This window comes from Telopea speciosissima, chromosome 7, assembly GCF_018873765.1.
Source record: "Telopea speciosissima isolate NSW1024214 ecotype Mountain lineage chromosome 7, Tspe_v1, whole genome shotgun sequence".
In the NCBI taxonomy this organism is placed as follows: Eukaryota; Viridiplantae; Streptophyta; class Magnoliopsida; order Proteales; family Proteaceae; genus Telopea; species Telopea speciosissima.
The window spans coordinates 8169746-8240713 of record NC_057922.1 but is presented as its reverse complement, the minus strand read 5'-3'; the positions used below and the strand labels follow the sequence as shown (position 1 = coordinate 8240713).

The following is a 70968-nucleotide window of genomic DNA, read 5'->3' as shown; positions in this document are numbered from 1 at the left end:
TATTATAAGTGTGGTAATCTAATAGATTCCTCAATTTTTTTTTATAAATCTATTCAAGTGACCATGAGTGCTTTTAACAAAGCAGTCTTTCAAGTTTCCTATGTAAACAAAAATCAAAGAATAAAGGGTAAATTACGTGTATACCCCCTGTACGTTGTCTTAAATACAAATCGATCCAAGGTTGATGATACCTTGGGTCGATTTGTTATTACCTCGGATTTGTATTATAGGGGGTGTATGCGTAATTTATTCTTGTTTTATTTTCTTTTTACATGGGAGGAGTATTAACCAATTTTGGGAATTAAGTAATTCATACAATCATGTTGAAAATTTTTTATTTTTATTTTTTAATTTAAAAATTCTCAATCTTTTTTCCTTTAATTCCCCTTACAAAAAGAAAGGAGCCAAGGTTTTGAAAGATGATCAAGACATGCTTTCGCAATGATTGGGCTTGGGCTTGGGCTGGACGAATGAAAACCTGAGGCAATAAGAGTGAACCCATTTATTCAATGGGTCTGAACCATAGGCTCAATACGTGGCCAAATCAAACATTACAAACCTGATCTTGCGGTGGTTGGGGAGCGTAGAGCCTACGTTAATGCTCCCTTGTATCTATCTCTCTCTCCTCCTCTCCCCTAAAATGACCTCTTTGTATGATTCTTTTCCGAAGGCACTTATTGGGTGTTTCTGCTGGCGTAGGTTACTCTCAGACAGGAAACATTCGTCCATAATTAATTCCGAAAGTATCTGTCATTGCGTCATAATTTAACCGAAATTGAATTGTTTTACTATCTAGGTCAAATGGTTGTATTGAAAAACCAGACTCATTCACATGGTTCTCTCTATTTTCTCAAAGGGATTTGGATTCAACAAGGAACTGACCTAAAAACCATGACTGATCGATCAATGAATGGCCCAAGTGGTTTGATGTCTGGTCTGGATTTTTATCCCATAAACATTGGGTCAAGTGCTACTCCTAAATTCTAAATACTTTCTTGAAGCCCATGGTTAACCTTAAGTCACGCCCTTTAACTCCTTTTTTCGGATCCAGGAATAAGCTTCAACTGGAGTGAGGCCCAGCCCATATTCAGGAATTCAGCACTCCGCAATTCAATTTGGCAATTTTTAATAAGGGAAAAAGAACGCTGCCTGGCTGCCTAAACTGATCGCCCCACCCCTTACAAAATGAAAAATTCCCTCTAGTGGATGCACATGTGCATCTCCTCATTGGTACCCATGGTGTTGTAGGGGCCATGCAACCAAGCAAGAGATCGTTGTCAGGCTGCATGACCCCTTGATCGGTGCAAGGGGCAATGGGAGCGCATGCAAAGGCATCAACATAGATGGGATGTTTTACTTCATGAGGGAAGAGTGGTAATTCCATACACTCTTGTGTTTGGGCACAAGGTCCACGTAACTTGGTAGGGATCATTTTCCCATATTAAAAAAAAAAAAAAAAAAAGGAAATGGACAAGCATGTTGTTATTTGTTGTACACACATTCTCACAATTAAAGATGTAAATAAATTGGATATCATCAAATATTCCCTGACCATATATAAATATCCCTAAATGGATACAGATGCAAATCAAATTCACATTTTTGGCTATCCGTTTACATCCATGATTTGAGTAAACCAGACCTTCCTGCCCCTATGAGATATGATTCGCTCTCAATCCATGTCTCTCAATTGTCTTAGCTCTTTTTCTCATTCTCTAGAACTTGTCAAAATTAGTTATTTAATTTTTTTTTAATATTTGTTGTTATCTATTTGAATCGGATAGATTATTCCAGATTATCTAAATTCGGAAATGGATACCCTTTGATCAAATGCAAATCAAATTCGAATTTTCGACTATCCATTTACATCCTTACAATCACTAACACTCTATTCTCTCTTTTCTTAATAACCATGTGAGCCTTATATGACAAACAACATCCATCAAAATGAACACTCTCCCACCTCATTGGCTTGACATAGAAAATACTAATATACTCTGGGTGCAAGCCGATCCCTTTCAAAATAATAGGGGAGAAGAAGAGGTAAAAGTTTACTTTTTGGGGAGAATCAGATGCTGAACTTCTGAAAGAGGAGTTTGAGTAAATAGAATGCAAGTTCAGGGGAGTGATAGAAATTTAACATAAGGATATAACATGTATGCCTCCAAAGAAGTAGATTAATTAAATAAAGTCTATCCAAGTTTTTTTTTATGAGATAGAGTCTATCCAATTAACAATATCAAATAACATATATATGTGCATAGAAATAATTATTGTCATCGTGCTAGTTCGTCAAATAATCTTACTTAGAGAACTTGATACAACAATTCGACACCAAAAGATTATTCCAAATATTTAGGAATAATTAGTATTCCATAGTACTATTTTTTAATCCTCCAGTATACATTTTTACTAATGATGCTATAAGTGTATCAAAATTTCATCCAATCATTAAACGACATTATTTGTCTTGATATTCACCCTATAAAAGAAGTGGTTTTCTTTCATTCAACGTCTATTTTATTCATAGATAAATACTATGAATCCAACGTACCGATATATAGTTTCAAAGATATTAACCGCTGGTATACTAAAACCTATAATGTCCAAATGCAATAATGATCTCTTAGGTCTATAGACATTTTACAATCTACTATGAAAATCTTATTCTTTATACAACTAAGAATAATTCATTTAAGATTCTCATGTGATCCAATTCAATACACACACATATCTAGTCACACTTGCCCGTCTAGATTCTTCATTCCTTAAAACCCATAGTATAATAACTAGATAAATATGAACGTAATGCCCAATTCTATCACTAATTGTAAACAAATTTTAGATTAGAAGCTAAGGACAATAATAACCCATTATAATCAATTATATGGGAAATTTTCCAACCCTTCCCCTCACCTTTAAATTTCCCTTACAATCAAACAGAGCCACAAGAAAACATTCATGGACTACCTACTTCAGTGCCCACAAATGGCCATAGAGCAAGCTTTTCATGCTGTTCTCAGATAGATGTTATTGCCACATCACCCTGAAGTGTAGGGAAAAAAGACAGCACCAAAACTAACACTGATTGGGTCCATCCAATCTCTCTCTCTTTTCATCCTTTTGAGTCCAAAAAGTAAATGTAACCATCATTTGTTTCCGACCGGAATTCACTTCCACTTTGTCTTTTAATGGACTTTACAGCATCAAAGGCTGGGCCCATTCCCCATATATTATATACTTCATGGGGGTTCCCTATTCCCATCTAGAAAGCAAAGCCCACACAATCAAAACACTTTACTTGTTCTAGTAACAATGAATGTGTGGTTTAGACTGTTCGGTGGTTGTTGAGAGTCTTGAGACCGAAACATATGAAAGCCGTCTCCTCCTCTTTGCGGCGGCCGTGAAGCCACATGTACTGCGCTGGGCTTATTCCGTTAAAGAGTTGGTGGCTCTCTCTCTCTCTTTCTTTCTTTGACCATTCACCATTCCCTTTTGTCGTGCTTGGTAATTGTAGTAAATAATTAAGGGGAGGGTTTTATTTAACCCCAGATCTCCATTACCCGCCTGGCCCGGCCCAGCACGGCAGTACCTAAAACAAATACTTTTATTATCAGTATCGGTCATACCAATATTAATAAGATCGGTAAAAAAGGTGGTATTTTCTGAAATTTGAATGTTTCAAACCGCTACAGTTCTCTACGTATTGGCATCATATTGATGTTGGTCGTGTATTGAATAAGGCCGATACAATCAATCCATAACGATATTGATATCGTTAGTGATTGATTTGTTAATTGATACAGTGTTTTATAACCTTTGATGCAGCTGAAGGAATGTGAAAGACCCAAATCTCAAGCCTAAGGTTCGTAAGGATTAAAATTTTCTACGGTGCAAGCATCTGGCGGTGAACTGCAATGCTGCCCTGAGAATTCGACTCGTGGAAGAAGTTTCATCCAATGGTATGAGCTCAATGCAAGGTAGGTTTTTTTTTCTTTTTTTTAATTTCTTCTCGAGTTCGACATTGTTGGATATCGCATCTTCCACGTGTCGAGCTCTTAGACTCATATAGTAATGCACTGCCAGATTAGAGCATTGTAGAGAATCTTTTTCCAAGTTCATAATCTAGGGTTTGATCAAGGTCGATACCAATCCAAATTGAAATATTAAAAATAATCAAAAATATTAAAAAATTAATAAAAACAGAAAAAAGTTGTGACAAAACCACTCATCAGTCAAAAAAACCCAAAAAATCACGCGTATCAGATCGAGTCAGGTGATCCAATCGAGTAGACCGATCTATGGAGTGATCCACTTATATTTGGATGGATTTAGTCATTAATCGGAATCGGTCTGGACCAATACCGATCCGATACGTTCAACATTGCTCCAACCCAATTTTCACATTTTCAAATTTTCAGAAAGCGATTTAAGTGTCAAATTTGAAAACGGAGGTGGCTTGTTATCAGTCAACCCAAATCATTAACATCCTTTAATTATGTACTTATGTACTATTAATTATTAGTTATTTTAGGCATTATTAATTTAATAACTCGCTCCGTCAGATGCGTCTTTTTCGGAACGGACGTCTTTCAAACGTAATTTTCCTTTTTTTCTTCCTTTGGACGGACGGTGCCTTCTTTCGCGGGTGATATTTCCCCCTTTTTTCTCTCTCTCTCTCTCAATTGGTGATTAGTATCTCTCTCATAAGAGGAAGGAAAAGGAAAGGAAGAGACATTAATAAGTCTTTAAATTTTTCACTATTCCCTTAAATAAAATAAAGGATAAATTACACGTTATCTCATGATTTTCAGATAAAACTCAAATTATTCTTTTAGTTTTTAAAAATATTTAGTCGTCTCCCTTTATAGTAATGATGTTAATATTTTGTTAGTTATTGGTATAGAAAGATTATTTTTTTTCATACTAAAACATTAGAATTAAATTCACAATACTATCTTTTAAAATCTATGTTTGGATGTCTAGGATAATTTAGAGATTTAAATTTATTTAACTGACTAACATCATCACTTAACAACGTAAAATTAACAATAAGAACTAATTTGTATATTAAGATGTAATATAAGAGGTGATTTGAGTATTTTAAAAAACTAGGGAGTGATTTGAATTTGATTTGAAAATCAAGGAGTGACGTGTGATTTATCCTAAAATAGAAAACTCTAAAAATCTTTCTCCAAAACTAGGAAGTTTATAAAATGATAATCTATGGTAAAGGAGGGCTCACAGCCTCCCAAAGTTGAGATAAAAAAATCTTCTCCATTGATTTCATGTCCCCTTCTTGTCTCCTCCTGTTTATCTCTGATGTTCATCTCTCATTTTGATTTTGTTTAGCATGAACGAAACCAGATAAATATCATCTTTATAGATAAAGAAGAGAAGAAGATATCATACTTATTTGATATTCCAGAAGGTGTGCGTGGAGAGGGAGAGAGAGAGACAGAGAGAGCTACCAGAGAGAGAGAGAGAGACAGACAGAAGAGATTAGGTGGGTATAATGGAAAAAAGCTGTCACTCATCTGGTGGTGAGTCCACCAGCAGCAACAGCAGAAGCAGCAACTTCCACCAGCAGAACAACAACAACACCACTACCAACGACAGTAATAGCAGAGATCAGTATCTCAAGCACCTCAATAAGATCTCTCACAAGATATCTAAAGATTCAAGACCCCCACCCATCAGGAAATACCCTGTTGACAACCTTCGTCAAAATCCACAGCAGCAACATCAGCAACAATCACAGCAGCAGCAGCATCAGCAAAGTCAGCAGCAACCACAGCAGCAGCAGCAACAACAGCATCAGCCTCCAGTGTATAACATCAACAAAAACGATTTCAGAGACGTGGTTCAGAAGCTCACTGGTTCCCCTGCTCATGAACGAAGCTTCTCTACACCCCCACCCATCCACCCTCCTAAACCCCCAAGCTCTCGTCTCCAGCGTATTCGTCCACCACCACTTGCCCACCTCAGCCCTCGACCCCCACTTCCCCTTACCACCACAAATCTTCCTCCCACCACCACCACCACCGCTGGCGTTCTCACAAACAACGCTGCCAACATCAACTGCACCGGAAACTTTGTTGGCAACAACAATGGACGGTCGGTGTCTCCTTTATCGCCTCTTCCTCCTTTCCCATCCGTTCATGCCACTGCGGAATCACCCATCTCCGCCTACATGAGGTACCTCCAGAGCTCCATCCCGACCGTCGATTACGATTCCAAGCGATTCTCTTCCGGGTTTTCGCCGCTGGTGTCTCCACGGTGGAATAACCCTAACTCGTTTCAGCCTCTGGTGTCGCCTCGGTGGAACAACAGCATCAACAACCCTGGCCCATTACAACCGCCACCACCTCTGCCGCAGCCTCAGCAGGTTCTTCCTTCGCCCACAGCGGCTATGTCTCCATCACAGTTTCTGATTCCTTCGTCGCCTATGTCGTTTGGGAAACTTCCGTCGCCTCGGTCGCCGTACCCTCTGCTCTCGCCGACGTTTCTGTTCTCGCCTACTGCGGGTCAATTAGGGTTTCCTCAGTTCCCTCCGTCACCAAGGTTTCCCGTGCCTAGTCCAAGGTGGAGAGATCTATGAGGTTCAGTAAGTCACAAAGCAGAGAAGGTAAGCCTTCTTTGCTTGCTGGAGCTCAAGTCAGGGTTTTTTTATTCTTAATTTTTTTAACTATTACTGTACATTTTGGTTGGGAAGGAAGAAATTGTTATTCAAATCGCCAGTAGTCGGGAGCAAGGAGATCTGACACTGGTTAAAAATTTGAACTTTTTTCTGTAAATGAATCTGAGAGACGTAGAAAACCATATTTGTTCTTCTTAGTTATGGTTTTCTTTTTTGGAGAAGTCTTCTTAGTTATGGTTGGTAGGTAGAGTTATCTCTTAAATTCAAGTCAGAATGTTGCATTTGTTGTTTTATTGATAAAGGCTCTTACAATTTATAAAGTATGGGTTTATGAATTTTCAATGGGATTCTTTTGCCGGCATTGTTCATTTCTCTCGCAGGTCCAATAATGAGTTCTTAAAGAATATGTAATTGAGGTCCTTGGTACATTAATTAGCAGAGATAAGCTTGCAGTGAGCTTTTGTCCAGATTGATACTTGTCTCCTGCAAGTAATCTAAGTACCATTTCTGCCATGGCCAAAACTGATATACTTCTGCAATTTTTTAATTTTTTTTGTTTGGAGATCACTGTAACTTTGTAGTGAATTCAGTCATTCCTAATCAAAAGTTAGGGAAGCATTTCAATTTGGTAATTGGATACCAAAATATTCCAGTGGGTTCAGATGAAATTTGTCTACATTTGTAGTGAATTCAGTCATTCCTAATCGAAAGCGTCGTGTCTCTCTTTAGGCTTGATATCAGAAATGATATCGCTGCTTGGCTTTGCTAGCTATTCATCATGCGTAGGCTTTTGATATGAAGTGCTCTTGACTGATCCCCCCCCTCTGGTCCAATTAACATTAGAATTATAGTCAAGTGAAAATGGGGCTATTACAGCAGAAAGACTAAACCTTGGATGAGCATGGTCCAGAAACACCCTATTAAATTACTACACCAGTAATATTGAATACTCATCTGGTCGATCCCTTATTATCCCCCTTGTCCATGTTGCCTGTCGCATTATTTGCAGAGTGTAGGGCTCCCTGGAACAAGATGTTCAATTAGGAAGCAGATGCCCATCCAGGGTTTAAAAACCCAGAATTGGGATCCAGATTGGTCCTGGCCGATTCTGATCTGATCTGGATTGGAATTGGCTGTAATTGACATGGAAAACCCTAGAATCGGCCTCAAGACGATCTACCCTACTGATTCAGTTGGGATTGGTCCGATCTAAGTCGGACATAATCGGTCCGATCCAGATTGACCGGAATCATGATAGGCCTCGTCGGCTAATCCAATCTTACTTTTAATTCCCTGCGCCCATCCCATTCTATAGAAGTGAAAATTAACAACGTGAGTAGGCGGGTTCAGATCAAATAGGAGAACAATCTGTCCAGTAATCATTCCTCTACAATGCCCCTTCTGCAGGCTTCAGGGTTGGACATAGCCCATGGATAATTATGATTATGGTTATCTAATAGACGAGGAGGACAAGGTGTTGTCTTTCCCCTTGGTATGCATCATGTGAAGGATGATGGGGAATTGGTTGATCACATTTTTCTCTAGTGTTTTTTTTTTTTAATTTTTGCAAAGCAGGTATGGTTTCATTTCGCAACAAATTTTAGATTCGAGTGGTCTTTCCCCCAATGTAGTGGGGCTTATGTGGTATTGGCAAATCACTCCATTTGGGGCAAGGGGTAGGTTCCTGGGGAGGGCTACATTATTAGCTGCACTATGGTCGGAGGAGGAGGGGCATGCTGTTTTTTCTGGGGCGGATTTGCATCCGAGTTGAAGGTGATTGAGAAAATTAGGGTGTGATTGGCACATTGGTCTATGGTTGATTCAATCTTTGGAGATGTTCCAATGTTTGTATTCACAGATTGGCCAATTGTGATTTATTCAAACGTCCTTATGAGCTGAATAGCTGAGCTATGGTTGTCTTCCCATTTGGATGGGATGTTAGATTGAATTTTGATAGTTCCTTTACGGAAAATTTAGGCTTTTCCGGGGTTGGTGGAGTCATCACATTGAGGGCAGGAGATGTACTGAGGGTGTATTCAGGTCCAATTGACGAAGGAAGTTCTATAAGAGTGGAGGTGGTTTTCTTTATTAGAATTGGAGTTAGATTTAAGTGAAGCATTTGGTATAGGGTGATTCAGTGACAACATTGCTTGGATGTCTTCTTATGAGTCAACTTCTTGGAGATTTTACTCGTCCTTTTTCCTTTTCTAGAGAGCTTTGAGTTTGAGCTTTGGATAATCCTTGTACCATGATTAATTGTATATTTGCCATTGTCAACGCAAAGTCCTCCATAAGTTGATTCTAAACAGAGTTAGATTTAAGTGAGGGATTTGGTATAGGGTGATTCAGTGACAACATTGCTTGGATGTCTTCTTACGAGTAAACTTCTTGGAGATTTTACTTGTCCTTCTTCCTTTTCTAGAGAGCTTTGAGTTTGAGCTTTGGATAATACCTATACCATGACTAATTGTATATTTGCCATTGTCAAAGCAAAGTCCTCCATAAGTTGATTCTAAACACCAGTACAACATATTATCCAGCTAATTATAGATTTTATTTCAGAAAACTGTTTGAAGTTTATTATAGTGAGTGTTTATTACTGTGAGATCTTTGGAAAGGAAAGGAAAGGAAAGGAAAACCAGCTTATGCTCAGTGCTGTTGGCACTAAATGATATAATTCAAATGAGACAGTTCAAGCCCCCAACCACAAAAAATGTTGGGGCTTCTCCCTGTGTTGGAGCATATGCCTGTTCATGGGTATGCACAGCCATTCATGAATAAACAACCAATGGTGTTAAGCAGATCTGTGAAACGAGCTTCTTTAACAAACCACTAGATGACCAAATTTAAATGTATTTGATGCTCCTATTAATAAGATGCTTTAAACTTATTTTATTTATGAGGATGATTTCCAAGTGCTGGGAGCTGTTGTGTTGCTGGCAGTAGTATCTTTGGCAATTCAAGGGTTGAACAGTTTGTTTTGCTTCTGGTCTTTTGTTTCCTTTTGGGTTCTTGGATGTGCTTGGGTATCTTGCTTGTTCTTGTTTTCACCTACAGGCAAACTGCTCATTCTAGTGAAAACTGAGGACGGAGAATGACATGGCAGCTTTTTGCTTATGCACGGAGTTGGAGACAGTGTGTACTTCTGGGAATTCATTTCCTTTGCCGTAGCAGTTCTATCATATTTGTTTATATTTATATATATATGTATGTCGATGTGGTTAGAGAGTTAAGCTTTGGGTGGCTGTGGTAGACCTTGCTTTGGTTATTAGACATATTTTCAGTCCTTTATCAAGTTAAGTTTTGGGTTGAGAGTAATTTTCTAGTTATTTTAGGATCATTTTCTTAGAGCCAAAATCAAGATCTGTATGGAGTTAATGAGCCTTAGGATATTGGTCTTGGAGTAGAGTAAAAATCGTGAGTGATTCGCCTCGCTTATTGCTGTATTCTCAAGGTCAGTCTGGTCACTTGCCATTCTTATTGCAATGCCAGTTTTGTTTTCATACTATTTTTCACCCCTTGCTATTCCATATCAGTATTCTGTTGCTTCTGTTTTTCTCTCCATTAATTACATTGTATGTAAGAACTGTTGGATTCCTTGCCTGCATCAGCTTTGCTAGCAACTTTGCTGGAATGATTAAGACCTGTTAGATGAATTCAAGCCATACCCATATCTTGTCTTTGGTTTTCTTGCGGTGTGTCTTTTGTGAGTTACATATCTTTCTCTGATTTGAAAATTCTTTGCAAAACAATGAAAGAACCTAACTTAAATTGTTGAAGATAAATTATTGACGATAAACCTAGCGAAATTACAGACAGTGAGTGTACTAAAAAGAGAAAATTTCATGTTTCTTAGTTTTGAAATATTTCACTCTGGATGATGTGATTTGATGTTACCATAACATGTAAGAGAGAGTTGATTACTTTGGTTCTTTTTACCAATAATATGAGTTTAAATCATTGAAGATAAACTTAAGAATTTCAAAGAGCTTCTTTAATTAATGGGAAAAGGTTTCCTGGTCTCTGGAGAAGATTTGTTGTATGTAGAGAAGTCAAAATGGTGACCTTCAGTGCAGGATCTGTTGTTGTTGGATACCTCTTCTTTCTTTGACTATTCATTGATGCACCAGACAGCTTGTGCTATTTTATTCTTCCCAATTGTGACTTTGTGTATCCTTGTGACTTTTCAAGGGATATTCCCTTCAAAGTCACAATGGTGAAGATTATGGTGGAATAGTCTTCTGTGGTCCATCCTTTGACCTTTTCAGCTATGAATAAGATTTTAGCTTTGAAATCAAGAACAAGATGATTATTTCTTTTTTGAGTAAAATAAAGAGTTTATTTCTTGATAATAAAGGGTGCATTAAAAAGTTACTAACTAGCTAAGAACATATGAACTGATCACAGTATTACTTAACCCCAGTGATAAGTCCCGATGAATCGCTGCAAAAATGTGTTTCTCCATAGATCTCTTTTATTTCCCAGGGACCAGGTGCAAGGTTTAAAAACCCAGAATTGGAAATGGGATCAGTCTCCATTGATTCTGATTCCCATCGGAGAAGAATTGGTTGGAATTTGAGTGGACCCTTTCTTAGAAATTTAAATCAGGAATAAGAAGCCAAGATTTTCATGGACTTTGGATTTTTTTTTTTTTGATTTATTGATTCGAAAGACTTGTAGATCTTGTTATTAGAAGTTCTACGATTTTCCTACCAAAAAAAAAAAGTTCTACGATTTCTCTGTTATTTTATTGATTAAAAGAAGGAAAAATACCAAAAGAAATAAGGTCACAAGTAGGGTTGCAACAGGGTCGGGCTTTTTAAAACCCTAGCCCAACCCTGAGTCCCCTTAGCTCGGCCCAAACCCGCCCTGACCCTGACTCAAGGCTTAAAAACCCTGACCCTGACCCTGACGGGCCAGGCCCAGCCCAAGCCCGCCCTAATTCGCCCTGACCCTGGCCTTGACCTTGATCCTAGCCTTGGCCCTGACCCTGACCTTGACCTGATAGACTATATGCTTTCATTATATAGAGTGCAAACAAACTATCTCTATAAACCATGACCACACATGCTTTCACACAAGCAGATAGCACTTTCTCATTTTATGATATAAAATAAAAAAAATTTCATTATCAAATAACAACGTGCATTACCTGTTAACTGGTATAGAAAAACAAATTTAATGAAAGTAAGCCAAACTCCAACTGCTAATACTTTTATAATTATAACTATAACAATCAAATAATAAAAATTTCCAACAAAAAATGTTGTTGCTGTCAAATGAATGATCAACGTAATAGCAAATACTAACAATGACACTCAGTCCAACTGCAAATTTTAGCCCATTACTCACGACAAAGCTAATTAATATCAAACCTACTTATCAACACTTAATAAGTATCTAATTTTCACATTAAAAAAGTTTCATCAATGTAATATCTCCAATAATAAACAAACATTTCAAGACAGATCGAATACAAAAGATGCCAAATTTTGACTCAACAATTCTTCAAATGGGAAAAACTAAAAAGTACTCCCTTGAATGTGGAGATTTGTTTCTCTTTTATTTAGCTTTTTTTTTTTTGGCACAAAATATTTTACATCATGTTGGAATAATTTTTTCCATCTAAGAATTAATTAATTTGGTTTTTGCTTTGCATTGTGATGTTGCTTTGCATTGTACTTAAGAGGTCAAATTTTTTCTTGTGTCCCCCTTAGACCTCTAATACCTCTCAGTCACTCATTCTCTCAACCTTTTATTTGTTCAATGAATTTACACATTAATCCTTCCCAATCCTGATTATAGATTATATAATATATATATATATATATATATATATATATAATGTACTTAAAAATCTAATTTATGAACCATTGTTAATTGTTTTTTGTTACATTAATAATTTTTTATATAATATAATATTATATTATACATAATCAGGTTCAAAATCAGGGTCTAGATCAGGGTCAAGATCAAGGTCATCATCAAGGTCAAGATCAGGATCAAAATCAGGGTCAAGATCAGGGCCAAGTTCAGGGCCAAGTTTAGGGTTACAATCAGGATAAAAAATCAGGGCCAAAATCAGGGTCGAACTGAACCGGAGGTCTCAACCCAGACCCGACCCGACCCTGACTCAAGGTTAGGCATTTCTGACCCTAACTCGCCCTCAGGGTTAGAAATCTTTAACCCAGGCCCTGTTCGGGCTCAGGACAGGTTCAGGCCAACAGATCCAAACTTGCACGACCGATTCCAAATTAAGTTGCAGGAATCAGCTTTAATCGTGGCAAGCATATGTTCTTAACCAATTAGGGATCTTTTTCTCATTAATATATTATCACGTGGCAGTGACTAAAAAACTAGGTAACCTACGAGGTTTGCCTCCCTTGCTGAAGTCTGGGTATCTTGGTTCGGTAGTAATATGATGAAAAGACATTATAAAACATTCAAAACAGCACATCTAGTCCTTGATCTCAAGCAGTAAGTTAGTGAATAATCACAAAATTTGTTCGGAAGATTAGCAGTCCAGTACAAGGGTTTAAAATATCGGAATCCGTAGCTGGATCGGTCCAACCGATCAGATTGCAATAGGCCAGAATTGGTTTAAAACTGCCCTTACCCTAGTTTTTGTATAGGATCGGCTGAGCTAGATGGACCAGAATTAGGATCAGGTCCCTCTTTTTATCTGCATCACTCAATTGACTTTGTGTAATCATCTTAGAAGAAAGACTAATAAAAAAAAGATAAATGAGAGTGAGCTTAATTGTCATCATTTCTTTGCTTACATGACACTATCGTTAAGATACTCATTTTAAAAGACAAATAGATGAGCTTAGCATACTAAGAAATTCTTGTCTGAATTAATAGAATCTTAATCGATGTTGTTAGCTTCGTCACACTAACAATCTGATTAGGTTATCTTGGTCAATTATGGTGACATATTTCACTGTGAGTTCAGCATATCTAGAGAGCAAAGTGAACGTGGATTGATGAAATATTTGACTATTGCATTGATACATCAACGGCATTTGATCATCCTGAAAAGAATTGACTTGCCACCCTCATCTTCTGGGATCCGGATCGTCTATTGCGCAGCTGCCGACGTGATGTCAGCATCATCCACCATTCATAAAATCCAACACACAAACTATAACCAATTAAGAGGATAAGATAACAACCAAAAACCAATCTAAAACCTCACATTATTGAGACAACTCATTAGTTGAAATCACACTTCAGTAGCAGCTATGAATCCACCTCATCTATAGGAGCACCACCCCCAAAAAAAAAAATAAAAAAGATTTAATTCCCACCTAACTACTCCTTTCATCTACTGAGGAAAGGGACTCTTAACTGTGACAATTCATTACAGAGGAATCCCCAAGTTCCTTTCTTTTGCCGAGCTATACTTACCTTCTGTTCCAACTTTGAAATGATTACCGAGTCTGTTTCTTATTTGCATTTCATTAATCTTTGAAGTAGAAAATTATTATCAGGTATATCAGAAATGCAATCGCAATTTGGTCTGCTTGATGAAGAACTCAAGGAAGCAAAGGAACAATTGATAGCAGTGGAGGCAGAGAAAGAATGCTTGCTCGATGAACTCAGAGAGATGAAGGCTGCCAAGGAAGCAAACGTGAAGCCGAATGAGGCCTTGTTGGCTCACACAGGACCACAGCAGTGTTCAGAGATTGACAAGTCTCTTGTTGATGAATTGGAGTGGGCAAGCATTGAGGTGGCCAAGAAAAGGGATCGGGCATGGCACCTTGAGCTCGAAGCAGTTAAGAAGCAACACGCAGTGGATGTGGATGCTTTCTCTTCTGCTCTCCAAGAGCTCGACCAGGTCCATTAAGAACTCACAGTAGCATTGGAAGGGAAGGATGCTGATGTCAAGATGGCTGAGGCTGTGAGGAATGTGGTTGAGACCAATGCTAGAATGGTCCAAGAAATCTCTGCAGAGGTTGAATCCGTGACCAGAATCTTTAGCTAATTCAAGGGAACAATTGGAAATCAAACATACAGATGTAGAAGCCCTGAGGGTTGACCTCAAAAAGGCAAAATACCTTGCCGTAGTATTGGAGGAGAAAGAAGCATCATTAAAGAAACTGAAACAGGATCTGACCAATACAAAAAAGTCAAAGTCTCAAGCAATGGATGAATTATCTGAAGCTAAATATGATAAGAGTATGAAATGGAGAAAGCAAAGGAATCAGAATCTAAAATGTTAAGCTTACTGACATTACAAACAAAACAGCTTGAACAAACCAAGATTTTGATTGAAGAGTGTAGGCTTGAGGTTACTTGTCTCAATGAGAAGGTTGAATACTTAGAAAGGTCAGATGAGCAGAATAGTACAGAAAATGCCCCATCTCATAGCTGCTATGCATATTCCATGGAAGAAACTGTTGCTACTCTTAAGTCTGAGCTTCAATTTGTAAAAGAATGCTTGAACCACTCCCAAGAAGGGGAAGCACTAGCTCAATCAAAGGCCAAATCTTTAGCACATGAGTTGAACCTTCTTAGAACTGAACTGAAGTTAGCTACAGATGCAGAAGAGACGAATAGGAAGGCCATGGTGTTTTCATAATACGAGGACCCTTATAAAATAGTTTTTTAAATGAAAAATAAAAGGGAGGAAAGTAATTTCATTTTCTTGTGCAAGCAAGGTTACCTGAGTACATACATGAATTTCACTTCAGCATGGTGTTGTGTATTTTAAGTTTGCACAATTAACATGGAACAAAGGAATGGAATTAAAGCCTTTACAGAATCGAAAACACTAAAGCTGTGGAAGGTCATTTTTCTTTCAAGTTTCTTAGACACATATACCACTTTTATCTTTTCCCTAGGCACAACATTCATAAGAAAACCACTCATAAGTCATAATTCATCTATCCATTCATCACATAATGATAAGATTGAAAGTTGAACTTGTAAAATCATATTTCTCCCACAACCTTCAAAACAATGATATATAAGGCTTGAAAGTGACAAAATAACAAATAGAAGCACATCATTTATAGAAAGCTATAATACTCTAGTTTCAAGTGAAAACCATAAATGTCAAAGCTAGGCAGTATCCAAAATTTGTACTTAGATGTCTCAAACAGATTAGCATGTCTTCTAAAAATTAAACTAGGTAATGTACTTTCTAGTAGATACTGAGAAAAAATGGAGTCAATCCTTCCAACCAATACTTTCAACCTAGCCAAGTATCATTGCAAAGGAAATTAGAGCATGGGCTACTGCAACGATTTGCTTGAAATGAGGCTGTTCAAGTGTGTTATACAATGATTACGGTTAGCCTTGACAAATGGTAACTGGTTTACCTGCTTCAGTTTCAAATCAGCTACCAAACAGGAACCAAAGTCCACAAATCTGTCTACGAATAAAATTGCTCTGTCATTTCCAATGCTACCAATTGGTACACAATCCTTGTAATCAAACCATTCAAATTGACCGATGGGGAGGCGTTGTCTAATCCACCTTTTCACATAAAAGTCCATCCAGAGTCAACATATCAACATGATCACTACGAACTGCCACACAAGATACAAACCCTCCCAAAGCTATTAGGTAACGATCTGTTGACGTGGACTGTGAGATTAAAGTCCTATGAGAAGTTCCATTAGTAATGTCTATGGAGAACAAGAACATTCGATTACCTTCAGTAAAAATGGAATATACGAAACTCTTAACAGATACGGCTTGGTCGACATTCGTAGGCAACTAAAGCCCTTCGACTAGTTTCCATTCTTTAGAACCAAGAGTGAGTATCTTATAAACTAAGCGAAGTCCATTCTCATCTTCATCATAAGTCTGGCACACGATCTTGTATTCTAGTGAGAACATTCCCTATGGAAACATATCCCCGCTTTGGATAGTCTTGCACCAATAGAAGGTCATTGCAGGAAGCACATGCTGGCTTGGTCAAAGACATTCAAATCCCGAATCACCACCTCTTCACCTTTCATTTTTATAAAACCCAATCTGTATGAATCATATAGTAGAGTTTGGAGCATGATACCAGATTCCGCGTAAGAAAGGTTGGAATTAGCAAATCGAGGATCAACCATCAGGTTAAACCATTGCTTGCACAACACCCTTGAATTGTACAAAGGATCAGCTTCAACTCTCTTGAGGATGTTGGAGATAATATCCGGACCTAATATTTCAAAATTGACCTTTCTATTCCTCTTAATCTTAGGCATCTCAAATGGTTGATTGAGTAAACAGATATTCTATATAGCAAAGTAAAAGAGAGAGAAGGGGGGGAGGGGGGGGGGGGGCGGAACCAAGATTAGGAAATTCACCCAAAAATGAAACTGCAGATGTAAGGAAATCCAGATTTCCATTTTGAAATGTGATTCAGATCAATAGCGTTAGTAATGTTCCATCCACTGAGAATGTTGAAGAAAAAGAAAACTCTTACCTACAGTGATATCCTATACGGCTAATACTTTAAAGAATGGGTGGAGGTAAGAGGTCCATTTTAGACTGGGTGACTTAGTCACCGTGGCCTGAGAAGATGTTGGGAGAAGGTCGTCGGGGACCTGGCTCCTGTCCAGCCGTGGCGGGAGCACCACCTGTGAAATGACCGCCCCACCCCTGTTTTTGCTGTCGTCCACGGCTGGACAGAAATCCTTTTCCGGTCGGTCGGGGTTAAGTAGGAGTTGGGTTACAGGATAACATTGGTCATCTTTAGTTAAAATCTAAGAAATAGATTGGTTCTGACAGTAATGATGCATCAATAACAGGGGTAGGTGGATTGCTGAGCCAAACCATGTTCGGTCAATCATGGTTGGGTCTGCGTAGTCACAGGGGTGTGCCTCACTTAGAAGATGGCGTTCATCGTCGCCTGAGACGATGATTGGATAGATGGCCAATAGGTGCTTCTGTTTGAGCACAGGGGAAAATAATAGGTAATGTAGGCAGGGGGTGATTCATGTTTAATGTTAAGAACCCTAGAGGTTTAAGAAGGAAGAGAAACATAATATACCTGAAAATACTGATCCGGTTGAAGATGATGGAGCAGCTTCCTCTCTTTCGTCAGCTCCGATGATCTTGAGCAACTGCTTCTTCTTCTTCTTGGCAGTACACCACCGTTCTTAGAACAGCTGCTAGTTTGTCTACATTTCTTGAGAATCAAGAATGCTACTAAAACCATCATTCATATGACATCGCATGGCATGGCATGGCATATCCAGCAGATGGATGCGGTGGCTTTGACAGCTTAGAGAAAAGTAAAAACATTTTGTTAAAATCATCACTAAATAAGCTTCTTCTTAATTAAACCCCTTGTCCGCCTGCTTCTGACTTGTGAGTGAGGCAGAAAAGACAAGCTTTTTTTTTTTTTATTTTGTAAATGAGAGAAAAGATAGCATGTTGTTTCAGAGAATAATGGCTCGTCAATCTATTTTTCCTGCTTAAAGATAAAGATTAGTGGTGTCTATTGGTTCGGTTCTGGGGTATCGATCTGGCTTTTTAACGATTCCAACACTAAGAGGATAAGCTAATCAGTTCCACACTTGAAAACCAATTATACATTCGAGGGGTCATTCATACATTAAAATTTTATCCTTATCCAATCTACACGTGGCGGATATTTGAATTTCTAAGAATGGCTTGTTCTATAAAGATTTTTACCTCAATATTTTTGTATACTGATCCAATACTTGCCAGGTATAATTAACAACGTACCACTGTCGATACTAATACAATTGAGCCGATACAACCGATCCGATACAGATTCCTAAATACATGGTGTGGATGCATTGGGAGGGGGGGGGAGGAGATTAACGAAATATTGGAATCAATCTAATATGGATTGACACGGCAAATCTATATCGATATATATTAGCGGAGACCCATCCAGCAGACGCAATTATTGTAAACTAAAACCTTGGTGCATCCTTTCATGTAGTGTAACACCATGGTTCTAAGTATCGGTATCGTATCGCCCGTATACGTACTAGTTTTACTAGTCATCGATATTGTATAGGTAGCACGGCACGGACAAGGGATAAAATAGTCATAAAATTTATTTTTTTAAGGATATTCAGGGGTAATTTTATTCGATACAATTAATCCAAGCTGATACCGTATCAATATCATATCGGTTTTGTAAGTTATACCCGTTCCAATACCATGCACTAAAACCATGTGTAACACAGTGAAACCAAAGGAAAGTATGATTACCTTCCATTCCTTCTGCAAAAGTATGTATTCATTTTCAAGTCTAGCTAACTCTTGTTCCAAATGAGCTATGTTTGCCTATAAGTAAGAATAAAAAGTAGATTAGTACAACAAATGAAACCAGACATGTGTTATCTTAGAAAGAAGGTCATCATGCAATTAGATACATTCAAGATACTTAGAACACAATCAATTTATAAAATTGGTAGGGATTCATAGTTTTAAAAATTTGAACCAGATAAATCGAATTAGCTGATTCGAATCAAAATTCGTTGAGCCTGATAGAGAGAGAGAAAGAGAGAGGGAAAATCATAAAACTAACATATAATTTATCAGGTGTAACTTCATAGTACATCAATATAACTATATAGATAATAGATATTATGAAAACATGACAACAACTAAAGCTCACAATAAATAAAGAGAAATGTTGAGAGGTAAAAGAGCAAAGCTCACCTGTGGAGCTTCCATGGTTGCTTCCTATTCTTAGTTTTCATATCAAGATGTGAAGTCTAGCTTCGGTATTTATAATATGGAGCTAACTCTATGGGGGGTGGAGAGGGGAGTACAGCCCTAACCTCCATCTTCTTCTATCAAGACTTGAACTTTCATGTTTAAAATAGCCAATATTTTTAAAAGAGTATGGTTTTTCTGCACAATCACAATCGTATATGGTGCATTGGCCCTTAGTCTTGTAAGGGGGCAAAAATGGTATTACAAGTTATCACTTTATGCTTATTATGGGAGAAAGAATATTAAATGGGCGCGTGTGGTGCTCTGTCCCTGTGCCCATACACAAGGGTGTGCAAAATGACCACTTCAACCTTAGAATTTTCACCTTTCTATGGGGGTATGGTAGTCATTTCGTGCACCCCAGTGTCTGGGCACAAGGGCGGTGCACTGCAAGTGCCCAGGTAGCATTCTCTTTCCCATATATTATATAAAAGATATTGAAGAGGAGTTTCATGACATAAAACAAGAGAACAACAATTTGTTAAAATCAATGAAGAAGGCAGAACACACTATTAAGGTGTGTGAGGTCAATGTGAGGAGGGGTTTCGGGGGTGAAACCAGACCTTTAGATCTGAATGACAAGGAGTTACCACCTAGATTAGGATCTAAAACTCATGCTAAAAATAAAATAAGAATGGCTCCAATCGAAACTGATCTAATCCAAAAATTAGGGTTCGCGTCAGGTTATGGCCCAGGGAAAATGTTAGGCATCCAATCCAATTAGACCTTTTTCGGTGTATTGATGTTGTATCAGTATCAGGCTCCAATAATATGGATACATATTATCGTAAGGATTATTTTTATTTTTTTTTATGAAAAGGAAAACTATAAATGACTTAAAGATTGAAATGTACAGCATGATTAAAGTGAAGAGCATTGTACGGATACTTAAAAGAGTAGGAAATTATCCTCCACATGTCCACCTGAGCCAAACTTGCTACAGTGAAAAAAAAATCAATCAAACCCATGTAAGAGCAACTCAACACAATTGAATTACAATTCGATTCCTCTACTTCCACCTGCCCCTACTGCCATGTGCGTCCTACTCGCAAGTAAGGTGGAATGTACCGTCTTACCCATGCCTGAGCGCATTATCCGAGTCGGGTAAGGTGGTACTTTCCATCGAATTTTTATCACCTCTAATTCGCTGTCTGCTCCAATTCCCTCCAATTCCTCATATAGGAGCAGAAATGACCACCCTACCCCACCTTGGGCAATATGTTCGAGCAGGGGATAGGGTGATCATTTCAGCTCCTATGTAAGGAATTGGAGGGAATTAGAGCGGGCAGCGAATTGGAGGTGATAACGATTCACTTTCCACCACGCTTGTGTGTGGGGGCGCACGGCAGTACCGGCCAGGCAGAAGTAGAGGAGTCGGATCCATTGAATTAAGCCTTATTATCTCAATAAATGATGCATGTTACACTCTTATTTTGAAACCTAACTCTATTTAAAGCCATACTTGTCAAATCTAATTCATCTACATTTAATTAGACCTATCTAAAGATTGACGTCTTCAAAACTGGATCAAAACTTAAACTGGAAAGGGGTCGAGTTTTAATTAATTTTTTGGTTTCAACCATTGGTCAGGCTTGCCCACTCTGATTTGTAAAGCACTTCAAAGAGAGAATTTTCAAAGAAGGCTAAGTGGAATCTTTCAAAAACAACAAAAGCAAGAGGTCAAACCTCACTACCATGGAATCATACTCCACTTTGATATTGGATTGGGTGGATATTGTCATATTGCTAATCAAATACTTGGGTTTGGACTTTTGGAGTTTGAAGGTCGTCCGTTCAAACACCATAACAAACGTTGAACAAGTCTGTCAAACAAGTAATAACCAAAACAACTAATTTTTGTTAGTTTTTATGGATTCGTCACGTTTCCGCCAAACAACTACAACCAAACACGCAACCTCTCTCTCTCACATTCGGAGCAGAGACACTGTTTTGGTCTTGTAGCTAACAACGAATCCACCAGTCCACCACCCTTTCTCTGTTCCTAAATTTCTGGCCTTTTATCTTTTCTCTTCCTGATCAGAAAAAAAAAAAAAGAGTATAGCAGAACTGAAGAAGATAAGCTTCCATTCGATATAGTCTTCCATACTCACATGCTGGTTTGTTTCTCTCTGTATTTAGATAAATTTGATTCTCAATTTTGTTTTTGTGTAGCTTCGCTTAATGTTTTAGGCGTTTTTTGATATTTGAGTAGGGTAAGTTATTGTTTGTAACCTGTCACAGCTTCTGTATCTTCATTGATTTTTGTTATTGGAATTCTGATCAGTTTAGTAGAATTCCAGAGATGGGTCTTCTGAAATTACACTGAGTACATCTTCTAGTTGAATTTCAGAGATTGGGTCTTCTGAAATTACGCTGAGTACACATTCATTTCTCAATTCTAAGGCTACCCCTGCATAATCCCCAAGTTCCTTTATTTTGCCGAGGTATCCCTCTGTTCTAACTTTTAAATGATTACTGGTTCTGTTTCTGATTTGCATTTCATTAAAAATTTGAATATGATGGTGTTTTTCTATAATTTGAAATAGAAACTTATTATCAGAAGATCAGAAACTGCAATCGCAATTTGGTCTGCCTGAGGAAGAAGGCTAACTGGAATCTTGGAAAAACAACAAAAGCACGAGGTCAAACGTTGAATAATTCTGTCAAACAAGTAATAACCAAAACAACTAATTTTTGTTAGTTTTTATGGATTCGTCACGTTTCCGCCAAACAACTACAACCAAACACGCGAACCTTTCTCTCTCACATTCGGAGCAGAGACACTGTTTTGGTCTTGTAGCTAACAACGAATCCACCAGTCCACCACCCTTTCTCTGTTCCTAAATTTCTGGCCTTTTATCTTTTCTTTCCTGATCAGAAAAAAAAAAAAAAAAAAAAAAGAGTACAGAAGAACTGAAGAAGATAAGCTTCAATTCGATATAGTCTTCCATACTCCCATGCTGGTTTGTTTCTCTCTGTATTTAGATAAATTTGATTCCCATTTTTGGTTTTGTGTAGCTTCGCTTAATGTTTTAGGCGTTTTTTGATATTTGAGTAGGGTAAGTTGTTTGTAACCTGTCACAGCTTCTGCATCCATTGATTTTTGTTATTGGAATTCTGATCAGTTTAGATGAATTCCAGAGATGGGTCTTCTGAAATTACACTAAGTACATCTTTTAGTTGAATTTCAGAGATTGGGTCTTCTGAAATTACGCTGAGTACACATTCATTTATCAATTCTAAGGCTCCCCCTGCATAATCCCCAAGTTCCTTTAGTTTGCCGAGGTATAACACCCTCTGTTCTAACTTTTATATGATTACTGGTTCTGTTTCTGATTTGCATTTCATTAAAAATTTGAATATGATGGTGTTTTTCTAAATAGAAACTTATTATCAGAGGATCAGAAAATGCAATCGCAATTTGGTCTGCCTGAGGAAGAACTCAAGGAGGCAAAGGAGCAGTTGACAGCAGTGGAGGCGGAGAAAGAATGCCTACTCGATGAACTCAGAGAGATGAAGAAGGTCGCTAAGGAAGCAAAATTGAGGCTGAGTGAGGCCTTGTTGGCTCAGACAGGACCACAGCAGTGTTCAGAGATTGAGAAGTCTCTGGATGATGAATTGGAGTGGTCAAGCATTGAGGTGGCCAAGAAAAGGGATCAGGCATGGCACCTTGATCTCGAGGCGGTTAAGAAGCAAAAGGCAATGGATGTGGATGCTTTCTCTTCTGCTCTCCAAGAGCTCGACCAGGTCCATCAAGAGCTCACAGTAGCATTGGATGCAGTCAAGATGGCTGAGGATATGAGGAATGTGGCTGACACCAATGCTAGAAGGGTCCAAGAACTCTCTGCAGAGGTTGAATCCGTGAAAGAATCTTTAGCTAATTCAAGGGAACAGTTGGAAATCAAACATACAGAAGTAGAAGCCCTGAGGATTGAACTCGAAAAGGCAAAATACCTTGCGGTAGTATTGGAGGAGAAAGAAGCATCATTAAAGAAACTGAAACACGATCTGAACTATACAAAAGAGTCAAAATCTCAAGCAATGGATGACTTATCTGAAGCTAAGAGGAAGCTTCATATGATAGAGTATGAAATGGAGAAAGCAAAGGAATCAGAATCTAAAATGTTAAGCTTACTGACCTTACAAACAAAACAGCTTGAACAAACCAAGATTTTGCTTGAGGAGTGTAGGTTTGAGTTAACCTGTCTCAATGAGAAGGTCGAATACTTAGAAAGGTCAGATGAGCAGAATAGTACAGAAAATGCCACATCTCATAGCTGCTATTCACATTCCATGGAAGAAACTGTTGCTGCTCTTAAGTCTGAGCTTCAATTTGTAAAAAAATGCTTGAACCACTCCCAAGAAGGGGAAGCACTAGCTCAATCAAAGGCCAAAGCTTTAGCACATGAGTTGAACCTTCTTAGAACTGAACTGAAGTTAGCTACAGATGCGGAAGAGAAGAATAGGAAGGCCATGGATGACCTGGCATTAGTACTGAGAGAAGTCTCAATGGAGGCCAATGAGGCAAAGGGAAAACTCATCTCAAGCCAATCTGAAAGAGAGAATGCAATGAGAGAGGTAGAATGCCTCAAGCAGGTCATGAAAAGTACAGAGGAGATGTATGTAGAGCTCTTAAGTAAAGCAAGAAATGAAATCAAACAGATCAAAGATGAAGCTGAGAGACTGAGAATAGAGGCTGAGGAATCAAACTTGGTCTGGAATAGAAAAGAAGTTGGGTTTATTAATTGTATAAAAGGAACTGAGGAGGAGTTTCATGACATAAAACAAGAGAACAGCAAATTGTTAGAATCAATGAGGGAGGCAGAGCACATTACTAAGGTGTCAAAGGAAGAAACCAACAAATTGCGAGATATACTCAAACAAGCACTGAATGAGGCTAATGTTGCGAAGGAAGCTGCAGAGATTGCCAGGAATGAGAATTACAAACTCAAGGATAGCCTAGCAGAGAAAGATATTACTTTGCAGGATCTAACCCGAGAAAATGAACGACTGAGAATCAATGAAGCCACAGCTCTTGAGAATATCAAGAACATGAGGAGATTACTTTCAACAGCAACAACAAGAAGAACAGCTACACAACAACCAGAAGAAGCATTCAAGGGACAAATTCCAACCTGTAAAGAGAGTGATGAAGATGGTAAGACACTAGCTGAAGTTGTCAGTGTTGATACTAAGGATCTAAGAGTTTCAAATGGATACAAGGAAGCAGATAAGGAACCTAAAAAGGACAAGACGCTCAAGACTTCTTCAGTATTCACCGATGATGCAGTGACATTAAACTCTGAAGATTTTGATCATCTAGATGGGAACCAAGTAAACAATATGGATGATGATAGAAACAAAAATAAAAAGAAGAACGCATTACTAAGAAGATTTGGTCATCTTCTGAAGAACAATCTTCCATAGGAAGGTGTCATCAATTAGCTAAGAGTATAAGCCTCCACTCAGATATTTGATGTTGATTATGACAGAAACATATATAGTACTTTTGTATATGTATATAGTCTGCTTGGTAGTTGGTTTGGACAGAAACTTACAGTTTGTAAATTATGATGTTTTTTTTATGTGATGTAAATTATGGTATTTTGAAAACATAGTCATTATATTGATATTGATATAAAATGACATTTTTTTTTCTAATTTATGGCTAGGTAAAAACAATTCTATTGGAAAATTTTAGACAGAAATTTTTTTAGTGTTTGTTTGTAGGAGATAAAATATGATGTCAATATCATTATAAGAAGTGTTAAAAGTTTGTTTGACATTTATTTAACATGATAAAATTAATTAAAATAAGCTAGTTATTGGTGTCACAAGGGTTCTACGTTTCCGAAAGTCACAAGACAGATCTGAGCTGTCTATTTTTATGGCTTTTCCTATCCTATCTATCAAGTGTGCACCCAATAAGAGTTGACCACGTGGCAATATAAATCTTCAAAGAAAAGTTTTTGAGAAAACAAATAGATAGCTGGAAATACAATTGAATTTTGATATGAGATTTGACTTGTGGCCTACCAAGACCATATCCTATCTATTTAAAGGTTGGATTTTCCAAATCACTCTTCCACATCTCCACATGACATTTATTAAGTGACTACAAAGCAAAATTTGAAATTTTTGGGTTCCAATTTGAACAAAATGAAACTAAACCAGGCATTTATTTTTGGGAATAATAACAATTAATACCCAAGCAGTAATAAACATTATTTTTTGAATAAGATCAAATAAAAAAGAAAGTGGAAAAGAAGAAAAAAAAACAGCAAGGGAGATTGAGCAGCTCATGCATCGAGGTATGTATCTATCTGTCCATCCATATAATGCAACGCAAGCTTTTCCCTTGGAGGAGTAAATCAAAAGCTTTGTTTATGTCCTGGAAGCCCACCTCGTCAGTTATGAATTCGTCTAACTGAAGCTCCTGCAAATCCCATATATCACCCACCAACTTAGCTTTTCTTTTTTTCTACATTCATTATGAGAGAGAAAGAGAGAGAGAGAGTACCTTGTCAAGATACATTTTGGCGAGACGAGGAATATCAGATTTGGCTTTGATTCCCCCAAACAAGGAACCAGCAATGCTCTTCCCTCTGAGGATCATGAAGGAGTTGACACTAATAGGTGCCCCGTGCATCTCCACACCCAATATCACTGTACTTCCCCAACCCTATCCATCATCAATTAGACAATTATCAAAAATGCCAACAAATGGAAATGAATATTAAATACAAAATGACATCTTTTTGTAATTTTAGCTTCTTCATCCATTCATTTTAAGCTGAATTTGTACCAATGAGATGCTTGCTTGATCCTCGATACTGAAACGTTATACTTCATTAGCATAGTGATGGGAAAGAAAACCCTAAAAAAATAGAGTTTTTTAAGTTTTTTTCATACCATGAGAATTCTGGTATAGCCCGACTCAAATTAGAGTGAGAGGAGATGTGTTGATGCGAGGAAGAGGGATTTAAGGGGATTTAGTTCACGGTATTGGTGCTGGGATTGGTCATCACCGATACCGATATGAATAGGGTTGAAATGTATAAGGGGGTGTAGTAGTTTGTTGTAATACATACATCTCTGCAACTAGCGAAGGCGTCTGCCATCACATTAGCCAAGCCAATGCATTCGAAGCAATAGTCAGCACCTCCTTCAGTCATTTCCACAATCACCTGTGGCGCAACATTCTCCATTACTTAAAAACACTGATCGTATCGGATCGGACCTCACTGATTTAATTATTTCATCCACAAATGATAAATCCATGGAGGAAAGATAGACAGACAGAGAAAGGGAAAAACACGAACCTCACTGATGGGTCTCTCTCCACAGTCCTTTGGGTTCACAAAGTCGGTGATTCCAAATTTCTTTCCTGCAAAAAATAATGAATTTGCTTTATTTTTCATTCCTAATCCGGTATATTGGTAGATAACTCACTAGATAATGCATAATAATTTCAAAATATAAGCAAAATTGAGGGTCACATAGTGCATCAAACCTATCTCAGATTTTTCAGGATTCAGGTCAACACCGATGATTTTTGAAGCTCCACTCAATTTTGCTCCCACTGCAACCTGTATATGTGCATGGAGTGTAAGTAGTCTCAGGTAATTCTGTTGTCACTTGTTTCTATAAACTTTTATTTTTTATATTCTTTTTTTGTTTTGGGTACAAGATTATTGGGATAGAAAACGTTACCTGGTAGTGTGCAGTGCATTGTCCTAGAAACCAGACACAATACATGCAAAATGATCACTGTACCCTTAATTTTCAGCTTTCCACGGAATTTAACGGTCATTCATTCAACCCTCTGTCTAAATGCAGGGGCCATGCACCACACACGAGCGTTCTTTCTCTCATTTTTTTTTCAGAAAAATTATTAATGTGGCAAGCAAATTACTATTATGGAAAACCCTCTTCAAAATAAAATTTGGAGAAGAATTCTCTCCAAAAGCATAGAGTGCACATGAAATGAAAGCATCAAGAAGGATGAGATTTCCGTACTTTCATGGGGTGGGTTTGTGTGGATGATCATTTTGTCCCATCTTATGTTTGGGCACAAGAGTTCTACTCCTTAACAGAAATCTTTTTTCATAAAATTTATTAAGTAAAATTAAAACAATTTGATCAAAAGATTTTATTAGGAAATTGTCTATTATTTTCATGGGAAAAAGTTCTCTGTCCGGGAGTATGGTCTACACCAGCACTCCCATGAGTCTCTCTCTCCTCCTCATATGAAAAGACACTTCTATCCCTTTGTTTTAAGCAGAAGAGAGATAGACACATGGGAACGCTGACGTAGATCACACTGTACAAAAACTGCTTCCATATTTTCATTTAGTAATAAAGGATCAATCTTTTTTGTTACGAGTCACATCATCGCTAAAAGGAGAATGGTCCTAAAAGGACAGACAAGGAAAAGAGAAGATAGGTACTTCAACCTTTAGGGTTTCTACTTTTCCCCTGACCTTTTGTCCCTCACTACGCTAACGTCATCATAATGGGGGCCATATGAGTATATGATCACGGTAGGTGAAAAAACAATAAAAATCTTATGTAAGAAGACAACAGTACACTTATGTTTAGGTAACTATTTTTCCTTAATTTAAATGTCATTGGCTTTGCTCCTCATTGTAAAGTAATAAGAACTGAATCGTCAAAGAACAACTGGCTTGAGGTTAGTGTAGTTGAGCCTAGGCCCAATAGATCTATGTTGTGTTTGGTATGTATTCTTAGAATATATTTTGGGTATAGAACGTATTATAAAACAAGAAAAAAAAAATAAAAAGAATTTCAAAATGCATTCTAGACTGAAAATCTATTATGAGGATTCATGCCAAACACAGCCTTATAGTTCAAGACCTCATGTTCCTCATCTAGCTTAGGAACCCTCCTCTCTCTCTCTCTCTCTCTCTCTCTCTCTCCAAAAAAAATGTTATGAACCATCATATAAAATAAACATCCTAGAAATCTATGACGATCAGGCCTAATCCCCTATCAACATAATAACTATTATGTGTAAAAAAATTTAAGAATCTAATTAAATAAATGACTTTTATAGAAAACATGATTTTACAGGTTAAATGTCAAATTAGCAAAAAATACATCATTTTTTTTTCAAAATTTGTTACCTACACGGCTACACAAAACAAATAGGACCTTAATAGATAGATGACGGGATATTAAGACCACATCATTTGACCTTGATATTTTTTATTAAATTTTTTTTTTTTGGATAGAAATTTGAACTTGGTATTGAAATAGGAAAAAAGTGGGTGAGACCTTGGAATGAAGACAATTAAAAAAAAAGTCAAGATCATACGTACAGCAAGTCCAACTGCTCCAAGTCCAAAAATGGCTACTGTAGACCCTTCTTCTACTTTGGCTATCTTTGTTGCTGCCCCCACCCCTGCATTTCCCATATAAATCTAATCTAATTAATCTCACTTTTTGTTGTCTCAATTCAGATTAGTTGGTAGAATAGTTTATATGCAAAAATAAACAAATACATAATAGTCATCCACCATTGGTAGAAACACCAAATTGATTTTACTCAAACTAACGAATAAGTTAACATAAGACTTTCTAAAATAATTAATAAAGCATTTGTCGCCCTGGCCGCCCGGGCATGTGGTTAATTGGGTTGGTAAATACATCCAACACTTATATGTGCACCCCATAAGCAAATCCAATCCCCTTCCTCATATTCCAATCTTTTATGAATAATTTATTTGGTTTTCCCACCTAAATCTTGAAGTCAAATATGCACATCATAAGAATAATTTAAAATTTGGATCAGAATTGGCTCTGATTATGATAAATTATGATTCCTACAATTTGTTTTAGACTTGATCATGTACCTGCACCAGTCACAGTTGCGCACAAAATGATCGATGCATACCCTAAAAAGACAAAAAAGTTCAGGGGTGCATTGTTCGTTTCACATGTGGTTGTGTCTGGACACAGGTACATGCTGTGCTACACGGCTGGATAATGTTTCTTTTCCCAAAATTTTTATTAAAAAGAGCCGAATATATTCTATTGCCTATTTAAGGTCTCATCTGGATACAGCTAAACCTGGCTTTCATTATCTATTATATTCTAATATTCCAATTACATGATTAAAAAAAACATCAGATCCATAAATCCTTTATTTTTAATTCCTTTGTTCTTCCAAAACTCTTGCTTTAATAAAAAAAAAAAAAGGGACGTTGATCTCTGTGCTCCAGCACAGGCTATGTCCAAGCACATAGGGGTGGGCGCAATGATCACCGTACTCTCCTGAGTGACAAACCCATGTGCCTGGGCGCAGCAGCCTCATTCTCCCATAAAAAAAAATTCAGGTTAATTCCATTAAACAATGAAAACAATAGAGGTGACAGACTAACCAGTGGAAACGCCACAGCTAAGCAAGCAAGCTTTGTCCGCAGGGATAGGTTGAGTGACCTTGACAAGGTGAATAATGTCCACCACTGTATACTCAGAGAAGCTAGAAACAGATAAGAAATGGTTGATCACTTCACCATTTGAGTCTCTAAATCTGCTGCTTCCGTCCCTGGGCATTCCTGGGTTCACTTTGAACGGTATCTTTGAGCAGATATTGCTCTTCTCTGACTTGCAGTCTTTACATTCTTCACAGTTTGCCAAGAACACTGGAACCACTATGTCCCCCTTCTCTACCTCCTCCACAAACTCCCCAACACTCTCCACAACTCTGAAACAAAACAAAACAAAAAATAGAAAAAGATTTTTAACAGAGACACTTTGATGATACGAAAATGGATTTTTTGAATGAAATTCAATTGGAATTACCCGACTGCCTCATGCCCGAAAATTGTAGGGAAAGTCCCGAAAGGTTTCTGCAAATCAAAATTGAATTAGAACTGTTCATTTCCACCCAAGATCTCATTTTTTATTTGGGAATTTGAAGGGAGAAGCAGAGGAAAACTTACTTGCATCTTCCAGAAGGTAACATCGCTGTGACACAGAGAGGTACAGAGTATCTTGATTCGAACTTCCCAGGCTTGAGGTGGGGCTACTTCGATTTCTTCTATCACCAGAGCTTCTTCTGGGTTTTTGCATATTGCAGCTGTTGACTTCAAAGAGTTAAGAACAGAGACTGTAACAGATTTAAAAAAAAAAAAAGGAGTATAAATCTATATGAGATAGAAGAAAGGGATTCTTGTTAAGAAGAATGAACCTTTGCACCGAATGGGTTTCCCTGCAGTCTCTGAAGGGTTTGTCTCAGTTTCGTTATCCATGGTTTTGAGATGAAAGAAAGGAAATCTCTACCTCTTCTTTGATCAGGAGAACATAATACATATAAAGAAACGCGTTTGAGGTTGAATTTTAAACGATGAAATAGAACCCCTTTTTTTTTTGGGTAAAAAAACGATGAAATAGAACACAACACAGGTGAAGGAGACCATGTTCTTAATTTTTATTCATATTTATTAAAAGGGCAAGTAACTGTTACCTGGACGCGCGGTACGACTGCCCTGCTCCTATGCCCAAAAGTCCAAAACACAGGAGCATGCGAACTGACTGCCGCACCCTATGAAAGACTGAATTTCTCAGGGTGTGACGGTCATTTCACAAATCCTGTGTTTGGACGCAAGGGCAGTGCACCACACATGCCCAGGCGCTTTTTTACTCAGCACTAATTGTAGAAATTCCAACCAAATCGTTATCTCTTTTATTTTCAGCATTGACCAAAATTTGAAATGGACTGGGGATTCCTTTTCACCTTCACTGATGATGATGTATCGTGAGCAGTGATTTAGTAATTGGTATCAAATACCATTCTGTATCGGCCTTGGATCGGGTTGGAATCGGAGAAAAAGGTGTCTTTTTGGGCCTGGCACAATATCGGCTCAGATCGGTCTATATTGGACCTTTATCGGGTCGGATCAGTTTTGCCTCGGTGTGTACTTTTTTTCCCTGACCAGGATTGACCAAGTATGATACAATACTGATTCCTCGTTCCATGGTCATGAAACTTAAACTAACATTCTCTCTTCTCATATAAAATGTGGGATTGAGCTCCTCTCCAGAGGGAGCCCAACATGCTTATGGAACATTCAGCCGTTGGATTGTACCACACATATTTCTAAACATGCATCAAGATATGTGTGGCACAGCCCAACCCTTGGATGCCCCCTAGGCACTGAGCTCCCTAGAGAGGAGCCGAATCCTAAAATGTAGGCTCTCTACTTAACCAATCCTTCATCTGTCCTTTTATTGATGCGATTTCCTAGTTTGACGTTGTGGGAATTACCCATGATTAAATAAGACAAGAAATTTTATTACATGGACTAACTAGTCAAGGGAGTCCCTTGATGGTCCACCCAATTTTGCCACATTACTTAATATGGTCATTGTGACCGTTGAAATAGATAGATCAAGGTCCGAATTAGCCATGTGTCAAATTTAAATTCAATCAAATATCCTTTGTATATTGGTATGCGCATCTCCATGAAGTATTTACAATGCTCTGATTTTTATTGTCTATTCTCCTTTGATCATGGATTTTTCAGAGTTCCATTTCGTCGATCAACCAACTTTGTTTGGATTAAAACTTGAGAAGGGGATCCTCTTAAACGCACCAACACACCCAAATATTTGAGTAAATATTTTCGTTTCTAACTCGCTGAGTAAACAATGGATTTATATCTTACTTATTCTCCATTCTTGGTTGAAGTCGGAATCCATTTGATTTAAAGCAATGACTGATTAAGAATTAAAATTGAGTTGATGATGAAGGAATAAGTAATCGGATTTTGAACTCTTTGAGGGATATATTTATGGATAAGCAATGGGGAGGGGGGGGAGATGCATTTGAATGACAGATCATGAAAAATTTTCAGCAGCCATATAGTGAAGAGAGAATTTCTTTATTCAAGGTGACCTATTTATAAAGGTTCGAAATCAGTCCAATTCTTACCAAAAAAAAAAGAAAAAAAAGAAATCAGTCCAATTGGTGGATCAAATCCCATAGATTAAGAGGTTCTCTCTTTATTGTTGCCGAAAGAAAACTCGATTAAAAAAATGCTACGTCAGCCATACCCCTACCACAAACAACAATTGCTCAATGGGAGGCATCAAATCCCGTGGATTAAGGGAATTGGTTCAGTTTTTTGTCGGCCCAACTAGTTCGGATTGACTTTTGACACCCTTATGTGATGGGGGGGGGTTGAAACTTGATATGTGAGTATGAGACCTTAGATCTACTTGTCCGTAAGTTTTTAGACCTATCTAAGATACCACATGACAAATATTGAGGTTGTCGAAGAAAGGCTTCCTTAACAGAACATGTAGGAAACAATCATCCTAAATATTTTCAAAATTATATTAAGACATTGAGGAGTTTGATTGGTTTGAATTTTAACCCATGATTAGTAACGATACTATTAACATAGTCATATGGTTAGGAACTCATCACACACTGGTATATGATAGAAATTGCCTTGGCGGGGGAATGGCTTCCTCGACAATTAGGTTGTGTTTGGTATGCATTCTTGGAATGTATTCCAATAAATCATACCAAACACAGCCATAATTCATAAAGTCCAATATAAGATTCTAATAAAGTTTTCAAGTATAGTTATATAGTTCATTCTCTTTTTAGTCACGATTGAAAGTTTTTTGGGGACAGGGTGCCCAAGACCCATAAAATATTGAGGTTGAGAAGATGAGATAACAAATATATGTTAAATAAATAATGAGTCCATAACTGTAGATGTTCAAGATCATAGGTGAAAGACTAAGGCCGTGTTTGATATTATTTTTCTAATCCAGGAATAAATGAATAAGCTTATCCAATTCAACAGTCTTACACAATAAGTTAAGTGAGGTTGGGACAATTTTGAAAATTTGTTTTTAGGGTAAATTACGGGGTGTAGTAGTTTCAAAATCATGTTAAACTAATTGACCGTTATTCATCCAACGTTAACTGATGATGTGACATTGAGAGTGGATATGAAATATTCGTTTTATTCTTTGATACTCATTACCTAAACAATAGGTGAAGAGATTCTCCCTTCTTCAACCAATAGAATTACTAAATCGTCCCACTAGGGAATGAATCAACACTTGGCGTCCTAGGGAATTGTGACGTGACTCGATGATTCATATATTGTCAACGCAGTATTTATTTTTTAGGTTTCTAGTTTATTTTGTGTGGGCACTGTGATGGATTGTGACAGGAAAATAACTTTTCTTTTTCACTATTATTTTAAAGGGTAGAAAGTAAAGAAACAGATGAGGCAAATTTTTCCCTCCATTCCTTCGTCATTGCATGGTGCACGACCAAGCTATTTTGGTTCAATTTTTTTTTTTCTTTTTTTAAGAAAAATTAAACCCTCATTTCTTGGTGTAAAATTTCAAGGAAATAATAGAATAAGGGTGTCAATATGTACCGAGTACTGAATTATCTATATCGAATCGTGTTGAATAAATTCAATATAATATCGATATGAGATACTTGTATTGAGTCGGTATTCGATACGATATTGATATGAACATAATACTGAAAATACGTCATACCATATCGAAACCATACCGACATCCTTAGACAAGAACTATTTGAATATCAATTCTAAACTTTATATGAGGTACTACCTAGTACATATAAGTGAGTCATGCTGCCAAACTTGGCAACGTGGTTGTTCTACTACCGCACACTCTAATAATAATTAGGGCGAGAGAACATAGTCTGGGTCTTTAGAGCTTGCATGCATGCACTGGCCAGTTGAAGCGTGTGCGCAAACATCAACCTGGTCAAGATTTTTGCCTTTTCATGGGAGTAGGGCGATTTTGTATCTAGAGGCATCTCCAAAAAATATAGTATAAAAAGATTCAGACCACGTTTAACATGCTGTAAAAGATTGCTTTAATAATGGCCCTGATGGTACAATTTGTCTACCTTGAGTTGGTAGTTGGTAACCATTTGTTTCGAGTCCATTTGCCAAGGGTTGCTTTTAGTATTGGGTTGAAGAGGTGCGGGGCACAACATTATTCCTGCCGTTCTATTATTCTATATCTCAAAATCTCATGGGCTACTTTAAAGAAGAGAATAAACTAATTGTTTTAGATTTTCTGTTAAATAATTGTTTTAGCTTTTGATAAATACTGTATTAGTGTAAATCTCTATATTAAAAATGGTGACACAGTAAATCTACACCATCCTATGTTGCATATGAGAAGACAAAATGGTTTTTTAGTTAAGACCATACTCATTAGTAAGAATAATTTTTTCATTATCCAAAATGCCCTTATTGAACAAATAGTACCACTTTACCCCTCCAACCCCCACCCCACCAAATAACACTACATGAAGTGGCGCGAAATCCATCATTGGCTAAACAATTATTTGGTTATGTTATTTTGGGCTTTGCTTTAACTAAAGCTATTGCACCGTTTGTCCCAATGATGACGTCTCTGATCTCATCTGTATTCCAATCGAGAAAAGGTGTTGAATTTCATATAATACTTCATATCACATAAGTAAGAAGGAAGCGGGCTACTCCCCGAAAATGCTCCGCCCGTAAGTTCGTTTATCGTTGGGGCTCAACAGCAAAATGGGCAAAGCTATCTCGATGCCAAGCTTAATGTAATTAACCATGGTTACACCATGCAAGACTCACGAAATACATATATAATCTCCATAATTTAAATTAGAGCTCGAGAAAAAAGCAAAAAAAAAAAAAACACTGGGCCAATTGTGCTCGCACCGTTGAATGAAGTATCTTCCACATGTCGAGTTCTTAGCCTCGAATTGCACCACACTCTGCGATTAGGGAATTGGAGAGGATCTTAATCCATGGTAAAATGGATTGGACTGAATTTTACCAAACCAACCAGTAGAAGTGATAGAACGGGAAGAAGAAAAAAAAAGAGAAGCCATAAATTTTCAGCTTATACAGAGATGCCAAGTGAAAGAAATTTGGGACATCCGGGCCGTTTCTTTTGCGGAGAACCGGTCTTGGAGGTCGAATCCGATCGGTTCCAGTTTTCCCGGATGCCAAAAGGCCCAATAAACGGAGTCTAAAACTTACACAGCCCAGAAATTCTCCTGAGACGGATTCTCGCCTCCTCAATCTCTTGTCTAACCTACTACCCTGGAAAAATCGCCGCATCATTTGTAAGGTTTTCAAGAAGATAATCAGAAATAGTGAAGACAAGAACGTGTTCAGATCTGTCGAGATCCATGGCGGAAGTAGAGAGCCAGAAAACCCCAAGCCTAGCTGCGGTACGCCTTTTTCTATCTTTGTCTATGTCTTTTTTCCCGGCGTTTGTACTCAAATGCATCCTTGTTTTTTCATCTTTGATTGGATCTTACATGGTGCAGTTATTTTGAATTACAAAGTACTAAAGGGTTCATTTGTGTCTATAGATCTAGTTTTGATTCAGTATCTTAAAGTGCTGGATCTGTGTGTTTCTGATCCTTTGAGCTTGATAAAAGAACTCGACATTTTCATTCATTATATTCGATTTACATGGAAATTGTAAACCCTATCTGAAGGGAGCCCTTTACTATGGATAATTTTTATTGTTGCTAATTTATTTTCTGGTTTTTTTTTTCCTCTTGAAATTTGGGGCAAGCTCCTACTAACTTAATGAAAATTGATTTGTGTACCAAAAGGGTATTTGTCCTAGCAATATCTGGTTCGTATGTCAGTTACCATTCCCTCCACCAGCCCCCCTCTTAAAAAAAATATCTGGTTCATATGGTTCCAGCCTTGCAGGAATATAGGAGAGATTCAATGAAAACTAGATGAGTAGTACAGAAATTAGAAACTGAAAATTTTGATCTAAAATAAATTTGATAATTTAATTTGGAAACTCTCATGGGTCGAGTTGTTTGAGGAAACTCTGAAGATTTCCCAGTAAAGTTCATGACTTTTGGACGTAATTGTTTAAATTATGAACTGACTCGTGGCTTGCTGACTCAAAATTCTGGTTGCTTCCTGATCGGATTGGGCTTTCCTTCTATGGTACCTGGTGAACTCAGAAATGCAGGCAGAGGACTCTTTCCAGCCTTGACAGAATCTGGTCGTGCAATAAGCTGGTCATCCCACTCATGGGCCATCCTTCTGTTTCCTATCTATTAATAGGTATTTTTAGTTGATTTCTAGTTAGATTAGAATTGGGAAATGTGTTTGATTTAGGATTTTAGTTGGTAGTTTCAGTCCTATTTTGAGTGAGAATAGGACATGATTTTCTCTTTTGTTATTTAGGATAGTGGCTGGATCTTGCTAGAAGTAAGAGTTTGACTTACATTTGCAACTGGGCTATAGCTCGTTGTTGTTATCTATTCACAGTTTTTTATAGATATTAGAGCGGATTATGTTGTCTAACTTCTAAGGGTTAAGAGACTGGTTCTGCCTCTTCACTCTTTGATGGTTGAACATAATATTTATTCTCTATTCAAAACCTATGATTCCAGAGCTTCCCGAAGGAGTGAAGGTCAATTGTGTGACTGGGCTTACCATAATGTGTCAGTTAAGTGAGAATATTTCTCTCTTCCACCTGCTGTCTTTGTATTGGAAAATTCTCCGGAATAAATCCTATCTCAGAACTTAACATCTATGAATGAGTGCTTTCTTCTTCAAGAGGGTGCCTTGAGAGTAGTAACTCAAGGAGCGAAAGGCAGGTCTTTCACCCCCTATGTTTTATTCAATGAGAGCTCCCAATGGTGATAAAGAAAAGGGAGAAAGGAAGAGCAAAACAGCTATTTTGAGGTGTCTTCATGAGTCCGAATAATTGATCAGTCTACTTCTTCAGATTTCTTTGATTGTTGGTTATTGTATCATTCTAGTTGATTGAAGAAATTTTGCATATTTTGTTCTATTAATTTTTAGTAATAGTTTACCTTTCAGTTTGTTCAAATTCTTCTAACTCTCTGTTCAGCAACCAGTCAACCACTATGAGTTACTGTTCCTTTTATTATTTGCATTTGATTGAATCCTATAGCAGCCATTAAAGTGGCCACATTTTTTATTTTATTTATTTTTTGATATAGATCAGCCTTTTGAACAGCAGACCCACCCCTTCAGTGGCTTGTCATAAATTAGAAGAACATTTAGTCTTTCCATATTGTCACCAATCATTTTAATCTTCTCATCCATCATCCCAAGTTTGATTGCAATATTAATTTAATTTTTTCCTTTTATCTGATCCGTATTGCACATTCTAAGATCCCAAATAAATCATATCCTTCATTTGTTTTTCATTCTTGACATCTGGAATCTATTTGAAGGGCAACAAAGTTTGGTAAGATCCCTTCCTTTCAACATTTGGTCAACTATCATGATTTGTTGAATTATTCGACTGGCTTCTGGATAGACTGAAATTTATATTTTGTGCTATTCAAACTTTAAACAAATCTTATGTTACACAGAGAGAACTATTGATTGAAAACAAAGATAAATAGTGATAAGGTTCAATTATCACTGAGGCTACAGAAAAATAGTAGAACAAAAGGTGCTTTGACTTTATCCAAAATCCACTATGCTAAGTTTACAATCTTAGAGTTTCCTCTTTAGTTGTTTCAGAAATAACTACCTTATGTTATTTATACCTGTTTTATGTATTCTGAGTTGTAATTTTTTATTTTCTCTTCAGTTGGGTAGTATTGGGTCTTCAATGGTGTAGGCATCATTACTGCATTTGAATATTGTGGTAGATATTCTGGAGGACCATTGGACCCTCTGCATGTTAGAAGTTTTGTGTGCTTAATTGGAATGCTGTTACTTGCAGCAATACTCTTTGCAGGAGATAGAGGAGGAGCAGGTCGTGGTTGCATCCCCTGTTGAACCAACTGAAGATGAGAAGCCAGCTAATACTGTTGCTGAGGAAACCGTAGCTGAGAAAACTGAGGAAGCTCCTCCAGCTGAAGAAAGCAATGGAGCTCCCGCGCAGGAAGACTCAAGTGAACAAGAAGCTCCTGAAGAGGCACCAGAAATAAAGGTATCATTTTGCTAAGCACAAATAACTCCTTCCTATACTTTTTACTTTTAGTAGGTAGGTACATTTGTTGATGTAATGTCATTGAATTCCAGATTGAGACAGCACCAGCAGATATCCGTTTCCCGACCACCAACCAAACAAGACATTGTTTTACACGCTATATTGAATATCATAGGTGGGTCAAACTTGTTTTTTCTGTCATTGGGTTTGAATTTGTTGCTTATATTTGTATATCACGTCTCCATTGAAAAGCTTGATATTATATTCATATTGCACTGCTTTTTTAATCCCACTCGAGTAATGTAGATTCTTATGATGAGCAAAACATGTTTATTCAGGTGCACAGCTGCAAAAGGGGATGGTGCTCAAGAGTGTGAAAAGTTCGCAAAATATTACCGTTCACTCTGTCCTAGTGAATGGGTACGTACATCCTTATCCTTATTTTCCTTTTTCTTTTAAAGTAGGACCAAGTTTTCCTTGAGCCACGGTGAATGAGAAATTCCCTTGCCAATGGCCAAGGGTATTTCGGACCTCCATCATATGGGGGGATTAATGATTACCTTGGATTCGTGGGAGAAAGAAAACTAACTTTCCCCTTTAAAGTATGCTTGCTTCATTCTTTAGGATTTCTTCTATTTTTCTACAAATTTCAGCATCTTATGCAATTGTGCATGTGAGTATCATCAGTATCTGTATGCCTATTACCTGTTATCTTAATAGAGATTATAGCCATTGGAGGGGATGGAATGGTGCAGGTCAAACCTGAGACCTGCCTTGCCCTGTCTGGTACTTTATGACATCACTGTGTTGCTAGCATTCTTAGCGGCAGTTTAGGGATGGGCAATATTTATTAGGGTTTGGTTCAGTATTGGTGAAACCTGTCCCAAGGCTTCCTCATTGAAATCACTATGAATGGCTTCTTTGCTCTGCATGGTAATTATGTCTAGTTGCATAAACCTAACGGCAAATAGGAGTCATATATACATGCATAGTGTGATGCTAAAAGTACAATTGTTACATGATTCATTTCCTTTGACAGCAATGGTGTCAACCTATCTTATTTTTATTCAAAAGTTTCCAAGGAGGTCAGACAACTTTATTTGAGCTAGAGTTAGGTGTATAAATCAGTCGGTTCCTAATCAGCCGAGCTTCTTGAGGGCACCACTGAAATCGACTGAAAGAATTGATTGGCCTCTACTTCAGAAAACCGGGGGCAATTATGAATTGGTCGGTTGGTCCTGGTTGTTAAACGGTCCTTAATCGGTTTCAAGACTGAAAGACCGATTAATTAAATCCAATAAAGAGTAATTTTTGAGCTCATATATTTCGCCCATAGTCAATATATGGTAATGTTAGAAAAAAAAATCTATGAAATTTAAGGGCTGTCAACTCAATAGCCCATTATGAGTATTGTTAAGAGATATGTAACACGAACTCAATTAAAGACATAAACTAATAAAGGAAACCACGATAGGGGGACTCCTCCTATCGTGTTACATATCTCTTAACAAGTATGTTAGGCCAAAGAGAGTGAATAGTAAGTGGAAAGCCTAACCCATAATCAGTCTCAATTGGTCCCAATCGATTGTTTCTGTTTGATTCTGAAATTCATATCAACCCTCATGGCTAAGACCAAAAATTGACCAAATAATAATCGGCCTGGTTGGTTTTTTTGGTCAGCTCCGGTTATTGAGGGTTGTTTTCGTATGTTTGGTGGGGCTTTTGTCTTTGTTTGGCAGCCTCCTGTGGCTCTTCTTGGTTTGCTTAGCCAATAGATCTGTTGCTTAAAAAAAATAAAATTTGTACACATCCTTGAATATCCTTAATAGCTGTTGGAAGAAATTGCTAAAAGAAAAATATTAAGTTAGTCGACACATTATAGCTCTTGGCTCAGGTTTCTTGGTTCATCCAGCAAAAGTATGCTTCTCTTGTTTAGTTTTTGAACACAGTATCACATACCAAAGTAAATTTAGCTTGTAGTCCCTGCATCATTCATATTCCATTAGTATTTTAGCTTCATTTACGTATTGTGCTTGTCTGCTTTATAACTAAACTGGTCTTACTCAAAGAAGTCACAGAATAGCTTCTGAAATTCCCAATTTCCCATGGAAGCTTGATAAATTGATGGGTTCACTTTAAATTGAATGGATTTAAAACATCATATGTTGCTAAACCCTATAATTTGAGGATAAAGAGTGATTGGAGTGTTTGCTTTTATGGATGAGTGAGTATTATTGACTAATGGCATGAATTTACTTTGAGCATCCTAGTCAAAGATGCTGCATAGAAAAGGAGTTGTCCAGGCATTTTTTATAAAATTTAGATCTCTTGGGAAGCCTTCAGACTTCTCATCATGATCCTTTTTTCAATTTCTACATCTAGTGGAAGGATCAAGCATCTTTGTGATAGCTGTTTCTTTAGGTCATTGAGGTGAAATTCATGCCTAAATCCGTATGATAATTGAAGTTAGTGGTGGAAAATTATATTTGGGCGAAGATGTGGTTGAACTTCACATTTTCCCTTGTAACAATATATTGTTCAGGGTGGATGATCTTTGGTACACGTGTATGGAAAGATAGATATTTTAGACACTCTAGGGTTTTAATCTAGGTTTTGTGGCCTTTTTATTTTTATTCTTCTCTTGTTTAGTTTTTGAACACAGTATCACATACCAAAGTAAATTTAGCTTGTAGTCCCTGCATCATTCATATTCCATTAGTATTTTAGCTTCATTTATGTATTGTGCTTGTCTGCTTTATAACTAAACTGGTCTTACTCAAAGAAGTCGCAGAATAGCTTCTGAAATTCCCAAATTCCCATGGATGTTTGATTAATTGATGGGTTCACTTTAAATTGAATGGATTTAAAATATAATATGTTACTAAACCCTATAATTTGAGGATAAGGAGTGATTGAAGTGAGTTTGCTTTTATGGATGAGTATTATTGACTAATGGTATGAATTTACTTTGAGCATCCTAGTCAAAGATGCTGCATAGAAAAGGAGCTGTCCATGCATTTTGTATAAAATTTAGATCTCTTGGGAAACCTTCAGACTTCTCATCATGATCCTTTTTCAATTTCTACATCTAGTGGAAGGATCAAGCATCTTTGTGATAGCTGTTTCTTTAGGTCATTGAGGTGAAATTCATGCCTAAATCCGTATGATAATTGAAGTTAGTGATGAGAAATTATATTTGGGCGAAGATGTGGTTGAACTTCACTTCTTCCCTTGTAACAATATATTGTTCAGGGTGGATGATCTTTGGTACATATGGGAAGATAGATATTTTAGACACTTTAGGGTTTTAATCTAGGTTTTATGGCCTTTTTATTTTTATTCTTCCTCCCTGTTTCTTTGCTGCTAATATTTTCCTTTGGAAGCTAATAATGGTTTATTATAAATGGATGCAGATAGAGAGATGGAACGAGCAAAGGGAGAATGGAACCTTTCCTGGACCTTTGTAGAGGGTGCTGGATTTTCAAGGCTGAATGTTGTGGGACTCCTGCCATTATTTCCAGGTCGTTGCCAGCCCTGGAAGTTCATAGAGATGGGAAAACATCCGGGAGAGTTCTATTTGAAATGAGTTAATAAAATTTTTTTGGCTTGTTTTCTGTTGCACCAATTCAAGCCCAAATACATGGAGTGTGCTTCACATAAAGTAGAGATATTTACTCTATATAACCTTTCCAGTCTTCATCTTTTCACTATTACATGTGAACAGTACTTCAGGGAGGGGGTTGCACTTGTGAAATGGAAGTGGCATTGCAAGTAACCATTTAGTGGTGTCACCTTTTGGGATTCCTCATATGCTCATATTTCTGTTCTTGAGCCCCAAGTGGAGGTTGAGGCTCCTCTGGTCAAACAGACCTGCACCTTGTGTTGGCCACATATAAACTCTGGTTGCCTCTCAACTGCATACATGTGTTTGGAATGTTTTCGGAATAGATTCTGGTCTTAGAATGCATTCTAAAATGAGAAAATAGAGAGAAATCTGGTTTCAATGTGTTCTAGAACCACAATCTATTGAGATTGCATACACAGCCTTAATCTGGTGTCTAGATTGTGAAAGTCCACTCCCGGTAACTTTGATATAAAAGGAAGGGTAAAGCTGTTTGTAACCAACCCGGTTACAACATAACCGGACTTTTTTGGCCCACCCAAGACCGCTTATTTTAAAATATGGTGTATGTTGTAATTTTCCCTCTTCCTCACTTTCTTTCTCTTTCTAGTTTCTCCCCTTCTGTCCCGGCTCCGGCTCCGGCTCCGGCTCCGGCTCCGGCTCCCTTACCCCTACGACTCCCTAAACATCTGTACGCGTTTAGGTTTTGTAACTTTAGGAGCTAATTTTTTCTCTGTTTGTCTCTAACAACAGCCAAGCTTAGTGCAGTATTTTTTATATAATAGATCTGGTCGTTATCTGGGCATCATTTAAGCTAGTACAGAGTTTGTTCAGTAGATTTGGGTCCTCAAATTCAGAGAAGTGTGCTTTTTGGATGACAGTGATTTGAGTGTTTCAGATTTTTAACAATTTTGGCTTGGTGGGGGAGGAGGGGAACTAAGAATATCATGGAAGTTTGGGGCACTGGGGGAGAACCGGAACGTCCTTGAAGGATCAGGCAGCCTTGACATTGGGAGGTTCAGATTGAACAGTGGTGGGTCTGGCGATCACCTCTCCTCTCACAGAATAGCCACCCGAGCCTCCATCCTGTTAAGTTGCTTTCCATTACTGTTAGGTCCTCTTGCAAGGATCTGCATTCGCTTGCCTGAATGCCAGTAGCAACGATGTCGTCTAGAGTATATCAGGCGGCTGCAAACTTAGCCTCTCCAAAGCTTCACAACTTGAAAAAAAAATAAAAATAAAAATCCAAAGCTTCGCAAAACTGAAATCTCATACATGATCATTGGTTGCAAAATTTGCATGACAAATCTTCGTTGGTCCTTTCTATTTGAATTTTAAATGGACTTGTCCCTTTTTCTTTTCCCTTAACTATTTGACCTTTTACCACTTATCAAGTTGATTGACCTCAAGTTCTGATTTGTTGGGCGCTATTCCAATTGATCCGTGCAGTTGCGCTGCTATTTATTAAGAAATTTGGAGAAAGTAGAGAAGTGGGGTTGTGGTGAGAGGCGTTCAGAGGAAGAGGTAAAGCTATCTATGAGATTAGGGGCAGGGGACAAACAGAGAGAGAAGTTAAAGAATTTTCTGAGGATAAGGGTGGGACTACATAGTGGGAGAGTGGAGTTATGAGAAGGGGGTGGGGGTGTAGAATATGGATGTGACTTGAGGGCAGAGTTGATGGGTGAGTAGCATGAGGAGTTGGGGGCAGGGGAGTTGCAGGGTGAGAGATAAGAGCTGAAGGGGGTTGATCGAAGTTGGCAGCGGAAGAATTACAGAGGAATATTTCAGAAATTTCTCAACAATTCCGACCTCTGCTCTACCTCTAAACAAAGGTTTACATAAGGTGTATGACATCCCATTCACTGAATGGTTGGAAAAGGTATTAGGAGGGTATCATGGACCACACCATACCCTACAAGACATCCTAGATGAGGTCCCATGAATCTGAATATCTTTCTTGCCTCTCTTATCTTTCTAGAGGATATATCTAATACATATTATTAAATGAATCTACCTTGGACATACCCTTCCCCCTCGATCATGTAGGAGTTCTTTATATCTCACCTTTTTGAACCTATCATGCAAAATCCTCGGCCCATGGCTTTATCCTCAAAAGAATATAACTATACCTTCAAGAAAGTGAAGAACTCGAGCCTTTAGGCATTCCAATAAATTCATTAGAGAGAACAAAACCATACAATAATCAAAATCTTGTTGACCCGTAAATAACACTTCTTGTTAGTCACTGCTCTATGATACAGAATCCTAAAAACTTATATTATAATCCAATTAAACTCTGTTTAGCTTCAGTTTAAACTTTACCGAGTTTGTTTGTATATATTAGCACATCCCACTCATCCTAACCCCAAAAAATTAAAAGACCATTTCTCTAATGTCCCAAAAGAATGAATTAGTAACACACTAACCAATCAGTTTTTACAGTCAAACAAAAACCCATTACCAAAAGGAATGAAGTTTAAAACACCAAAACCTTTTTCTTTTTTTTCTTTTTTTTTTTTTAAAAAAAAAAAACCTCTAATATCATTCCATAGGAATAATTAAACCAGAATAAAAGGGTAGAGGCATAAAACAGTCTACACACAAGCCATTCAGCCACCCATAATGCTCAAGTTCCGAAATCAGTCTACATGTTTTCAATTTATATTAGCTGGTAAGCAGATGCACAATTTAAGGAGACTAACCAAAACATTGAATTAGATGGATGCAGGTTATGACATTCAGCCAAAGTACCTGAATTAAAACCCTTAGCCAACAAACAAACAAAAAATACCAAAATAAAACCATCAATCCTTGACATGGGTTCCGCCACTTCTCTCTGCACACACGACCCCACCAACATTCTCCCGATATATGTTCAATTACTACCAATTGCATACCAGTTTGAACTTAAGAGCTTACAGCTAATTAAAAAGAACCAAAATAGCACTATGTAATCTACCATCAACGATCAGCATAAGAGTTCTTCAGAACTGAAACCGACTATGCCCTCTCACCACGAATCCTCCTGGCCAATTGAATGTCCTTGGGCATTATTGTAACTCGCTTAGCATGAATGGCACAAAGGTTAGTATCTTCAAATAGCCCCACCAAGTAAGCTTCAGCAGCCTCCTGCAACGCCAAGACGGCGTGGCTCTGAAAACGAAGATCAGTCTGCAACCAAAGAGAGGAGGAAAAATACATTAGACTCCGAGAGGAGCAAACCCATGAACTATACTGAGGTAATAAAAATCAACAACTGGCCAACCTAAAAACAATACCTTGAAATCTTGGGCTATTTCACGAACAAGCCTCTGGAAGGGCAGTTTCCTAATCAGAAGTTCAGTGCTCTTCTGGTACTTCCTGATTTCACTGCACGACCATCGCATAAGAGAACATGTTATATAACCCAATAAAACTTCTGAATATAAAGACAAACAGTGCAAGTCGGAGGTTAAGATTTGTATCTATTTATTACATACCGAAGAGCAACAGTTCCAGGGCGATATCTGTGAGGTTTCTTGACTCCTCCGGTGGTTGGGGCCGACTTACGAGCAGCCTTAGTGGCCAGCTGCTTCCTAGGAGCCTTTCCTCCCGTTGATTTACGGGCAGTTTGCTTTGTACGAGCCATCTGAAATTTCAAAAGTTCTCAGTGATCACGTTTCTGAAACTCCTTAATTTATGAAATTGACATTCCAAAAAAGTAGGTTCTCTAAGTCCATACAAATTACCTAGTTTTACTGCTAACGAAGAAAGAACAAAGACCCTGACACGGAAATCGAACCAGAGAACTCCAAAGGTAAATTAAGAAACAGAAAGAGAAACCTAATTCTTGACAGAACTGGAAACCCTAATCGGGCAGGATGAGGAACAAGAATGAATAAACGAAAAGAAAAATCTGAGAAAACAACTACACAGATTTCTAACTCGAAAGATCGAAAACCATAAATGATTTAACATTACACGCGAAAAATTCAGCATTCAAAGTAACAGGGACAAGAACACAGACCATGACACATAAATCGAAGCTTTAAAAAAAAACCTCGAAAGATAAATTAAGAAGCACAAAGAGAAACCCTAATTCTAAACGAAAAAGGAGATTATAAAGAAACTAATCCTAGATGGAATCTCAAAAGCCCTAATTATTAATGGAATCCTGAAACCCCTAACAAGCCAGTACATAAACAAGAATCAATCCCGAAACGAATTATCAGATAAAAAACCTAAACCCAGATTTATACCTAGAAGGAGGGAAAACAAACAGCAATGATGTAACATTACATGCAAACATTGACAATTACAATGATTAAAAGACTTGAGGGAAAAGAATCAAACTAAAAGAACAAAACAAAAGAACAAGTTTTATATAAGCTTAATCACGTATAAATTAAACAAGAAATTTAAAAAAAAAAAAAATAGAAAAAGAAATTAAACAAGAACTGATGCTTACCTCAAGTTCTTCCGCAGGAAATCAAAAGCAAGAGCTCAGAAACGCTACCAGAAAAGTACAAAGTTTAATAACATTAGAGGTAGAGCGGTATTTATAGATCCCTCTATCGGCTTTAAGCCCCTGTGGACGGTTAAGATTCGTTTTCACTGTGTTTTTTATTTGTGCAATATCGAACAGTTAGATGTGAATTAAGTTGTGTTTTCTCGCCTTCGACGAACGGATGAGATGCCCTCTCAGCATTCGAAACGGATCGTGGAGCTTTAATACTAGCTTCCTATTGGTTGTTAAAACTTTAATTCCGTAATTTCCGTTGAGTGCCTATAAGGATAGGAATGACGTCGTATTGGGCCGTTTAAGACTGTTTTGTGGCCGAGTTACACTTATGATTGTCACGACGTATACATGACATACAAGAATATATCACCAATGCTTGTCACGAGGTATAAATACTTTTTAGTAAACACGCTGGCATAGGATACACTACCATTTATGTTTGTCACTCTCTTTCTCAGGTGAAATGTCCTCACTGCACTTCAATATATGATGCCCTTTTATCGCACCTCATAGGTGTGATTGATTCTCTATGCCGCTTGCTCAAAAAACCATCTCCCTAGTACCTTAACTTAATACATGACATAAGAATCTATCACCATGTTGTCATTGGTCAATTGGAGTGAGTGTTTGATGTAGATGTAGAGGAGCCCAAACCACGGTTTCAAGAATTGGGAATTAGTCTATTCGTGCTGAAATCAGCTATGACCGATTCTGACCAAATCGATATGTTGCTTTGCTTCACATAAAAAAAACCCTAGAAATCCCTTGATTTTGGATTTGAGGACTGATTCTGGGGATCTTGTTGGAGACTGATTCTGGCTAATCAGCAATGACTCATTTCATCCTTGATTTCGTGTTTTAAAAACCTGGCCCAAACCCATTACGTGTCAGTGGAAGTTCCAGTCCCTTACAAACATAGAGAGTAGTAGTGCCACCCAAGTATCAAGGTTATAGGTATCGGTATTGGTATTGATATCTGTATTGATGATCGTATTGGATTAGTATCAGGCGTATCAATCATTTTTTGGTCAATACTCTGGGATTTAGGGTTTAGTACTAGAAGATCAGAGAAACCGAAAGACCCAGTCTTCAACACACCCATAGAATCATGAGTAGCAATCTTTGAATCGAGGGAAATTTTCACATACCCCCCTGAGGTTTAATGAAAGGATATTTTTAACCCTCAGGTTTGGAAAATTCTACGTACCCCCCTGAGGTTTGCAAACAGTAACAGATAGGTCCATTCCGTCAGTTCATGACTAACACTGTTAAAAAATAGACTTGAACTGACGGAAATGCCCTTACAAGAAAAGGAAAAAAAAAACACCTACAACTCATCTTCCCCAATTGATTGGGGAAGATGAGTTACAGGTTTCAAAACCCTTTCAACCCTGATTCTTCACCTCATCTTCTTCTTCTTCTTGGTTCTCATGCTCCTTTTCTCACGCTGATTTGGATTACCACGGTTCACACCAATCTCGGTTTGGAACCCTAAACCTGAAAAAAAATATATTGAGTTTCAGGAATTTATCCTGCAACTCTGATTCGATAATACTCTTCTACTTATCAAAATTCCAGCAGATGATAAAAATAAAAAATAAAAAACCTAGGGGAGAGCACATAAGGAAGAAAGGGCATGAAGGATTTGGGGGTTTTGGGGATTTAGGGTTCCAAACCAGAAACCTGAAGAGCATCGTCATCTTGAACACCAGCAGCACGCCCAAGAACATGGAGGCCATTAACTTAGTTAGTAAATACGCGTATAATATGTGTACCCAAATTTTTAAACGTATAATACTCCCGTCCCCATATTTTCCCATATTTTTACAAAAAAAAATGCATTTTTTAATCGATCGAGTATTATACTCATATAATATGCGTATTATACGTATTATACATTTTTTTTAATAAAAAAAATACCCAAAAGATTAGAATTTAGGGAAACGATTTCACTTTTCCTTTCGATTTGCGTTGAACATCCAACCGTAGCAAGCAACAGTAGCCGCCCTCTATCTCCAATCATCCTCCCCATCTCCGTTCAACAAAGCGGCACTTAAGTCTTGTACTCTCCTCTTGTTTCTCTGGTCTTTGAACTTTGATGGTGGTAGTGAAGCAAATGAATCTGGTGTGATATTGGCGAGAACGGCTCAATCTCTATTCTATTTTATTCTTGTTTTTCTGTCTCTTGTAGCTAATGTGTACAGTGGAGATCCATATCTGGAACTCTCCCTCTTGTCTTGTGTTGGTTAATTAGTGGGAACTCATCCCCCTTCACAAGAACACATCTGGTTAAAAATATATGGTTATCTCATTGTAGATAATAAGAAATGTAATGTTGGAAGAATGATTTAATGATAAGGTAATCAACTTGCTTATCTCATTTTCAGACAATCTACATTCATTTCTTGTAGATTATTGATATTTTGGTATGTTAAATGATAATCTTAGAGATGTTATATAGCATATTATATTATTGTGTTTATTTTAGTTCATAAAATCATGATATTATTTTGTTTATTAGGTGATGAATGCATGTTATATAATGAATATATGTTCGTTTTTTTAAAAGTATTATTGTCGTCTATGCCGTATTATATCTGTATTAAACGCGTACTGTATTATTACTGTATGCGTTTTATGAAGCCAGATTTTTGAAAAGTATTATTACCATCTAATCCGTTTAATTGCCGTACGTATCCGTTCCCGTTCAATTGCCATTCCCGAACTTACTAACTAAGGCCATTAATCCCTTTCTGATCGATCGATCAATCTAGGTATGCGATTGTTGTCCATTGTCATGTTCTATTTCTTATTTGATGTTTATCAGGAATTGAGATTTGATTTTAGAATACAAAGAAATTCCTCCATTATCTAATAGTGACCATGAGTTTGATGGCTTCCTGCTATAATTCCTCCATCTTCTTTCAATCGAAATTGCCCTTGCAGCTCCATTATCCATGGCAGCCTTCACTTAACATAGCAAGCCATCAAACTCATGGCTTTAATTTGTACGATATCAGTCAAATGGATGGAGCTGAGGATCCGAGGAATGGAAAGTGAAGAGAAAAGGAGGTGGGGGTAGGGGGCCAGGGGGTTACATACATCCAAAAATCGAATCGAGAAAATGAGAGAGGAGATGGAGAGTGAGGCGAGAGAGGACTAGCGTTCATGGCCCTGATGACACGGGACGGTGAAGAACAGAGATGAGGGAAAGTTATTAGAGAAGGTGAGTTGCAGGTTTGGGAATCTCAATCTCAGTCGCAAGGTACCCTTTCGGATGGCCTTCTGATCCTTTCATCCCATGGTGATGATGCTAGAACTGCATCTGAAAGTTCAAGAGTTGTTTGTCTTCGCTACCCATCTCCCTTCTCATTGAACAACCAAGAATTTAATTGAAAAAAAAAAACAAAAAACAACGAAAAAAAAACCCCTACCTACTTTTTGGAAGAGAGAAAGGAAGGATATCTAAGGATTGAGAGAAACCTAAATCAAATGGAAGAGGGAAAGGAAGGATATCAGTCAAATAAGAAATAGATCAAGTGAAGGCTGCCATGGATAATAGTTCCTGCGCAGGTTCAGGTTGCCTGAGAATGCCAAGATTGATCAGGTGAAGGCTGCCATGGATAATGGAATGCTCACTCTTACTGTGCTCAAGGAAGAAGTGAAGAAGCCAGAGCTGAAGGCCATTGAAATCTCTGGTTAGGAGTACTCGTTCTGACAAGAGAGAGAGAGAGAGAGAAAGGAGGAGAGAAAGGGATGCCTGCATCCCATCTTCCCCAATTTGGGGACGATGAGTTGCAGGTGTTTTTTTTTTCATGTAAGGGCAATTCCGTCAGTTCAAGTCTATTTTTTAACAGTGTTAGTCATGAACTGACGAAATGGACCTATATGTTACCATTTGCAAACCTCAAGGGGGTACGCAGAATTTTCCAAACCTGGGGGTTAAAAATATCCTTTTGTTAAACCTCAGGGGGGTATGTGAAAATTTCCCTTGAATCGACCAATAAGTTCAATAAACCTTCACACACTTTGTTATGTGTCGATTTTTATTTAGGTGTAGCTCTTTGCGATTATAGTTAGTTATTATTAATTTATTATTAATTATATGTATCTACGGGATGGTGGTTATTTATTATATGTAGTTATTAAAAGTGGGATAAATTTAGGGAGATATTTTAGGAGTTGAGAGACATTGTAGGAGTGGGGAAGTGGGTAGTTACAATTAGCCGTGTATTTATTGATGTATGAAAAAGTAGAAAGGAATGAGAAAAATATTAGTTAATTCTTGAGTTTATCTTGAGAGAGGATTGGCGACCTCCCAATTGCGCCAGGACGCCATTGCTTCGTCTATAAAGCAAAACTCTATCCCAAATTTATCTCTCTCTTCCTCTCTTTCTATTCCTACTATTTCTCTTTTATTTTATTTTATTTTCAGATTATCTCGCACGTAACAAATGGTATCAAAGCCAAGCATGGCGGAAGAAATCGACCGTCCCTGTAGGTGCAGCGGACGGAGGGTCGCTGGCATGCACCCAAGGGGAAAGAAAGAAAATTGGAAAATGGGAGTCGCCACCTAGATTTAGGGTCTAGGACCCATGAATGGTGCCCCTCCTTCGCAGAAGGGGCGCTAAATTAACTCCAATGACTCAATGGATGGTCTGCTCCAGATCTCTAGGTAAGTGTCAAGTTACGGGCTGGGAAGGTGTTAGGCACCCAGCAACCGCCCGACCGACGACCGGTCTTCCTAGACCAAACTCTGTTGTGTACTGTTGTGTTATACATATTATGCATCTAATTAAACTATTTTTTTTTTTTGAAGATTTTTTTATTAACTTGATTGAAATTTATGAACCTAATTAGGCTAATTAAGATTAATGTTTTAATCCTAATTACTACTCCTAAGTTTGGTGATTATGTACATTATGCATCCTAATTAAGCTAATTAATGGATTTTACCTAAATTAGAAAGCCTAACTCTATGGTCAAAAACATGATTGACTGTAAAAAAGAAAACCAAGTTTAATTATATTATGGAAAAGGATAATCATTGATAAGCAAAACAGCTCATAGGCCAAAATAGCCAAAATAGCCAAAATTATGAAAATGCCACTAAAGGGCCAAAATATGTACAAAGGCATGAAATCACATTTAAATGCTGTAAATAAGCAAAACATGATTAAATAACATTAACATCATGCATTTGGATCATCAAGAGCACATGAAATGGCAAGGAAATGTGGGATGGTAAAAATTACCAAAATGCCCCTGTTATGGCAAACATGTAGAAAATGCATGATAATTCATGAAAATGCTGACTTATGCTTAAAACATGTTTAGTAAATGTTAAAACATGCGGCAAAAGTAGCAGGAGCCTTTCCGGGGTCCTAAACAAGGTTTGGTCACAAAATGACCAAAATGCCCCTAAGGGCAAAATGGTAAAAGTGTCAAAAGACACTTAGAATCATTGTAGGCATCGAAAGTGATGTTAAACATCCTAAAATGACTGAACACACCAAATGATATTTCCAGAATGATAGCCTAGGCCCACGTTTGGCAAATTACCAAAATGCCCCCTAGAGGGCGCAAATGACTTTGTATGCATATCTATCAAGCATGATGGTCACGTATGCATATGAAAACATCCTAAACCATTCTAAAACAGCATGTCATGCATAAAAACATTTTTTCCTATTTTTCCAGAATTTTTCATTATAATTAGAAAAATGACATTTATACCCCTAAATGAGATGGGAAATGTATAAAAATTATCAAACATGCATGTCAGTGGATAATGATTCCATAAAATCAAGCATGATGAAATATGTATTCCATAATTTTTTTGTGAATTTTTATGCATTTATATTATTTTTAATATTTTCTGAAATGCTAAAAAAGAAGGGAAAGCAAAGAAAAATACAAAATCCCCATCACAGATCCGAATTGTATCAAACCAGAGCCCATTCCCACTAATCAAAATATGATCTTTAACATGGTCATAACACTTTTGTCCAAATACCCACCCACATGTTTAGATTTTACATAATCCGAAATCCTTTACAGAGGCAAAAATGTCACAAAAAAAATGATTTGGAGCTTAAGAAAATTAATGAATGTCAAACATAGTGACAAGCATCATCCCTGAAAATTTCATATTTTTATCACTCTTGAATTATTTTTAACATTTTTATAACTGAAAAACAACCTTTGGTGTAAAGAAAATCAAAACAAATGCTTAAAAATAAGTAAAATATATGGAAAAATACCCTTGAAGCGTGGAAGTGCCTAGGCTCAGCTTGAGTAACCTTGTGTGACCGTAAATAGTCGTCGGAAACCTCCAAAAGCCGCTCCAAGTGTGGTTGCTCCGAATGGTAAGAGTGGTGAAGAAGGGGTATTTACGGAATTTTATATCAGTAATGAAGCATAACCTATGGATGAGAACACGATGTTTGGAAAGAGAGGATCAAGGACTGTGTGAAGGTAATTTTTCACTAATTTTTCTCTGTCCCTAGACCCTCCAAATGGCCTCCTATTTATAGGAGAAAATCTGTTCTAGAAAAGGTCTCAAAGACCCTTGGGGCCTTAATGGTTGGGGATAAGGTGAGTGATGGGCTCGCTGGGCTTGCGTGTGCTTAGGTCTGCTGGGCAGCCTAGGCCGGTGCAGCCTTACCCTGGCTCAGGCAACTGGGCATGGGGCCATGTGTGGCTTAGCCTAAATGGTGGGGGCTTGTCCCCTGCTGACAGTCCAGCTGGGCCAGGTCAGACTGGGTTGACTCGGTTCGGGTCAACTCAGTTTGACCCACCTTTTTTTAATAAACCATTTAAAGATTCCATTTTAAAGGTCCACGTTCAAATGCTAATATCTCCCAATCCATGTGGCCGATTTTGACGTGCCACATATTTTCGCAAAGGTCTCAACCCGTACTTTCCATCCGTGTGGCAGATATGGCTGGATTTTGCCTAAAAATGGCATGGATATCAAGGAAAGCACATAAATGGTGTTTCACACCGATCAAGGTCCAAATGATACCAAAATTACATGAAATTTTACATGTAAGCACAATATGACGAAATAAAATTATCCAAATGGTTTCAGGTCACATCGGGTGGCTCGGGTACCAAGAACCATGCCAGGGGCAAAACGGTCATTTTTCATAAAAGTTACCCGATTTGGCCGAAACTTTACGTGAAAGCTTAATATGACCAAATGAGGTCATCCAAAGTGTTTCAGACTAAATCGGGTGATCCAGATACCGAGAATCGTGTCAGGGGCAAAACGATCATTTTCACAAAGGTGTTGGATTTGGGTGAAACTTCAAATGTGGACTTAAAATGGTTAAATACGGCTATGTTAGGGGTTTAGGCTCTATTTGGGACAGTTTGGTTACAAAAAGTGAGGTAGGGGTAATTTGGTAATTCTTGCCATTCAGTCACCACACGAGTTACGTCCTTGACCATCATTGCCTAGACACACTTCCAAGGTGTCAAAATGTGGTGTCTACAGTCCCGGGTCTATGCAGGTGTATCCTCCTCTATTCAACGGCTGGATGGAAGTGATTTGTTCAACAGAGATTGACCGTTTCGGATCCGTACGAGTTTTTCATCAGGTTTTTCAAATGTTGGTATTGTTGGACCGACAAGTTCGTGGCCATAATATTGGCAATTGGCGGAAGCAACTTGGGAATTACCCAAACAAGATTTGAGATCCGGGTGGAATTGTTTTTTATTTTTATTTGTAATTTAGTGGTCTTGAGGACAAGACGAAAATTTAGGGGGATGGAATGTTATGTGTCAATTTTTATTTAGGTGTAGCTCTTTGTGATTATAGTTAGTTATTATTAATTTATTATTAATTATATGTATCTACGGGATGGTGGTTATTTATTATATGTAGTTATTAAAAGTGGAATAAATTTAGGGAAATATTTTAGGAGTTGAGAGAAATTGTAGGAGTGGGGAAGTGGGTAATTACTATTAGCCGTGTATTTATTGATGTATGAAAAAGTAGAAAGGAATGAGAAAAATATTAGTTAATTCTTGAGTTTATCTTGAGAGAGGATTGACGACCTCCCAATTGCGCCAGGACGCCATTGCTTCGTCTATAAAGCAAAACTCTATCCCAAATTTATCTCTCTCTTCTTCTCTTTCTATCCCTACTATTTCTCTTTTATTTTATTTTATTTTCAGATTATCTCGCACGTAACAAGTGGTATCAAAGCCAGGCATGACGGAGGAAATCGACCGTCCCGGGTCTATGCGGGTGTATCCTCCTCTATTCAACGGCTGGATGGAAGCGATTTGTTCAACAGAGATTGACCGTCTCGAATCCGTACAAGTTTTTCATCAGGTTTTTCAAATGTTGGTATTGTTGGACCGACAAGTTTGTGGCCATAAGATTTGGGATCCGGGTGGAATTGTTTTTTATTTTTATTTGTAATTTAGTGGCCTTGAGGACAAGACGAAAATTTAGGGGGATGGAATGTTATGTGTCGATTTTTATTTAGGTGTAGCTCTTTGTGATTATAGTTAGTTATTATTAATTATATGTATCTACGGGATGGTGGTTATTTATTATATGTAGTTATTAAAAGTGGGATAAATTTAGGGAAATATTTTAGGAGTTGAGAGAAATTGCAGGAGTGGGGAAGTGGGTAGTTACTATTAGCCGTGTATTTATTGATGTATGAAAAAGTAGAAAGGAATGAGAAAAATATTTGTTAATTCTTGAGTTTATCTTGAGAGAGGATTGGCAACCTCCCAATTGCGCCAGGACGCCATTGCTTCGTCTATAAAGCAAAACTCTATCCCAAATTTATCTCTCTCTTCTTCTCTTTCTATCCCTACTATTTCTCTTTTATTTTATTTTATTTTCAGATTATCTCGCACGTAACACACTTCTTAGATGAAGAACCATATTTGATGCAATGATAATCTTGGCCTTGTCACCTTGGAATCAGTAGACTAAGCGATCTCCAAACCATGCTTAGAAGGGGATTCATGAACCATGCAAGGGGAAGAGATGGTCGAAGGAGGAAGATCACCCCTCTGCACAACGATGTGCAGAGACTTTGGAGGCAGCCTCGATAGGGGAAACAGGGAAGGAACTGAACCATTGGAAGGAAGAAAGGGAAAATGAAAAAGGTCAAAAAAATTGGAGGACGGGGTTAAATATTGACAAGAGGTGGGCTAAAACTATGAGCCTTTAAAAAGGGCCCAAAGAAAATAAACCCAAGACAAACACCAACATTGATTATTTACAAACGACCACAAAAGGAGACGAAAAACATCGTTTGAACTCTCACGAATGGAAAACAGAGACGAGAAATGGAAGAAAAAAAGATATTACATACAAAACGAGTTTTCCTTCACCCACAATTAACCTCAGATGGGGGCAATACAGATCCTCTATGGCGTGCTGATCGTAGTGGCCCTAGCGGCGCAGACTTAGGACCACGCACAATGTCTCCCTTACCCCTGCCCGGCCTTAGCAGTGCAGACACTGGGCCACATGTAATGTCCGCCTTACCCCTGCTTGGGCAGGGGTAAGGGAGACATTGTGCGTGGCCCTGTGTCTGCGCCGCTAAGACCACTACGAGCAGCACGCCGCAGAAGATATTGGGGACGAGTGGAGGGTATTACCAACTTCCCACAATAGAGAATATTGGGAGTAATAATGACCCTGTCCAACAAGGATACTTTGGAAGGGGCACTTCACCCAAAACAAAAAAAAGAAGATCCGGGAACAAGTACTATAATGGTTTATGGAAGGTTAAGGCTAAGAAATTATTCAAGAGTTATGCATTCGGTTCATGGCAATTTCTCAAACTGCTGTGGGAAAATCCAGAAAGGGCCTGAAATGGCAATGTAAGTTCTCTCTCCCACAGCAATTTGGAGCTTTCAAGCCTTTCAATTCTTTCCCAGATCCGATAGAAAAGTTTGAGTTCTCACCTTCGAGGTTCGTCAGCCAGAGGATGAAGAAGGTCGGTTTGGGCTACACACAAAGAAGAGAGGTGATTTCTTCACCCAAGATTCAGAGGAAGAAGGAAGGTTTGGGTTCGAAAGGATTCAGAGGAGGGAGCTCGGCTCGGTTAGAAAAATCATTGGGATTCAGCATACTGGGTTTCAATTAAAACTGAGCTGGACCATGACCGGTTTGGTTTGGGCGACCGATCCGTTTGGTTTGCAAGACCTTTAACAGCTTTTAACTTAAACTCTTCAATTTTTTCAAAAACAACCGTTGGATTAACTGTTTTACACGTGTCATGTCCAAATTGCAGGGCCAGAAGATGGCTGCTATAAGGGAGACCGTAGAAGATCTAAATCCATAAATTTCTCTATAGGAATATGTGTTGGTCGGATCTACACAAAATTCCTAGTTTTGAGTTATAATGCTGCAAGCTTTTGGGTTATAAGGAGAGAGTCCCAGTATCAATTTGGATCCTCTACTGCCGAGCTGCCCGGCAGGACCATGCAGCGCAGACACAGCAAGGCAGAAAATGTCCGCCTTACCCCCACTGGGGCAGGGATAAGATGGACATTTCCCGCCTTACGGGGGTAAGGCAGATATTTTCCGCCTTACTGTGTCTGCACAACACAGTCCTACCAGGCAGCTCGGTAGTAGAAGACCAGGATTGGTCGGAGTATGCAGGATCTGCTTTTGAGTTATAGTGCAAAAAGCTTTTCCTCTCAACGTAGGAGATTGGATTAAATCAAAAGTTTAAGACAACTCCAAGCTATGTTTGGAAGGCAAGTACATAAAAGAAACTATTAAAAAAAAAATTTAAAGCTATTCCCACCCCCCCCCCCCCCCAAACCCCGGCCCCACACAAAAAAAAAAACGAAAAGAAAATTTTAAAATTTTTTTTTTAAAAAAAAAAGGAGAGAAAATCACAATAACTCTTCAATGTGTCATCTTGAATTTGTCCAATTATGTTTTTCTTTTCTTGACTTTTCTTGACTTCCAAACATAAGGACATCCCTACTAGTGTATTCGAAAAATCTAACTTCTATTGATTATCCTTGTCTAATTTCTAAAAATTCTTTAATTCAGAGATAAAAAAAAAGTTTCAAAAATTATTTGATAATGAATTACTCTTATATTTTCTACAGTTGTTATTACCACACACGTGTTTTTAGAATACACGTGTGAAATGACAGCATTTGGCCAAAAAATGTGTTATAAAAGGATTAAAAAAAATAATAATAAGGTTACAAATTATTTGAACTCTGGTTGGAAAGCTAAAAAAGCAATGCTAATTCTGGAGGTTTTTTTTTTGGGAGGGGGGGGGGGGGGGGAGGGAGGGGTTGAAGCCTGATGGCATAGTTGGAATGAGGTTTTGTAAGACAGGATTCAAGTATGTAGAAGGGTAACATCAACCTATACTTTTTACCAATTTTACAGGCTCTTTTGCCTGCTTTCCACACCCACATGCGGCACAAACTCAGGCAAACATGCTGGCGGTATTTGGCAAGCCACAGCAGTACAAAACTGAAAATGAACCATCAAATATCAAAACTAACCTACTTTTCTTCAGAATGAATATTTAGAATTCATACACAATATACAGAACATATACCCATAAACAAGCTGCGCCACTGCTTGAACCAAATTCACGAACAAGCTGTCTAGTTTGACTTGTTGAAAACCCTACCTTGGACGCTTTGCCTGAAGGGGGAATGATACCCTTTGGGGAGTTTGCTGCTGCATGTCTGTTGATTCTTGAGGAGGATTTGGGTTAGTTGCCTCTTCATCTTCCTCTGTTTCTTCAACTGTTCGAGAAATCTGCTTCTTGGGCATCGCAAGCTGGTAATTTGGGCTGATCAATGTGTCCTGTTCAGGTGGGAGCGGGATCCCCAGCCCTGCAATAGACTTTGGTAATGGGACTTTGTTCCTGTTCCTAGCCAACTCGAGTAGAACCTGTTACATTCATTACAAATCATTAGATCATTACCTTTATACCAGAGTAGAACCTGACAAATATTAAGAACCTGACAAAATTAGATCATTAGATCCTTGATTGGAAAGCAAGGATCCATGTGGCCGACCCCATTTAGTTGGGATAAGGCTATGTTGTTGTTGTAAAGAAATATAGAAAATATACACTCATACTATCCTCGCATATTAAGCATCTAGTGAGTGTTCTTGTAAATCTAAAACACCCATCCATGTGACCAATCCCATTTAGTTGGGATAAGGCTATGTTGTTGTTGTTGTAAAGAATTATAGAAAATATACACTCATATTATCCTCAAGCATATTAAGCAACTAGTAAATGTGGCCAAACCCATTTAGTTGGAATAAGGCTATGTTGTTGTTGTAAAGAATTGTAGACAATATACACTCATATTATCCTCAAGCATATTAAGCATCTAGTAAATGTGGCCGACCCCATTTAGTTGAAATAAGGCTATGTTGTTGTAAAGAATTATAGACAATATACACTCATATTATCCTCAAGCATATTAAGCATCTAGTGAGTGTTCTTGTAAATCTCCAACACCCATCCAACTTGACCGGCTCCAAATAATTCCAAAGGGATTCTTTTTCTTGTCAAATAACAAGACTGGTCTGTTAATCAACAAGAAATAACCAAAACTATCTTTGGGCTTAAAACTAAGAGAACTTTGCACACTGCACTGCAATGGGCCAAATACTAGAATGCACCAGCCACTTGTTAACACTTGCCCTTCAATTCCGAGGGAAGGGCCTGAAATCACCTTTTTGTGCCCTCACCAATCACTTCATGGCCATTCTGATCCTCAGAATTAGCATTGTTACTGCCACCACTTTCATCATCTTCTGGTGGAGCATAAGCAGATTGCCAGAACATACTTGCTTGTGCAGTGTAGGCAGGCTGTGATTTTGGACAAAGTGCTTCAAGAGGTCCTTTGGGCTTCTGAGGTCCTTACTTTCCCAATGCCCACTCAAACTCGGCTTAATCAAAGAAAGTACGCAGATGGTCCTCCATATATTTTCTTGATCATTTCCTCTTGTTGCTAGGTGAGGTCATTGGATTTTCCTCTTTCTTGTTCACCTGTTGCGTCCTCCTTGGATAAGTCTTTTTTTTTTTGATAGGTACTATACTGCCCTGGCCTTTTATGTATATTTTCTGCGTTCAGTTACGCCTTCTTATCCTGGATCGTACCATTCGAGCCTTCTATTTTTTATTTTTTAAATGCTTTTCCTGAGGACTTTTTCTTTTAAATGCTGTTCCGGAGATCTGGAGAAAACTGCAGTCAATAGGTCATCAAGCCTCACCCCTTCCTGAAAGGAGGAACATGAAATATTTTTTTCTTTTTTGCACGGAGTAGGAGATTGGATCTAGCTGTAAGAAGAATGATTGGTACAAATAGGTTCAAAAAAGGATATTAAGAGAGTTATAATAGGTCATCAAGCCTCACACCTTCTTTTCTCTCCTCATGGGAGTTATTTCACAAAGACTTGCTATAGTTAGTAAGGGGGGAACAACAGAGAGTTATATGCTGCGTTGGGAGGGATGAATCGGTATTTTTGTTCAACATCTCATGCTAGGTCTCAGAGTGTGCATGTGTGTGGGCTTTTTTTTTGTTGGGCCGGGGGGAGGGGGTGGTCTCTCCATGATCATACCATATCTTGACTTGGGGAGGGAACAGGAAGGAAGCGGAAGAGGAACCAAATCAAAAGGAACCGGTGTGATGGTAGAAACAATTTATCAGTACACAAATCTTGTTTCCCCAATCAACTCCATAAATTTTGAAAATTCACCTACGGATCTAATGCTGAATAAGAATATAACCCAATGCACTGTAACCACCTAACTAGTCTTCAAGGATCTGAAATGGCAGAAAAATCAACTCTGCACAGTTTGAGAATTATTATGTTCATGTCAGAATTAGAAACCAAGCCTAGGAATAGTTACACAGAAAAAATTGCTGTGTTTGAGATTTTGTAGTAATTCAATCTTAAGCATTCATAAGCCACCGAAGTGCCTGTGCAGGACAGATAACTATCTATTGGGAACAACAAGAATTAGTTTTCAAGAATCAATGCAAAAGATTACCTCTCGAGGAGGGGGTTGTGAGAAGCTGAAGTTAACTTTTGTCTGGATGGCAAGCTTGATATCCTCACAGTCAATTGCAGGCTTGCCAGCATGCTCAGAGTACACCAAGGCATCAGTCAAAACATCACCAACATACCGATACCACAGTTCCAGGAACTGGTGCACCACACGGGGCTCATATTCCCGGACACCCATTGATTTCAGTAATGATTTCACTATCTTTGCATCCCTTGGCAATTCCTCGTCTCCCTCCTCCCTCTCTGCCATGAGTAGCTAGCCTTTTTACCTATGTCAAAAGCCCACAATAAAGTCCTCTGAGTATCACTTCAACACATGATTAGAAGAGATATAACTCCCTAGATAAAACACAATCTTAAAGAAGCAATTTCATCACTAACCAGAAAGTTGCAACAGAAAAATAAATGGAAACAGCAGAAGTTACTTAAATGATCTATAAGAACCCAAATCAATGAGTCACGACTTCATAAATATAAACATAACATGTAACTACAAACCCAGTTCCTTGAAGGGAATTATTAACCAGCCACCTTTTTCTGTTCTCATGGTGTTCTATAACTAATTTGGTCGATTGGAAGCATTAACCATTTTCGTTTCATTTTACTGTATCGAGGAATATTGTTTAAGTGTTAAGCATGAGGTTTTAATATGATCATAAAGTCATCTAACGCAAGGCCATTTTTTTTAAAATAAGTAATATGAGATCATATCAGTAACTCAATAAATTTATATAAAAAAATAAAAAAAAACTCATTCTAACTCATTATCTTCATTTCAAATAATGCATCTGTGCATTTAAATGTTTTTACATTCATGCAATTTAAAGATTAGGTGTAAGATAAATACACAAACAAAGAAGCCACTTCAGGGATAGGAAACAAGTAGTGATATTCAAAAATCAGAATTTCTGAGAACAATCTTTCTTGAACCTTAAACCCTGTTAGCATGTATAAAGATTATCTGAGGTGGGCTGACAACAAAGTGAACTGTTAATTTTCCGGTTCTGTCGAGGTGCATATCAAAAAGCATTTCATGAGGCAACTTATAAATAATAAGGCAGAAATTGCAAATTCTTGGGAACCCTAATCGGGCAGGATCAGGAACAAGAATGAATAGAGAAACGAAACATCTGAGAAAACACTCACACAGATTTCCACCTCGAAGGATCGAAAACCATAAATGATTTAACTTTACACGCGAAAAATTCAGCATTCAAAGTAACAGAGACAAGAATACAGACCATAACACATAAATCGAAGCTTAAAAAAACACTCGAAAGATAAATTAAGAAGCACAAAGAGAAACCCCAATTCTAAACGAAAAAGAAGATTACAAAAAACCTAATCCTTGATGGAATCTCAAAAGCCCTAATTATTAATGGAATCCTGAAAACCCTAACAAGCCAGTACATAAACAAGAATCAATCCGAAACGAATTATCTGATAAAAACCCTAAACCCAGATTTATACCTAGAAGGAGGGAAAACAAACATCAATGATGCAACATTACATGCGAACATTGACAATTACAATGATTAAAAGACTTGGGGGAAAAGAATCAAACTGAAAGGACGAAACAAAATGGCGAAATCACAAAAATCTACCGACTTGGAGCCAATAATGGCGGAGAAATCTTATCGAAGGGACTTCGAAGTTAATAATGTTGGCCAAATCAACAGCAAGCAAGGTGGTTCTTCCGTTGAAGATCAGACCAGGGAGCACGAACGAGAGAGAAGGGTTTATTGGGCGAGTGTCGGTGAAACGAGCTGCGATCTTCCGATGGATGTAGACACGCAGCGGTGAGCTCCAGTGTAATGGATTAGCAGCGTTCCATTCAGTGGCTTCGATCACAGGGCTTGGAGACGATAAAAGCGCGAGGCATCTCGAGTTAGAGTCGAAGGTCCGGCTTTGATGGATTTTGTTTTCAGAGTTTTTGTTGGAAAATTTACACATACCACCCCTAAGGTTTGACGAAAGGATATTTTCACCCCCCAGTTTTGGAAAATTCTACGTACCCCCCTGAGATTTGCAAACGATAACAAATAAACCCATTCCGTCAGTTCTTGACTAACACTGTTAAAAATTTAAAGTGAACTGACAGAATTGCCCCTTGCAAGAAACCCAAAAAAAAAAAAAAAAAAAAAAACCTGCAACTCATCTTCCCCAACTGGGGAAGACCAGTTGCAGGTAGGGAACATCATAAATTCTAGATTTGTTGTCGCGTAGGACTGCTGGATTGATCCAAATCGATTACCCCATCACCAAACAACAACCCTGGATCATAATATACGCAATCTTATCTCCAATTCACGAAGAGCCTGTTTCCCAACTTGAAAACACAACAATCCGCCCTCTATTTAGTTCATACAGTTATTAAAAACAAAAAAGAAAATTCTGATAATTGGTAATATTCAAGAATTGATGCTAAATACATCTCTTCTATCTCTCCTAGGATTTTCCCCATGGCAAACTCTGAATAAAATTTCATCTTGACAAACAATTCAGAGCTAAACATATGAGCAATTTGCGTTCAGAAAATGAATTAAATCAAAATCGCTTTTGAGAGAAACGTTCAGAAGTATCGAAGCAACAACAGAAACAGAGGAGAAGAAGAAGATGAAACAGTAACATAGGTGAACTTTTTTTTTCCTTCTGCAATCGCTTCTGGAAAAGGCTATAATGTGAATCTGATTGAAAATATACTAAGTCAATCTCCTCGGAAACCCTAACCCTACTTTCTCCTTCCAAATCAAGTCTCAAGTCGGCGATTTTTCTCTCAAGAAAAAAACCCTCTCTGCTTCTAGTTCTACATCTATCAACGCCAACGATAATTCTAAGGAGAATGGTGGAACTCATATCATTGGATTTGCTTGGAGAGACTTGAGTGAATTTCATGGCCGCCCAGATGGGTTTTTGTCTAGGTTTGCAGTGATGGCGAAGACGGTTTTGCCGGTGACCAAACGAACTGTAGTTAGATTCCGGTGGGGTGTGAATTTTCCCTTTGATTTAGGGCTGGTGAGGTGTAAATTGATTTCCCATACCTGGAACTCATCTTCCCCAGTCGATTTTGGGAAAGATGAGTTGCAGGACTGAGCAAGATGACCGTTCAGGAGAAGAGAATGCTGCCTGAGTTCAAGGGTAAGCATACCCGGTTCGTGTACAACGAGGATGACGAGATTGAAGAAGCAGAGGAGGTCTGTGTTTCCGCTAATTCACCTGGAGTCCTACGTTTGAAGGGTTTGCCCACTCCGGAAGGGAAGCACCTTCGCTTCCACCAAGAAGAAGAGGATTGATTGATTGATTGATGATGGAGGCAAAATTTCTTATTCTGTTGTTGCAACCTCTTTAATATAAAAGTTCAAAAAAAAAAAAAATAGCAAGGATCGTGGAAGGATTTTGAAAGCTTTTCAAGATACCTGCAACTCATCTTCTCCAATCGATTTGGGGAAGATGAGTTGCAGGTTTTTTTTTTTTCTTTGCATGGGCAATTTTGTCATTTCATCCCATGTTTTTAACACCGTTAGTCATGAATTAATGGAATGGACTTATTTGTTACCATTTGCAAACCTCAGGGGGGTACGCAGTATTTTTCAAAACTGGGGGGTGAAAATATCCTTTCGTCAAACTTCAGGGGTGGTATGTGAAAATTTCCCTTTTTTGTTTGTGTTTCTAAAAAGGGTTTCACGGAATTTTTATCGTATGCGGTTCCCTGACCGGTGCGGTTCCCTAATGCCTCTCACTAGAGGAGGGTGGACCCCATCCGGGTAGAGTGTTCGGTCAGGTGCCCCGGGTGGATCCCACCCCCTCTTGTGAGAGGCACTAGGGAACTGCACCGATCAGGTAATGATAACGATTCTCCTGTACGTCACTTTGCCGAGTGAAGTGAAACGCTTCACTAGTTTTATTTTAACCTTGTTCCTATTGTATTTTGTGTGAATTTTCATAAAAGGAAAGGTGATTTCCACCTTCATCCCTGGTCTGCTAATTGCTGTCCCCCATTCAGATGTTTTATATTTGATCAAATTTGTCATTGGCCTCATTTGGTATGATTTCTATTTCAATTTTATGGGGTGATTTCTATTTCGGAAATTGTTTGGTTTGATTTTTGCACCTTATTTCAGTGAAATAGATATCAAATATAATAAAAATTCTGAAATAGCTGAAGAGATGTTTCAATTTTGAATTTTAATTTGATTTCATTCTCACTCTTTAATAAGCACATGGTTAATTTGATGGGCAAAACCGTAATTTATTAATAAAAATAAAACACCACTCTTCTCCTTCTCTTAATGGTCTCACCACCACCATGACCCCACCGCCACCACCACCCTCTCCCAAAGAAATAATAAAAATTTTATTTTTCAGAAATTAAACTACCAAATAGATTTCCTATTCTTGAAATATTTGAGATGATGCAACCAAAACAATTTCAAATTCTTGATAAAAAAAATCTATTTGTTGACTATTTCAAGAAATCAATCTGAAATAGAAATAGAAATAGAAATCATAATAAATCTGGCCTAGACATCATAGATACCCTATTCTCTTAACTGAGGCTAATCAGAATGCTGATGACAAATGCAATTTATTATTGTGATTCCTGTTCCCCTTATAGATGTGCATGTTGATTCCTTTTGATCAATTCCAACGTGCCCCTGATGTTATCAAAATCCTGATACCTGTATATCTCCACCAATTTCCTATATCACACCATATTGGGAGTAGTTTCAAATATAGAGAGCAAGAGATTTTCCTGTTTGCAAGATATTTGATCTGAAACAACTCAGCAAAGGCTATCCCCTCCCTCTTCCTCAATGGAACCAAGCCAAAATGAAAATATCGACGATAAACAGCTTCATTCTTGTATAGTCGTATGGGCAAGGTAATTAGCCATGGTTGAATGCTTCACCTGCACCAACACTGTGAAGTAAACTTGATCTCAATGGCAGATTGCCGGGCGAAATTTCATTGCCATCATCTCCATTTGCTTTACCCTCAATCAAGCTGATTTCTGTCCAATGTAACTTCACTTACCAGTAAGAACACCTGGAAACTTGGCTATTTAGTGCAAATCATATGGCAATCTATATGGACAATGATTCAGAACACAATGAAAGACAATGAGATTCGTGTAAGTGGTTCTTTGCTTCTTCCTTTTTTTTTTATTGCTCTTTGTAACAACCAATAGAATAGATACAAGAAACGGCAGTCAGTCGTTTCCAACACCAACTGTGTAACAAATAAATCCCCACCCCTTTCTCTTTTTCAAGACCAGGCCAACCTTTCCAACTAAATGGACACAAGATTACACAGATAAATACAATATAGTATGAGGCAGCCTTGTCTCAAGCAGCTCCTCTCCTCAGTTTGCTCCATCATCTTCATGTACACTCGGATTTCCATCCTCAGATAGCATAGACTCAGGATATAAACATTCTGCAGTGGCACGTCTAAAATGGTACGACCAGCTCCAAGAGCTTTTGATGAAAAAGGGAATTGATATGCACTTCATGAAGTAATTCAGTTGATGTATCTAATCTACCGGTTGATTTATGAAGTATTTGTGTTGTTTTGTCCCTTTTGACATAAACAATCTGGTAATGGATTCACATAAAATGGTTCTTCTGATCGAAACCTTTCTCTGCCCTTTGTTCCTGAGATGGGGCCTTTCCTCTTACGCGGGGACCCTTGCCTGTTGAATTGTCAAGAGAATAATTATGAAAGTGAAATTACAAAATGCCAATAACAAATTATATGAAAAATACTTTCGGACACCTATGCGGATATCCACTATATATGAGGTGTGTATTGTGTACATTCAACAAGGCCAGACAATTCTCTCTGACATTGTCATAAAAAAAAAAAATTTGAAATGTGTCCTCTGGACATTCTTGTGAAAATACGGGCACATTGAGGAACACTAGGGTCAATAACTAGACTGGGAGAATCGATCAGATCAACCACTGACCAAAGAACCTCCTCAGCAGGATCCATGGATGGTTGAACACTTAAAACAGATGCACCATAAGGAATAATACAGATTCAATGAAGAAATCCCAATAATTCAGCTGGCTAATTGTATTCCAGCAAAAACATTGGAATTGCAACCTGATTTTGAGAGGCATATATGTGTATCATGTATGCCCATATGGCTTACTGTTGTAGATATGTATGATTTCGTTAATTTATGCATCTAGTATTAATCAACAAGAAGAATGAAGAAATGCAATATCATATTGTATGGCAGCATCCCATCAAATGTGAATACCTTCTTTTATGGATTTCAATTATTTTATCAGATAAGCCTTTGCCTTCTTTTAGTGACTCCAGTTTATCAAACAGATGAACGAGTGCCTTCCTGAAGAGGACGATGAGATTAAAGAAAGAATTAGAATAATTAGAAATTTGCATTTTTTTATTTTTTTTTGGGGGGGGGGAGGGGGGATGGGGAACACATTATATATTGAAGCATATAAGACAAAAAACTGTACAATTCTTGATAAAAGGAAAACATCTTGCCTGTCTGGAGAAATTGTCTTCCGGTGCCCCAAAAACCGACGGTGACCTTCAACTGCCCGTGCCATATTCCCAGAGTAAGAAGGAATAAAAATGTCACTCTCGACTGAAACAATGTAGTCAAGAGCAGCCATTTGGGATGCGTGATTCATAAAAGGTTCAAGCTCATCAGGAGACGCCAATTTTTCCTGGCAAAAAAATGTTTACAGAACATGAAACAATGTGCTTACCTAAGAAAATTCCAAGTTTTAATGACTATATGTTCCATCCACATTATTGATAGATCAACAGAAAGTGACCCAAAGAAGAGAATATGTGACAAATTCTATCAATCAAATCGGCTCAGGAATTACTAACATAAACACCAAGGACATATTGACATAAGGTTGAGAAAAATCAAACATGTAAGGAACCAATCAACTTCGAATATCAAATAAGATTTCACTAAACCAATTGAGGTTATACTTCTTCTGAGAAAAAGTTGTGCAGTACAAAAAAAACAAGATTTTTGACAGATTTACTAGAGTTTGAGAGACTAAAATGCACCAGCCGGGTTACAACATTACTAGCCTCATCAGCAATTCTTTCCAAACCAATAGATAGTTAACTCCTAGTCATTTTCTTCGGAATTTTTCATTCAAACTTCTTGAACAATGTCTAAGTATCTATCATGCATTCAAGGTAATGGTGAAAAGGAATGGATTACATGTTTTTATAGAATTTATAGCAGGAAAAAAAATGGCATTAATAAACAGCCAAGGAGCATTTGAGAACATCAAGGAAAAGAATACAAAGAGTAGAACTTATGGAAGGAAAATATAAAAACAAGGTCCATAGTTGTCAAGGTGTCACCTTGGCATCCAGGTGCCTTGACAACTAGTGTCGTCTTGGTCGCCTAGGTTGCCTAGCATCCAGGCCCCCTCCAACGCCTTGTGTCGCCTAGACGCCGTGACAACTATGACAAGGGCATAAATGTGATATGTTGTTATGCCTAGATGTAGCTGTAGTCAGGAAGTAAACTCAACAGATACTGAAAGCATGACTCCAGTTGACCTACAGTTCAATCTTTGGCCAGCAAATAGAGAGATGAACATTTTTTTGTAATTTGTTTTCTGTTTTTTTTTTTTTTTTTTTTTTTTTTTGGGGGGGGGGGTTGGGAACAAGGAAATCTTCATTTATTGGTTAAGCTTAGTGCAATTAGGATGATGTCTATGAAATTGGGCTTATTTCACCATCTTCTCTTGTAACTGCTAAGCACTTGAGCACCACTCTTCCATCTAGAGGTCTTTTGCTCTATCAAAGCACCTCAAAGTAGCAAATCAGCAAGCTAGATAATACAATAATTCCCCCAAAAGAGAGGGTCTAATAGAACCATGTGATAGAGTAGATGATGTTTTCATACTGAAAGTTAGTTCAGTCTGCTTGCAATTAACATACTCCAAGCATGAGTTCAATTGTTGGAACCCCGAACAACCCAACCCTTCCTCCCCCCCCCCCCCCCCAAAAAAAAAAAAGAAAAGAAAAGAAAAGAAGAGAGGGCCTAATAGAACCATGTAATAGAGTTGATGATGTTTCCAAACTGAAAGTTGGTTCAGTCTGCTTGCAATTAACATAATCCAAGTATGAGCTCAATTGTTGGAACCCCCCAACACTCCCTCCACCCAAAAAAAAACCACATAGTTCCTTAGTTTCAATTGTTAAAAGATGGTCTTTTGATGTACATCTGGTGAAGGTTAATAAAATTACAAAACCAGAAAACCTAACATCTCTTAGTAATTGGTAGTTGTCACTTCTGCCTCCTAAAGTACTTTGTCAGCTTGATCAGTTCGGTGTCTTGGGTGCAGCTGTGCAGGGAGTGCAACTAACAACAAATTAAAAAAGCAACCAACAATACACGGGTTTGGTGTGTTGAATGGTTTCCCCAAGATGGAAGGCTATTTGAATTCTTTTTAACAAGAAAGAATTGATGAAACTTCAGCAAAATAGAGGAAAAGAGGCCAGGAAGCCAAGTAGTACAAGTGATTACAAGGATGGGACCCTCCTTGCCACTGTCAAACTCATTCTGTGATGAGTTAACCCAGTAGCGAGGAATTTTTTTTCTTCCTGAAGTTGGCATCCTCTTGCTACATCACCTTTAGATACAAACAATCCCAACTCATTATTGTACGGAAGCAGGAGCTGGTCCCATTGTTTTGCCCTTCAAAATGTAGGCCCTCCCACATAAAAAGTCCATTTGTTCTTGCTGTACTTTCCTTTCTTTCATTGTTATTGTTTTGGTATTATTTCATTCTTTTCAGTTTAACTAATCTTAATAATAAATATGACATCTCTTTTTGGTCTGTTTTTTAACAGCAATTCAATTCTTCATGTTACAACAGCTTATCCCAAAAGCTCAAGCTATTTGGAAGGGCACACAACAATGCAACAATGTATATCAACACCCCATGCACATGCAGGCCCCATCACACACACACAGCTCTGCACGTGGTACAGAGGGTACACGGTGTACGGGCACAACAACACACTTCCCCCACACCTACCAGGGATTGAATATCTACCCACTAGCTCTAATACTATGTTACAACCTCTTATCCCAAAAGGCTCGAGCTATTAGGAAAGGCACACAACAATGTGTATCAACAATTTGCTTTGCTTTTTCTTCATTTTCTCGTTCATTTTCGGGTAAATTGTAAAGAGCAGTTTCTTCACATGGCATACAAGGAATCTCTACATGGATAGCTTTGGACTTCATTTATTTGCCACATCACAGATCAGTTGGCACTCTAAACTTTGTGTGACATCTCTCTCCGATTAAATTTTCAACCAAAAAGCACTATACAACATGACATATTGACAAGTCAATCTTAGTGAAATTTTTGGATGGTTGAAAGAATATATTACATGAATGGTTGGCCAAGACTAATTCACATGGCCATCTTTCTATCCAACGGCTGAAATGGCAAAATCAGATTTCCAACAGTTAATCCCTGAAAGAAAAAAAAAAAGGGGGGGGGGGATTTCCAATACATGGTGGCTCATATAGTTGAGATGGGCCATGAAATTCGATAGGTAGAAAAACTTTTGCCCATTGTAATTTATGTTTGTTCTTTCTTAGATGCTTATTCAATTCATATATGCATATAAGTTTGTGGTTTCTAAAAATTGTGTAGCTTCCAACATGAAATTTGGACTATAAGTAATGCTTCCATTATACCATAGGTTGGACATCCTTCACCCAAAACCCTACCTCTTTCCCAGCAACCATTATGCAGGAAAAATTGTAACACTAATAGACTACAATGTTGCACATTCCAAGTGGAAAGCAACACAAGGATTGAGCAATCCATACCTTTCTCATTAATAGTGGAAAGCGAGATTGAAGATCAGCCATCCGAGAATCCCCACCATATATTTCTCCTGCAGCAATGTAAATTGGTGTGGTTGATGGGTATCCGAGGGCAGAAAGGAACATCCCAACCTCTTTTGGAGTTAAAGGACAGTATCCCTTGGCCCTCTGTTCCTCGGAATCAATCTCCTTTTCCTTCCAATATGCAGTGTTCTCTCTACAAGATATTAAAAAGAATCAGGTTATAGATTAGCATAACTATAAAAGGCATGTTATGTCCAAAAGATACTCTCCATAGAAGCAATGGAAAGTTGGGATAAGCAAATTTTGCCTGATTGTAGTTAGTTCATCTGCTTCAGCTGGGGACAGACCATGTGTGCATCCACTGAAGGCTAGCATGTCCTTCTCATAACGTAAATGTAATGCAACGTAAGGACCATAGGACCTCATGCGTTCCATCAACAACTGCAAGTCAACCGCAACAGGAAATCCTTAGATCATGTCATTGTAATTGCTGCAGCAAAGTCACAGCCAACATAGAAATAAAGTAAGCAAGTTTTGGTAATTCACTTTTCCCATTGCCTCTATACGAGGGGCAAAG

General features: G+C 38.0%; 7 protein-coding genes across 8 annotated transcripts in view; 3 read left to right on the top strand and 4 right to left on the bottom strand.

Moving 5' to 3' along the window:
* Positions 1–5446: 5446 nt before the first annotated feature.
* LOC122666687 (VQ motif-containing protein 9-like) lies at positions 5447–6835 on the top strand. Its single transcript, XM_043862729.1, has one exon. It carries the CDS (start codon positions 5516–5518, stop codon positions 6599–6601), a length of 1086 nt encoding a protein of 361 aa, XP_043718664.1. The 5' UTR covers positions 5447–5515; the 3' UTR covers positions 6602–6835.
* Positions 6836–22753: 15918 nt separating this feature from the next.
* LOC122668169 (putative WEB family protein At1g65010, chloroplastic) lies at positions 22754–24772 on the top strand. Its single transcript, XM_043864765.1, has one exon. The coding sequence runs from the start codon at positions 22754–22756 to the stop codon at positions 24770–24772; it is 2019 nt and encodes a 672-aa protein (XP_043720700.1).
* Positions 24773–25505: 733 nt separating this feature from the next.
* Positions 25506–30689, bottom strand: LOC122666853 (alcohol dehydrogenase-like 1). The gene is made up of 10 exons (XM_043862947.1): positions 30561–30689; positions 30313–30449; positions 30173–30219; positions 29749–30074; positions 28687–28769; positions 26859–26934; positions 26668–26732; positions 26437–26532; positions 25866–26027; positions 25506–25781 (listed from the first exon to the last, which is right to left on the bottom strand). The coding sequence occupies exons 1-10, from the start codon at positions 30619–30621 to the stop codon at positions 25665–25667; spliced, it is 1170 nt and encodes a 389-aa protein (XP_043718882.1). The 5' UTR covers positions 30622–30689; the 3' UTR covers positions 25506–25664.
* A 4854-nt stretch (positions 30690–35543) lies between these two features.
* LOC122670064 (cytochrome c oxidase subunit 6b-1-like) lies at positions 35544–42037 on the top strand. Its single transcript, XM_043867019.1, has 5 exons — positions 35544–35609; positions 38120–38329; positions 38422–38504; positions 38668–38749; positions 41743–42037. The coding sequence occupies exons 1-5, from the start codon at positions 35568–35570 to the stop codon at positions 41794–41796; spliced, it is 471 nt and encodes a 156-aa protein (XP_043722954.1). The 5' UTR covers positions 35544–35567; the 3' UTR covers positions 41797–42037.
* A 2848-nt stretch (positions 42038–44885) lies between these two features.
* On the bottom strand, positions 44886–46450 carry LOC122666672 (histone H3.3). The gene is made up of 4 exons (XM_043862714.1): positions 46399–46450; positions 45431–45579; positions 45230–45320; positions 44886–45122 (listed from the first exon to the last, which is right to left on the bottom strand). The coding sequence occupies exons 2-4, from the start codon at positions 45577–45579 to the stop codon at positions 44952–44954; spliced, it is 411 nt and encodes a 136-aa protein (XP_043718649.1). The 5' UTR covers positions 46399–46450; the 3' UTR covers positions 44886–44951.
* An 11506-nt stretch (positions 46451–57956) lies between these two features.
* LOC122669720 (transcription initiation factor TFIID subunit 9) lies at positions 57957–63473 on the bottom strand. Of its 2 annotated transcripts, XM_043866562.1 has the most exons (3): positions 63463–63473; positions 60489–60774; positions 57957–58366 (listed from the first exon to the last, which is right to left on the bottom strand). In XM_043866562.1, exons 2-3 carry the CDS (start codon positions 60753–60755, stop codon positions 58097–58099), a joined length of 537 nt encoding a protein of 178 aa, XP_043722497.1. In that variant the 5' UTR covers positions 60756–60774; positions 63463–63473; the 3' UTR covers positions 57957–58096. The 2 variants fall into 2 exon arrangements, with proteins under 2 accessions (XP_043722497.1, XP_043722496.1); XM_043866561.1 differs by lacking the exon at positions 63463–63473 and having other exon boundaries at positions 60489–61109.
* Positions 63474–65643: 2170 nt separating this feature from the next.
* LOC122667779 (O-fucosyltransferase 7-like) overlaps positions 65644–70968 on the bottom strand; it is a 10552-nt gene continuing 5227 nt past the window's right edge. The window contains exons 7-12 of the mRNA XM_043864206.1: positions 70938–70968; positions 70699–70832; positions 70371–70584; positions 67025–67209; positions 66774–66863; positions 65644–66197 (exon numbers count right to left, since the gene is read on the bottom strand). The exon at positions 70938–70968 is cut by the window's right edge and continues 98 nt beyond it. Coding sequence (XP_043720141.1) covers positions 66056–66197; positions 66774–66863; positions 67025–67209; positions 70371–70584; positions 70699–70832; positions 70938–70968 — 796 coding nt within the window. The 3' untranslated portion in view covers positions 65644–66055. The remainder of the gene's footprint in view (positions 66198–66773; positions 66864–67024; positions 67210–70370; positions 70585–70698; positions 70833–70937) is intronic.

Excerpts from the sequence above, each read along its gene's own strand:
- LOC122670064 (XM_043867019.1), top strand. The coding sequence starts at position 35,568 with ATGGCGGAAGTAGAGAGCCAGAAAACCCCAAGCCTAGCTGCG. Across the intron at positions 35,610-38,119 it reads AAACCCCAAGCCTAGCTGCG|CAATACTCTTTGCAGGAGAT; the intron begins GTACGCCTTTTT and ends TGTTACTTGCAG. Across the intron at positions 38,505-38,667 it reads CGCTATATTGAATATCATAG|GTGCACAGCTGCAAAAGGGG; the intron begins GTGGGTCAAACT and ends ATGTTTATTCAG.
- LOC122666672 (XM_043862714.1), bottom strand. The coding sequence starts at position 45,579 with ATGGCTCGTACAAAGCAAACTGCCCGTAAATCAACGGGAGGAAAGGCT. Across the intron at positions 45,321-45,430 it reads CCTGGAACTGTTGCTCTTCG|TGAAATCAGGAAGTACCAGA; the intron begins GTATGTAATAAA and ends ATGGTCGTGCAG. Across the intron at positions 45,123-45,229 it reads AAATAGCCCAAGATTTCAAG|ACTGATCTTCGTTTTCAGAG; the intron begins GTATTGTTTTTA and ends CTTTGGTTGCAG.
- LOC122669720 (XM_043866562.1), bottom strand. The coding sequence starts at position 60,755 with ATGGCAGAGAGGGAGGAGGGAGACGAGGAATTGCCAAGGGATGCAAAG. Across the intron at positions 58,367-60,488 it reads CACAACCCCCTCCTCGAGAG|GTTCTACTCGAGTTGGCTAG; the intron begins GTAATCTTTTGC and ends TGAATGTAACAG.
- LOC122666853 (XM_043862947.1), bottom strand. The coding sequence starts at position 30,621 with ATGGATAACGAAACTGAGACAAACCCTTCAGAGACTGCAGGGAAACCC. Across the intron at positions 30,220-30,312 it reads TTACCTTCTGGAAGATGCAA|AAACCTTTCGGGACTTTCCC; the intron begins GTAAGTTTTCCT and ends TTTGATTTGCAG. Across the intron at positions 26,733-26,858 it reads TCCTGAAAAATCTGAGATAG|GAAAGAAATTTGGAATCACC; the intron begins GTTTGATGCACT and ends TATTTTTTGCAG.
- LOC122666687 (XM_043862729.1), top strand. The coding sequence starts at position 5,516 with ATGGAAAAAAGCTGTCACTCATCTGGTGGTGAGTCCACCAGCAGCAAC.
- LOC122668169 (XM_043864765.1), top strand. The coding sequence starts at position 22,754 with ATGCAATCGCAATTTGGTCTGCCTGAGGAAGAACTCAAGGAGGCAAAG.